This window comes from Bufo gargarizans, chromosome 8 (assembly GCF_014858855.1).
Source record: "Bufo gargarizans isolate SCDJY-AF-19 chromosome 8, ASM1485885v1, whole genome shotgun sequence".
NCBI classification, from domain to species: Eukaryota; Metazoa; Chordata; class Amphibia; order Anura; family Bufonidae; genus Bufo; species Bufo gargarizans.
Genome location: NC_058087.1, coordinates 194,847,423 through 194,917,951, shown reverse-complemented (window position 1 = coordinate 194,917,951; position 70,529 = coordinate 194,847,423). Strand labels below are relative to the sequence as shown.

At 51.9% G+C, this 70,529-nt stretch overlaps 6 protein-coding genes and 2 non-coding genes across 9 annotated transcripts in view; 6 read left to right on the top strand and 2 right to left on the bottom strand.

The window, feature by feature from the left end:
• The window catches only part of TLCD3B (TLC domain containing 3B), a 24,140-nt gene extending 21,664 nt beyond the window's left edge, over positions 1-2,476 (bottom strand). Inside the window, exon 1 of the mRNA XM_044304882.1 lies at positions 2,224-2,476. Within this exon, the coding sequence (XP_044160817.1) occupies positions 2,224-2,348 (125 nt within the window). The 5' untranslated portion in view covers positions 2,349-2,476. The remainder of the gene's footprint in view (positions 1-2,223) is intronic.
• Positions 2,477-13,771: 11,295 nt separating this feature from the next.
• Positions 13,772-19,221, top strand: LOC122945822. Its single transcript, XM_044305044.1, has 5 exons — positions 13,772-13,796; positions 17,220-17,245; positions 17,323-17,460; positions 17,610-17,756; positions 18,897-19,221. The coding sequence occupies exons 2-5, from the start codon at positions 17,240-17,242 to the stop codon at positions 19,008-19,010; spliced, it is 405 nt and encodes a 134-aa protein (XP_044160979.1). The 5' UTR covers positions 13,772-13,796; positions 17,220-17,239; the 3' UTR covers positions 19,011-19,221.
• Positions 19,222-19,558: 337 nt separating this feature from the next.
• On the top strand, positions 19,559-19,631 carry TRNAK-UUU. The gene has a single exon. It is a non-coding gene; the product is annotated as a tRNA-Lys (tRNA).
• Positions 19,632-22,001: 2,370 nt separating this feature from the next.
• On the top strand, positions 22,002-35,940 carry ALDOA (aldolase, fructose-bisphosphate A). Of its 2 annotated transcripts, none has more exons than XM_044303206.1 (9): positions 22,002-22,156; positions 31,769-31,891; positions 32,664-32,875; positions 32,966-33,020; positions 34,406-34,566; positions 34,647-34,730; positions 34,811-34,985; positions 35,066-35,265; positions 35,515-35,940. In XM_044303206.1, exons 2-9 carry the CDS (start codon positions 31,780-31,782, stop codon positions 35,608-35,610), a joined length of 1,095 nt encoding a protein of 364 aa, XP_044159141.1. In that variant the 5' UTR covers positions 22,002-22,156; positions 31,769-31,779; the 3' UTR covers positions 35,611-35,940. The 2 variants fall into 2 exon arrangements, with proteins under 2 accessions (XP_044159141.1, XP_044159142.1); XM_044303207.1 differs by lacking the exon at positions 22,002-22,156 and adding an exon at positions 30,305-30,329.
• TRNAG-UCC lies at positions 26,735-26,806 on the top strand. The gene has a single exon. It is a non-coding gene; the product is annotated as a tRNA-Gly (tRNA).
• On the top strand, positions 33,027-34,398 carry LOC122944672. Its single transcript, XM_044303208.1, has 2 exons — positions 33,027-34,188; positions 34,219-34,398. The coding sequence occupies exons 1-2, from the start codon at positions 33,565-33,567 to the stop codon at positions 34,249-34,251; spliced, it is 657 nt and encodes a 218-aa protein (XP_044159143.1). The 5' UTR covers positions 33,027-33,564; the 3' UTR covers positions 34,252-34,398.
• A 7,817-nt stretch (positions 35,941-43,757) lies between the features above and the next one.
• Positions 43,758-52,480, top strand: PPP4C (protein phosphatase 4 catalytic subunit). The gene is made up of 9 exons (XM_044303591.1): positions 43,758-43,884; positions 48,921-49,038; positions 49,122-49,173; positions 49,887-49,937; positions 50,030-50,131; positions 50,612-50,785; positions 50,933-51,059; positions 51,141-51,330; positions 51,406-52,480. Exons 2-9 carry the CDS (start codon positions 48,941-48,943, stop codon positions 51,533-51,535), a joined length of 924 nt encoding a protein of 307 aa, XP_044159526.1. The 5' UTR covers positions 43,758-43,884; positions 48,921-48,940; the 3' UTR covers positions 51,536-52,480.
• Positions 52,481-55,520: 3,040 nt separating this feature from the next.
• LOC122944585 (T-box transcription factor TBX6-like) lies at positions 55,521-64,748 on the bottom strand. The gene is made up of 8 exons (XM_044303014.1): positions 64,631-64,748; positions 62,550-62,802; positions 60,973-61,240; positions 60,713-60,859; positions 60,484-60,554; positions 57,256-57,329; positions 56,859-57,150; positions 55,521-56,588 (listed from the first exon to the last, which is right to left on the bottom strand). The coding sequence occupies exons 1-8, from the start codon at positions 64,746-64,748 to the stop codon at positions 56,255-56,257; spliced, it is 1,557 nt and encodes a 518-aa protein (XP_044158949.1). The 3' UTR covers positions 55,521-56,254.
• Positions 64,749-70,529: the final 5,781 nt, after the last annotated feature.

The following is a 70,529-nucleotide window of genomic DNA, read 5'->3' as shown; positions in this document are numbered from 1 at the left end:
GTACAGATCATGTAGTAGATGTCACCTGCAGTCCTATGTAACACCACAGATAACACAGTGATAACTCTCTGAGTACAGATAATGTAGTAGATGTCACCTGCAGTCCTATGTAACACCACAGATAACACAGTGATAGTTCTCGGAGTACAGATCATGTAGTAGATGTCACCTGCAGTCCTATGTAACACCACAGATAACACAGTAATAACTCTCTGAGTACAGATAATGTAGTAGATGTCACCTGCAGTCCTATGTAACACCACAGATAACATAGTGATAATTCTCAGTGTACAGATAATATAGAAAATGTCACCTGCAGTCCTATGTAACACAACATAACACAGATAACTCTGTACTATGTGTCGCCTGCAGTCCTATGTAACATCACAGATAACACAGTGTTTTCTTTCTGAGTAGGGATAATGTAGTAGATGTCACCTGCAGTCCTATGTAACACGACATAACACAGATAACTCAACTCTGAGTACAGATGATGTAATAGGTGTCACCTGCAGTCCTATGTAACCACAGATAACACTGTGTTTTCTTTGTGAGTACAGATAATGTAGTAGACATCACCTGCAGTCCTATGTAACACCATACATAACACAGTGATAACTGCCTGAGTACAGATAACGTAGTAGAGGTCACCTGCAGTCCTATGTAACACCACAGGTAACACAGTAATAACCCTCTGAGTACAGATAATGTAGTAAATGTCACCTGCAGTCCCATGTAACCACAGATAACACAGTGACAGCTTTCTGAGTACAGATAATGTAGATGTCACCTGCAGTCCTATGTAACATCATATATAACACAGTGATAACTCTCTAAGTACAGATAATGTAGTAGATATTACCTGCAGTCCTATGTAACACCACATATAGCATAGTGACAGCTCTCTGAGTACAGATGATGTAGGTGTCACCTGCAGTCCCATGTAACACCATGTATAACACAGTGATGACTCTGAGTACAGATCATGTAGTAGATGTCACCCGCAGTCCTATGTAACACCACAGATAACACAGTGATGGCTCTTAATACAGATCATGAGTACAGATGATGTAGCTGTCATCTGCAGTCCCATGTAACACCATAAATGACACAGTGACCATTCTCTGAGTACAGATGATATAGGTGTCACCTGCAGTCCCATGTAACACCGTATATAACACAGTGACCGCTCTGAGTACAGATGATGCAGCTGTCACCTGCAGCCCCATGTAACACCGCTCTCTGAGTACAGATGATGCAGCTGTCACCTGCAGCCCCATGTAAGACCGCTCTCTAGTACAGATGATGCAGCTGCCACCTGCAGCCCCATGTAAGACTGCTCTCTAGTACAGATGATGCAGCTGCCACCTGCAGCCCCATGTAAGACTGCTCTCTAGTACAGATGATGCAGCTGCCACCTGCAGCCCCATGTAAGACCGCTCTCTAGTACAGATGATGCAGCTGCCACCTGCAGCCCCATGTAAGACTGCTCTCTAGTACAGATGATGCAGCTGCCACCTGCAGTCCCATGTAAGACTGCTCTCTAATACAGATGATGCAGCTGCCACCTGCAGTCCCATGTAAGACCGCTCTCTAATACAGATGATGCAGCTGCCACCTGCAGCCCCATGTAAGACCGCTCTCTAGTACAGATGATGCAGCTGCCACCTGCAGCCCCATGTAAGACCCCTCTCTAGTACAGATGATGCAGCTGCCACCTGCAGCCCCATGTAAGACTGCTCTCTAGTACAGATGATGCAGCTGCCACCTGCAGCCCCATGTAAGACTGCTCTCTAGTACAGATGATGCAGCTGCCACCTGCAGTCCCATGTAAGACTGCTCTCTAGTACAGATGATGCAGCTGCCACCTGCAGTCCCATGTAAGACTGCTCTCTAGTACAGATGATGCAGCTGCCACCTGCAGTCCCATGTAATACCGCTCTCTAGTACAGATGGTGCAGCTGCCAACTGCAGCCCCATGTAAGACTGCTCTCTAGTACAGATGATGCAGCTGCCACCTGCAGTCCCATGTAATACCGCTCTCTAGTACAGATGGTGCAGCTGCCACCTGCAGTCCCATGTAAGACTGCTCTCTAGTACAGATGATGCAGCTGCCACCTGCAGCCCCATGTAAGACCGCTCTCTAGTACAGATGATGCAGCTGCCACCTGCAGCCCCATGTAACACCGCCCCTGCGACCCGCACATCCCCCGCTCCCGGTACCTGGCGGACACTATGACGGTGTTGGATTCCTCCCCTCGGAACAGCCGCAGCCTCCGCAGCCCGGCCTTGGAGAGGAGGAAGAGACCCGGGAAGAAGAGGCTGCCGGCGGCCAGGACCAGAACCATTGCGGCAGAGGATGGAGACGGTGGGGGAGGGGGAGACAGAGACAGCTGAGGGGGCTCTGCTCACATCCGCGGAGGGGCAGACAGACAGGCAGACAAAGGGCAGCGTCCTAGGGAGAGACAAAGAGACAATGGGGAGAGGGGGGCATGGAGCGGCCGCGGTACCCTGCGAGCGAGGACGGGCGGATGCTGCTCTCCGGCCGCGCACTGACAGGGACCGGGAGGCGCCGCCAGGAGGAGGGGTCTGTAATCCCGGGGCAGCGTGTAATCCTCATTATCAGCACTACTCCCCTCATCATCTGCGGACAGCAACGTCCTCGGGTGATCAGAGAGGTCACCGCAGGGGCTTGTCCAAAGAGCTCACAGTCAGAATGATATACATCATGTCACTGATCACTGAATATCTGCGGACACCAAACTGATTATACTCCAGAGCTGCACTCACTATTCTGCTGGTGCCGTCACTGTGTACATACATTACTTATCCTGTACTGATCCTGTATTATACTCCAGAGCTGCACTCACTATTCTGCTGGTGCAGTCACTGTGTACATACATTACTTATCCTGTACTGATCCTGAGTTACATCCTGTATTATGCTCCAGAGCTGCACTCACTATTCTGCTGGTGCCGTCACTGTGTACATACATTACTTATCCTGTACTGATCCTGAGTTACATCCTGTATTATACTCCAGAGCTGCACTCACTATTCTGCTGGTGCAGTCACTGTGTACATACATTACTTATCCTGTACTGATCCTGAGTTACATCCTGTATTATGCTCCAGAGCTGCACTCACTATTCTGCTGGTGCAGTCACTGTGTACATACATTACTTATCCTGTACTGATCCTGAGTTACATCCTGTATTATACTCCAGAGCTGCACTCACTATTCTGCTGGTGCAGTCACTGTGTACATACATTACTTATCCTGTACTGATCCTGAGTTACATCCTGTATTATACTCCAGAGCTGCACTCACTATTCTGCTGGTGCAGTCACTGTGTACATACATTACTTATCCTGTATTATACTCCAGAGCTGCACTCACTATTCTGCTGGTGCAGTCACTGTGTACATACATTACATATCCTGTACTGATCCTGAGTTACATCCTGTATTATACCCCAGAGCTGCACTCACTATTCTGCTGGTGCAATCACTGTGTACATACATTACTTATCCTGTACTGATCCTGAGTTACATCCTGTATTATACTCCAGAGCTGCACTCACTATTCTGCTGGTGCAGTCACTGTGTACATACATTACTTATCCTGTATTATACTCCAGAGCTGCACTCACTATTCTGCTGGTGCAGTCACTGTGTACATACATTACTTAATCTAGAGCTGCATTTACTATCATGGAGCTTCAGAGCAGAACTCTCTCGTTCTCTTTGTGTGCAGGTCCTGTTTGGCACTGTCGGTGCACATTCTTGCTGACAGTTTCCATTAGGCACCCCAAGCGGAGTGAGTGTGATTCACTGCCCTAGAAAGAGCCTGTTCCTGAGCCCCCCATAAACACCCGGGGGCCCCCTGTATGGGGTTCTGATCGGCCCCCCCTCTGAGATGACTGGCCAGGGTGGGGGTTCTGTCTGACAACCTGCAGTGTGACAGTGCACCTGCCCCTCCCCCACTCTTCTCCCTATGGATTGATTTTCCTATAAGTGAAGCGCAGACATTGATCCAGTGACTTCTGCTGATGCAGGCGGAGGATAAGCGGCGGGCGCCACTGCTCACCCCAGATAACGCTCACTCCACAGCCCATCGAGTGTGCCGTGTACGCAGACCCCACCCGACACCTTCACATCTGATCTTCCTTCACCCTATTTAGGGAATTCGGGGTTAATAATGGGGGGGGGTCTCCATTTAGGACCCTTTGTAGATATCGGCCACATGAGCGCCCCCCCCCCCCCCCCTGGAGGGTCCGACACATCCACCTGTTAGCCTAATGCTCCATTGATTTCAACAGGCTCCACGCCATACTCCATTTGGCCTGTGGTGGCGCTGCAGGAGGAACGAACGCGTCTTGATCCACAGATTACAGCCGATCACTGAGCAGAAGCGGAGGACCCCTTTAAAGCTGTGCTGCCATCTAGTCTGATGGCATTGGCGCAGTCACGGCGGCCGGTGCATCAGTTATTGCTTCACTTCACTTTCTAGGTTCCAACAGGACGAAGCGGACGGAAGAGTCGGCAGCAGCGGGAAGGAAGGGGTTAATGTTTAGGTCTAATGCAAAGCGTCCTTTGCATAGAGAAGTTTTGATTTGCAAATAGAAAGATGGATTATGTGTGTGGGGGGGGGGGAGGTAGGTGCCAGGGGTGGGGGTGTAGGTGCCAGGGGTGGGGGGGGGGGTGACACCAGGGAATGGGGGGATGACACCAGGGAATGGGGGGATGACACCGGGGAATGGGGGGATGACGCCAGAGGATGGGGGGCTGACGCCAGAGAATGGGGGGCTGACGCCAGAAGATGGGGGGGTGACGCCAGAGGATGGGGGGCTGACGCCAGAGGATGGGGGGCTGACGCCAGAAGATGGGGGGCTGACGCCAGAGGATGGAGGGCTGACGCCAGAAGATGGGGAGAATGACGCCAGAGGATGAGGGGATGACGCCAGAGGATGAGGGGATGACGCCAGAAGATGGGGAGAATGACGCCAGAGGATGAGGGGATGACGCCAGAGGATGAGGGGATGACGCCAGAGGATGAGGAGATGACGCCAGAGGATGGGGGGATGACGCCAGAGGATGGGGGGATGATGCCAGAGGATGGGGGGATGACGCCAGAGGATGGGGGGCTGACGCTAGAGGATAGGGGGATGACGCCAGGGAATGGGTGGGATGACACCAGAGGATGAGGGGATGACGCCAGAGGATGGGGGGATGACACCAGGGAATGGGGGGATGACGCCAGAGGATGGGGGGATGACGCCAGAGGATGAGGAGATGACGCCAGAGGATGGGGGGATGACGCCAGAGGATGGGGGGATGACGCCAGAGGATGGGGGGATGACGCCAGAGGATGGGGGGCTGACGCTAGAGGATAGGGGGATGACGCCAGAAGATGGGGGGATGACGCCAGGGAATGGTGGGATGACACCAGAGGATGAGGGGATGACGCCAGAGGATGGGGAGAATGACGCCAGAGGATGGGGGGATGATGCAAGAGGATGGGGGGGTGACGCCAGAGGATGGGGGGATGACGCCAGAGGATGAGGGGATGACGCCAGGGGAAGGGGGGATAACGCCAGAGGATGGGGAGATGATGCCAGGGAATGGGGGATGATCCAGGGGATGGTGGGGATGACATCCAGAGGTTGGAGGGGGTGACACAAGACGATGGGGGGGATAATGCAAGAGGATGGGGGTTGATGATGCCAGGGAATGGGGGGATGATGCAAGAGGATGGGGGTTGATGACGCCAGGGGATGGGGGGATGACACCAGGGGATGGGGGGATGACGCCAGGGGATGGGGGGATGACGCCAGGGGATGGGGGGATGGCGCCAGGGGATGGGGGGATAACACCAGAGGATGGGGAGATGATGCCAGGGAATGGGGGATGATCCAGGGGATGGTGGGGATGACACCAGGGGATGGGGGGATGACGCCAGGGGATGGGGGGATGACGCCAGGGGATGGGGGGATGACGCCAGGGGAAGGGGGGATAACGCCAGAGGATGGGGAGATGATGCCAGGGAATGGGGGATGATCCAGGGGATGGTGGGGATGACATCCAGAGGTTGGAGGGGGTGACACAAGACGATGGGGGGGGTAATGCAAGAGGATGGGGGTTGTTGATGCCAGGGAATGGGGGGATGATGCAAGAGGATGGGGGTTGTTGATGCCAGGGAATGGGGGGGATGATGCAAGAGGATGGGGGTTGATGACGCCAGGGGATGGGGGGATGACGCCAGGGAATGGGGGGATGACGCCAGGGGATGGGGGGATGACGCCAGGGGATGGGTTTTGCTGATAAGAGCAAGACTTCAGGTTCGGATACCCTACACGCGGCGTCCCCCCGTAGGATGAGCTTCTGACTTCTTTCCTGAAGGGTTACAGCTTTATACCGATTTAAAAAAAGCTCCATTCCCTAGTACATAGCCAGCGCATGCGCTCCATAACTGTCACTGTGCACGTGTCGTTCATCTGCTCTCACCCCAGACCTTGGCGCGGCAGTTTCCGGCTCTGCAGTCAGAAACCCAAAACAACCTTGAGAAAATACGTAGACGCAGCCTCGCTCCCCGCACCTGCATTCACAGGCCGGAAAATGACATTTAAATCAAAAGATACAAAAAGGAATTCAAATGAGAAACTTTATCTTCCCACTTTAAGGGGATGACGCCAGGGGTAGGGGGTGACGCCAAGGGTAGGGGGTGACGCCAGGGCATGCGGGGGATGATGCCAGTGGATGTGGAGCGGTGCCAGGGGATGGGAAGGATGACGCCAGGCAGGGCCATCTTTAACGCAGGGCAAAAGGGGCAGCTGCTCCGGGACCAGTTGCTCCTGGGGGGCCCAAGGCAGCTGTCTCTTGAGCCCCGCTGGCCACTGGTGACATGGGCACAGGGAGATGGGCATTGTGGAAGCGCTCATCTCCATAGTCATCTGTATGGCCGCCCACAGGACAGCGATACAGAGGCGTGTCCCTTCCCCGTTCCTCTGATAGGCTGTCGGTACTAGGCCTGCAGCCTATCAGAGGCTGATGCAGGCAGCGCGATGACATCATCGCGCCGCCTGAGCCGTACAGCGCGGGACACAGGCCGGAAGAGGTCTGCATCGCATCGCTGCCAGCCTCATGGAGGTAAGTATAAGTGTTGAATTTTTTTATATGGTACTACTACTGGCACATGATTGGGGGCATCTATGGGGCACCTGTTCCTGGCACATTATAGGGGGGCATCTATGGGGGGCACCTGTTGCTGGCACATTATTTGGGGGCATCTATGGGTGCACTTGTTACTGGCACATTATTGGGGGCATCTATGGAAACACTTGTCACTGGCACATGATTGGGGGCATCTATGGGGGCACTTGTTACTGGCACATGATTGGGGGCATCTATGGGGGCACTTGTTACTGGCACATGATTGGGGGCATCTATGGGGGCACTTGTTACTGGCACATTATTGGGGGGCATCTATGGAAACACTTGTCACTGGCACATGATTGGGGGCATCTATGGGGGCAGTTGTTACTGGCACATTATTGGGGGGCATCTATAGGGACACTTGTTACTGGCACATTATTGGGGGCACTATGGGGGCTTCTACTGAGGCCACAAAGAAGGGGTATTTTATATGGGGGGGGCTCTGTATAGGGGCATTTTATACTGGGGCACATTATGGTGGGTACTATGGAGAAGGGGAGAGAGGAGCACTATGGGGTCATCTACGAGGGCACTAAGAAGGGGTATTTTATACTTGCAAATTATGGGGGACACTGAGGGCATCTACTGGGGCACTATATATAGGGCATTTTATACTGGTACATTATGGGGGGCACTAGGAGGAAAGGGGGAAGATGAGCACTATGGGGCATTTATACTGGCACATTATGGGGGCACTATGGGGACATTAGCTCAACTGGGGGCATTACAAGGGGTATTTTTTGCACTGTCACATTATAAGGAGAATTATTACTACTGGGGGGCATTATGGTGGGCTTTATTACTACTGGGGGTCTATGGGGAACATGACTACTAGTATGGGCGCTATGGGAGCATTATTACTTCTGGGGCACAGCGGGGACATGTCGGGGGCACTGTAGGAGCACTATTACTGTGGGGGCACCTGGCACAGTATCAGCTTACCACAGTTATTTTGGGGGACGTTATGTTTACAGTATCAGTGTCGGGGGCGCTATTTTCTGGGCGCAGTTACTTTAGGGCACTGTGTGCTGATAATTATTAAAGGGCACTATCTGCATGGTACTACTATTACCAGGGGGTTTACCTGTTTCCGCAGTATAGTATTGGGGGGCACAGCGGCGCAGTATTGGGGGTGGTAGGAGGATTTGTTCAGAAGATGGGAGGATGATGGAAAAGTAGTAATCTAAGATTTTTTTTGTCAAACAGCAGAGACGAGAAATGGCTGAAAAATGGTCGTCTGTATTACCCTGGATGTAAGAGGTATGAGGCGCTGTATTACCCTGGATGTAAGAGGTATGAGGCGCTGTATTACCCTGGATGTAAGAGGTATGAGGCGCTGTATTACCCTGGATGTAAGAGGTATGAGGCGCTGTATTACCCTGGATGTAAGAGGTATGGGGCTCTGTATTACCCTGGATGTAAGAGGTACGGGGCGCTGTATTACCCTGTATGTAAGAGGTATGAGGCGCTGTATTACCCTGGATGTAAGAGGTATGAGGCGCTGTATTACCCTGGATGTAAGAGGTATGAGGCGCTGTATTACCCTGGATGTAAGAGGTATGGGGCGCTGTATTACCCTGGATGTAAGAGGTATGAGGCGCTGTATTACCCTGGATGTAAGAGGTATGGGGCGCTGTATTACCCTGGATGTAAGAGGTATGAGGCGCTGTATTACCCTGGATGTAAGAGGTATGAGGCGCTGTATTACCCTGGATGTAAGAGGTATGAGGCGCTGTATTACCCTGGATGTAAGAGGTACGGGGCGCTGTATTACCCTGGATGTAAGAGGTATGAGGCGCTGTATTACCCTGGATGTAAGAGGTATGAGGCGCTGTATTACCCTGGATGTAAGAGGTATGAGGCGCTGTATTACCCTGGATGTAAGAGGTATGGGGCGCTGTATTACCCTGGATGTAAGAGGTATGAGGCGCTGTATTACCCTGGATGTAAGAGGTATGAGGCGCTGTATTACCCTGGATGTAAGAGGTATGAGGCGCTGTATTACCCTGGATGTAAGAGGTATGAGGCGCCGTATTACTCTGGATGATAGAGGTATGAGGCGCTGTATTACCCTGGATGTAAGAGGTATGAGGCGCTGTATTACCCTGGATGTAAGAGGTATGAGGCACTGTATTACCCTGGATGTAAGAGGTATGAGGTGCTGTATTACCCTGGATGTAAGAGGTATGGGGCGCTGTATTACCCTGGATGTAAGAGGTATGAGGCGCTGTATTACCCTGTATGTAAGAGGTATGAGGCGCTGTATTACCCTGGATGTAAGAGGTATGAGGCGCTGTATTACCCTGGATGTAAGAGGTATGAGGCGCTGTATTACCCTGGATGTAAGAGGTATGAGGCGCTGTATTACCCTGGATGTAAGAGGTATGAGGCGCTGTATTACCCTGGATGTAAGAGGTATGAGGCACTGTATTACCCTGGATGTAAGAGGTATGAGGTGCTGTATTACCCTGGATGTAAGAGGTATGAGGCGCTGTATTACCCTGTATGTAAGAGGTATGCGGCGCTGTATTACCCTGTATGTAAGAGGTATGGGGCGCTGTATTACCCTGTATGTAAGAGGTATGGGGCGCTGTATTACCCTGAATGTAATGCTGATTCTTCTTTCTCTCTATAATCAGGGACACTATAGTCACCAGAACCCCAGCAGCTGAACGTCGTAGTTCTGGTGTCTATAATGTCTCTAGTCAGTATTTCCATTACTGCCGAGGAACCTCTAGTGGCCGCTCCTCGTTATTACAGTTCACTACTCTACCAGGTGTGTTGTGGTGGAGGGTGCATGCTAGGGTGCGGGAAGGCAGGATCCAGGGGGCCCAAGTAAATTCTTGCCCAGGGTCCAATTAATATTAAAGATGGCCCTGATGCCAGGGGATGGGGGGATAGGCCAGAGTAAGGGGGGTGTACAGCGCCAGAGGAAGGGGAGATGATGCCAGGGGTGTTAGGGATGACATCAGAGGATGGGGGGACAGTGCCATGGGTGGCGGGGATGATGCCAGAGGATGGGGGGGATACCCTAGAGGAAGGGGAGCTAGTGCCGGGGGATGACACCAGAGGATGGGGGTGATGCCCAAGGATGATGGGATGGTGCCCAGGAGATGGGGGGCCAGCACCTGGGGATAGAGGGAAAGCACCAGAGAATGGGGCACAGTGCCCAGGAGATGGGGGAGTGATGCAGGGGGGGGGGGGTCAACTGTTAGGATTTTTTTTTTTGCTTAATTTAAAGGGTGTCTGTCACCACTATATGGCCATATACAGCGCTTACATGGGGCTGCAGCACACCTAGACCGAATTCTGATGGTACCTTTGTTATTTTCTTTAGACGTCCAGAAGCAGAAAATATGCAAATGAGCACTCGCAAGTGCCCAGGCGCGGCGCTCCGTGTGTAGGTGCCCAGGCGCGGCGCTCCGTGTGTAGGTGCCCAGGCGCGGCGCTCCGTGTGTAGGTGCCCAGGGGCGGCGTTCCGTGTGTAGGTGCCCAGGCGCGGCGCTCCGTGTGTAGGTGCCCAGGCGCGGCGCTCTGTGTGTAGGTGCCCAGGGGCGGCGTTCCGTGTGTAGGTGCCCACGGGCGGCGTTCAGTGTGTAGGTGCCCAGGGGCGGCGTTCAGTGTGTAGGTGCCCAGGGGTGGCGTTCCGTGTGTAGGTGCCCAGGGGCGGCGTTCAGTGTGTAGGTGCCCAGGCTGCTCTGCCTTTTTAACCGTTACTCCTCCCAGCCTCTTCCTTTGCCCGCCCTCCTATTCCCTTGTATCATCCCTAGGTCCGGCTGAGATCCCGCACCTGCGCACTGCTTTGCCGGCTGGCGCATGCGCACTAGTTGAATTGATGCTGTACCCAAAATGGGCATTGCAGTGTGCATGCCCCGACCCGGCGTAGCAGTGCGCAGGCGCGGGATCTCGGCTGAACCTAGGGATGATACAAGGGAGTAGGAGGGCGGGCAAAGGAAGAGACTGGGGAGGAGTAACGGTTAAAAAGGCAGAGCAGCCTGGGCACCTACACACTGAACGCCGCCCCTGGGCACCTACACACGGAACGCCGCCCCTGGGCACCTACACACGGAACGCCGCCCCTGGGCACCTACACACGGAACGCCGCCCCTGGGCACCTACACACTGAACGCCGCCCCTGGGCACCTACACACTGAACGCCGCCCCTGGGCACCTACACACGGAACGCCGCCCCTGGGCACCTACACACGGAACGCCGCCCCTGGGCACCTACACACGGAACGCCGCCCCCGGGCACCTACACACTGAACGCCGCCCCTGGGCACCTACACACTGAACGCCGCCCCTGGGCACCTACACACGGAACGCCGCCCCTGGGCACCTATACACTGAACGCCGCCCCTGGGCACCTACACACGGAACGCTGCCCCTGGGCACCTACACACTAAACGCCGCCTCTGGGCACCTACACACGGAACGCCACCCCTGGGCACCTACACACGGAACGCCACCCCTGGGCACCTACACACGGAACGCCGCCCCTGGGCACCTACACATTGAACGCCGCCCCTGGTCACCTACACACTGAACGCCGCCCCTGGGCACCTACACACGGAACGCCGCCCCTGGGCACCTACACACTGAACGCCACCCCTGGGCACCTACACACGGAACGCCGCCCCTGGGCACCTACACACTGAACGCCGCCCCTGGGCACTTGCGAGTGCTCATTTGCATATGAAATAAACGTCGTTTTTCCTGCTTCTGGACGTCTAAAGAAAAAAACAAAGGTACCGTTAGAATCCGGTCTAGGTGTGCTGCAGTCCCATGTAAGCGCTGTATATGGCCATATAGTGGTGACAGACTCCCTTTAACAAAAAATTCACACATACTTTATGAATGCACAAACACAATAATAAAAAAATACAATTTTGCAAATGGAGAGGAATAAGGATGAATCGCAGACATGTTTCCTGCAGCCTTGGCGATGGGTCGGCCATACTGGGATATTCGGGGCGATATAGCGGGTGGAGGTCACCACACTGCGGCTATGGGAATCTTGGCTGCGGCGCTGGCGCCCTCTAGTGCCCTCTGGTGTTATAACCTCTGCAGCAGCAGCTACAGGCAGGGGTCGGCAACCTCCGGCACTCCAGCTGCTGTGAAACTACAACTCCCAGCAGGCACACTTGCTCTGCTCAGCACTCTCACAGAAATGATTAGAGCATGCTGGGAACTGTGGAGTGCCGGAGGTTGCTGACCCCTGTGCTCGGGGGGCCCCGCCATTAGGCGCCATTCACACCTGACATTCCTTATCGGGGAAGGGCTCAATGTACAGAAATGGGGCCGACTTCTAGGGACCCCCTGAAGGGACCCCTCAGCTCTAGCACACACTTGTATTCCCCATAAACTAATTCTGGAGCCTCTCTTCTTAGAACTCTAAGGGCTGTTCCTCTGTTATTCCTCCTGGAAACATATGACTGAATAGACCTCAGAGCGTCACCTCAGTCTTGTGTGTGACTGGAGAGTTTTCAGTCTAGCCGAGCATTTTCTGGAGGAATATTAGGGGAACGGCACAACACAGAGTTCATAAAAAAGATACTCCGGTATTATTTCACAGTACTCTCAGTATTTACTGCATCAGACATGACAGAAGGGCCGCGGGGTCCTCCTTAAAGGCAGCTCTATTTTCTCTGGGGTCCGTGATGCGGTCTGCGCAGGGCCGGCGCCCGCATAGTGCGGACCCGCGGATTGTGAGCTGCGACACGGGCACAGCCAAACAGCGGCCGAGCCCTTAAAGGGATGAGAGAATGACGCAGATTCAGTAAGGCCCCTTTCCCACCAGCGTGATTTCCGTGCGGGTGCAATGCGTGATGCGAACGCACGGAATCCGGACCCATTCATTTCAATGGGGCTGTGTACATGTGCGTTGGTTGTGCGTTGCGTGAAAATCGCAGCATGTTCGATATTCTGCGAGTTTGACGCAACGCTGGCCCCATAGAAGTGAATGGGTCCGGACCTAATCCGCACACACTCGTCTGCAAGGGGCCTAACAGTAATAATGACCCAAAACGCGCGCCTGTAATAATCCAGAGGGTTCCGATTACTGGCCTGAGGACCATAAGGGGTCGTCCAGGATCAGAAACACATGGCCGCTTCCCACCAAAAACACAGCACCACCTCAGTGAATGGGTCGTGCCTGGCATTGAGCTGTAATACCACATACAACCTGTGGACGGGGGGGGGTGCTGTTTTTGAAAGAAAGCAGCCATGTTTTGATCATTCTGGACAACCCCTTTAAGTCATAGCCTGCGCCCCAATCCTGGCTGGACATTGCTCTGCCCGCAGCTGCCCCCGCACTAGTGACGGCGCTGTAATTAACCCTTTCCCCCCCAGGACTGCCACCTCAGGCACTGCACAGCCCACTCACGGTGGAGCACTGACTTCGCTTGCAGAAGAATGTCCACTAGGAGCCGCCGTAGTGCTCTCCGCAGTCCAGGCAGCGACCTCGTATCCAAGGAAACGAAGGACGCGGAATGAAATCTCGCGAGATGTGAGTGGCGTCCAGCGGCTGCAGCCCGGGAGAAGGGTGAGAGAGAAGACGGGGGCGCTGTGTGTCCTGGAGGGGTGTGTGGAGGGGGCGCTGTGTGTCCTGGGGGGCGCTGTTTACGAGGGTCTGGAGGGGGGGAGCTGTGTGTCCTGGAGGGGGGAGCGCTTTGTGTCCTGGGGGGGTGTAGGGGGGCGCTGTGTGTCCTGGAGGGGGGGTGCTGTGTGTCCTGGAGGGGGGGTGTAGGGGGGGCGCTGTGTGTCCTGGAGGGGGGGTGTAGGGGGGTGCTGTGTGTCCTGGAGGGGGGGCGCTGTGTGTCCTGGAGGGGGGGTGTAGGGGGGGGCGCTGTGTGTCCTGGAGGGGGGGTGTAGGGGGGCGCTGTGTGTCCTGGAGGGGGGGTGTAGGGGGGGCGCTGTGTGTCCTGGGGGGTTGTAGGGGGGGCACTGTGTGTCCTGGGGGGTTGTAGGGGGGGCACTGTGTGTCCTGGAGGGGGATGTAGGGGGGGGGGTGCTGTGTGTACTGGAGGGGGATGTAGGGGAGGGCGCTGTGTGTACTGGAGGGGGATGTAGGGGGGGCGCTGTTTACGAGGGTCTGGAGGTGGTGTTGAGTGTCTGGAGGGGGCGCTGTGTGTCCTGGAGGGGGGAGCGCTGTGTGTCCTGGGGGGTTGTAGGGGGAGCGCTGTGTGTCCTGGGGGGTTGTAGGGGGGGCACTGTGTGTCCTGGGGGGTTGTAGGGGGGGCACTGTGTGTCCTGGAGGGGGATGTAGGGGGGGGGTGCTGTGTGTACTGGAGGGGGATGTAGGGGAGGGCGCTGTGTGTACTGGAGGGGGATGTAGGGGAGGGCGCTGTGTGTACTGGAGGGGGATGTAGGGGGGGCACTGTGTGTCCTGGAGGGGGATGTAGGGGGGGGGTGCTGTGTGTCCTGGAGGGGGATGTAGGGGAGGGCGCTGTGTCCTGGAGGGGGATGTAGGGGGGGCACTGTGTGTCCTGGAGGGGGATGTAGGGGGGGGCGCTGTGTGTCCTGGAGGGGGATGTAGGGGGGGCACTGTGTGTCCTGGAGGGGGATGTAGGGGGGGGGCGCTGTGTGTCCTGGAGGGGGATGTAGGGGAGGGCGCTGTGTGTCCTGGAGGGGGATGTAGGGGGGGCACTGTGTGTCCTGGAGGGGGATGTAGGGGGGGGGCACTGTGTGTCCTGGAGGGGGATGTAGGGGGGGCGCTGTGTGTCCTGGAGGGGGATGTAGGGGAGGGCACTGTGTGTCCTGGAGGGGGATGTAGGGGGGGGGCGCTGTGTGTAGGGGAGGGGGATGTAGGGGGGGCACTGTGTGTCCTGGAGGGGGATGTAGGGGGGGGGGCGCTGTGTGTCCTGGAGGGGGATGTAGGGGGGGCACTGTGTGTCCTGGAGGGGGATGTAGGGGGGGGGGCGCTGTGTGTCCTGGAGGGGGATGTAGGGGGGGGGGGCGCTGTGTGTCCTGGAGGGGGATGTAGGGGGGGGGGCGCTGTGTGTCCTGGAGGGGGATGTAGGGGGGGGGGCGCTGTGTGTCCTGGAGGGGGATGTAGGGGAGGGCGCTGTGTGTCCTGGAGGGGGATGTAGGGGGGGCACTGTGTGTCCTGGAGGGGGATGTAGGGGGGGGGGCGCTGTGTGTCCTGGAGGGGGATGTAGGGGGGGCGCTGTGTGTCCTGGAGGGGGATGTAGGGGGGGGGCGCTGTGTGTCCTGGAGGGGGATGTAGGGGGGGGCGCTGTGTGTCCTGGAGGGGGATGTAGGGGGGGCACTGTGTGTCCTGGAGGGGGATGTAGGGGGGGGGGGCGCTGTGTGTCCTGGAGGGGGATGTAGGGGAGGGCGCTGTGTGTCCTGGAGGGGGATGTAGGGGGGGCACTGTGTGTCCTGGAGGGGGATGTAGGGGGGGGGGGGCGCTGTGTGTCCTGGAGGGGGATGTAGGGGGGGCGCTGTGTGTCCTGGAGGGGGATGTAGGGGAGGGCACTGTGTGTCCTGGAGGGGGATGTAGGGGGGGGGGCGCTGTGTGTAGGGGAGGGGGATGTAGGGGGGGCACTGTGTGTCCTGGAGGGGGATGTAGGGGGGGGGGGCGCTGTGTGTCCTGGAGGGGGATGTAGGGGGGGCACTGTGTGTCCTGGAGGGGGATGTAGGGGGGGCACTGTGTGTCCTGGAGGGGGATGTAGGGGGGGGGCGCTGTGTGTCCTGGAGGGGGATGTAGGGGAGGGCGCTGTGTGTCCTGGAGGGGGATGTAGGGGGGGCACTGTGTGTCCTGGAGGGGGATGTAGGGGGGGGGGCGCTGTGTGTCCTGGAGGGGGATGTAGGGGGGGCGCTGTGTGTCCTGGAGGGGGATGTAGGGGAGGGCGCTGTGTGTCCTGGAGGGGGATGTAGGGGGGGGGGCGCTGTGTGTAGGGGAGGGGGATGTAGGGGAGGGTGCTGTGTGTACTGGAGGGGGATGTAGGGGAGGGCGCTGTGTGTACTGGAGGGGGATGTAGGGGGGGCACTGTGTGTCCTGGAGGGGGAGGGCGCTGTGTGTACTGGAGGGGGATGTAGGGGAGGGCGCCGTGTGTACTGGAGGGGGATGTAGGGGAGGGCGCTGTGTGTACTGGAGGGGGATGTAGGGGAGGGCGCTGTGTGTACTGGAGGGGGATGTAGGGGAGGGCGCTGTGTGTACTGGAGGGGGATGTAGGGGAGGGCGCTGTGTGTACTGGAGGGGGATGTAGGGGGGCGCTGTGTGTACTTGAGGGGGATGTAGGGGGGCGCTGTGTGTACTTGAGGGGGATGTAGGGGGGCGCTGTGTGTACTGGAGGGGGGGCGCTGTGTGTCCTAGGGGGTGTAGGGGGGGGGGCGTTGAGTGTCTGGGGGTGAAGGGGGGAAGCTGAGTGTCCAGGGGTCTGGAGGGGAGGGGGGGGCACCGGGTGTCCCGGGGTCTGTAGGTGGTGTTGAGTGTCTGGAGGGGGCGCTGTGTGTCCTGGAGGGGGAGTAGGGGGAGGCACTGTGTGTCCTGGAGGGAGGAGTAGGGGGAGGCACTGTGTGTCCTGGAGGGGGGGGTGTAGGGGGGCGCTGTGTGTCCTGGTTGTGTGTGGAGGGGCCGCTGTGTGTCCTGGGGGGGCGCTGTTTACGAGGGTCTGGAGGTGGTGTTGAGTGTCTGGAGGGGGCGCTGTGTGTCCTGGGGGGGTGTAGGGGGGCACTGTGTGTCCTGGAGGGGGATGTAGGGGGGGGCACTGTGTGTCCTGGAGGGGGATGTAGGGGGGGGCACTGTGTGTCCTGGAGGGGGATGTAGGGGGGGGCACTGTGTGTCCTGGAGGGGGATGTAGGGGGGGCACTGTGTGTCCTGGAGGGGGATGTAGGGGGGGCGCTGTGTGTCCTGGAGGGGGATGTAGGGGGGGCGCTGTGTGTCCTGGAGGGGGGTGTGGGGGGGCGCTGTGTGTCCTGGAGGGGGTCCTCCCACAGCGCGCAGTCTCAGGTGGCGCCCCCTGTGTCTGGCTTCACTGACGGCCTCTGTCTTTTCCCCAGTGGTCGGTACGCGGTGGCTGATGGCGGTGAGTACTGTGCTGATGGATTGGCGCTGGTTCTGTGCCGCTCTCTGTTCCGCCATTAATGCTGTCATCTCTTTCAGGCTCTGACTTTCCCGGCGGCCTCTCCTTCTACAGCCGCCCCGGGGCTCAGCATCCCCCTGCCGGGCGTTATATTCCTCGCCGTCGCCCTCTATCTCATCGTGCTGCTGATCCTCCTCCTGATTCACCAGTGTCTCCAGGTGGGTGATGGCGGCCGGACGGTATGTGACCGTAACCTACCGTATGAGTCCTGTAATCAGTGACCCTATCTCCCTCTGTCTAACGACTCGCCCCCTCATCTACTCACCCATCACCCCCATTACTTGCTTGGTCTTGTTGTGTTTTCCAGGCTCGAGGCTGCTGCCCGTCCTGTATGGGGTGGCAGAAGGTGGACGACTTTGGCTTCTGTGATATGTGCGCCAGTTGTGCCCAGTCATGTGACTGCAAGATTCCCACGGTCACCGGCTGCATGGATCGGTGCTGTCCCTCCAGGCCGGTGAGTGCCGCCACCTGACGCAGGACCTTCGCGGCCCTTTAGGTGGCGCTGTAGTCAGAACCCTCCTGCAGGCTATTTATTTTTCTTATTATGATCCTGAATGACTCCAGTCACATCCAGAGCTGCATCCACACTTCTGCTACATTATGTCTTTTACTTCAGTAACATCTAGAGCTCAATTCTCCTGTTATATCATGCCTTATGCTGTAGTCACACCCAGAGCTGCATCCAAAATACTGCTACATCAAATATGTTACTTTTACATCTCATTTCTATCATATCCAATCTTATAGTCACATCCAGAGCTGCATCCACACCTGCTACATCATGTATTTTACATCAGTCACATCTAGAGTTGCATCCTCAATTCTTTTGTTATAGCTAGTGTTTTGCTCCAGTCACATCCAGAGCTGCATCCAAAGTACTGCTACATCATAGGGGAAAGTTAGCAAAACTGGTGCAAAAGCTCTAAAAAATGAAAGGTGGGATCTGATTGGTTGCTATCAGTAACTAAGCCAGTTTTTTCTTTCCACCAGTTTTGATACCCCCCCGCCATGTATTTTACCTCACTTACATCCAGAGCTGCATCCAATATTCTCTTGTTATATCATGTCGTATTCTCCAGCCACATCCAGAGCTGCATCCACAAGTCTGCTGCTACATCCTTAGTATACTCAAGTCACATTCAGAGCTCCATCCACAATTTTATTGTTAGGTCCTGTCTTATACTCCAGCCACATCCAGAGCTGCATCCACATTTCTCCAGTTATAGTATATCTTATGCTCCAGCCACATCCAGAGCTGCGTCCACAATTCTGCTGCTACACCCTCATACTCTAGTCACATCCAAAGCTGCATCCACAATTCTTCTGTTATAGCTTGTCCTATACTCCATCCACATCCAGAGCTGCATCCACATTTCTCCAGTTATATTATGTCTTATGCTCCAGCTACATCCAGCGCTGCATCCAAAATTCTGCTGCTGCATCTTTATTATACTCTAGTCACATCTAGAGCTGCATCCACAATTCTATAGTTATATACAGCATTCGGGGAGATTGGTGCATTGCATTATGGGATCTCAGCTCTCAGTAAAGTAAGTGACCCCCGGTTATTGCTCTTTCTCCCCTCCCCCCCCAGGGCTGCGCCGGATGCCGCGCTGTCTCCGGTTGTCCGTGCGGCTTCGCCTGCGTTTATCAGCCTCCCGACTGCAGCATCATTAACTGCATCTGCTGCGAGATCAAGATGCGGTGACGAGGACCGGACGGCGGTCACCCCCAAAGTGTCCGGGCAGCAGCACTGCCCCCGTTAGGAGCCCCCGACTCCGGTGCCTACCTTCGTCTCCTGTAGGGGGGGCTCCTGTCTTGTGCGCACAGTGTTGGTGACGGTCCAGTATCGGAGCACCCCTCCCCGCCCCCCACCTTGCACAGATTTTTTTTTTACATTTTCTGTATTTAATGTCTATTTTTATATCTCCTCCTTTTTGTATATTAAAGAGTTAATTTTAACTGCTTGTTGCCCGGACTCATCTCTGTGAGTGGATTGTTTGTGGGTTCAGGCCCTCTATGTGGGGTCCCCTCTTGTCTGCTGAGCTAATGCAATGAACCGGAATCTTCTGATCTGGGAGAGTGTTTTGTTACATTTCAGGTGGAGAATCCCTTTAAGATGAGGAGTGGGGGGGCAGCAATGACGTCATCAGTGTGTATACATTGTATCAGCAGATACAAACCGCACTCAGGACTGCAGGGGGTCAGTTACAATGTGTGATTAACATTTGCAGGTCACTCAGGGTTTCCTATGGAGCCCGGATAGCTCAGTCGGTAGAGCATCAGACTTTTAATCTGAGGGTCCAGGGTTCAAGTCCCTGTTCGGGCGGCTCCAGAAATTTTTTATTTTGATTTTCTTCCGTGCTGGAGGTCCTCGTCCTTGTGACATTTTGTGGCTCCTGTGGGTTTCGGCGGCGTTTACACCTTGTAATCTAATGCGAAACGTGATATATCGTGAACAACCGCGGCGTCCATTAGTGAGTGTAATGAGCACAGGCGGCCAGCAGGCGGAGCTGGAGAGAAAACTGTACAGAAGAGTGGAAGATGTGATGAGCACATGCATCCAGCAGGTGGCGCCTGCGAGATGAGTCTGAATTCACGACCTGCTGCTACCGGATATGATGTGATAGACATTGGTGGCCTGCAGGTGGCGCTGGAAAAGACACAGGGTGGGAAAACTTCTGCACTCCAGCTGTTGTGAGACTACAATTCCCAGCATGCTCCATTTATTTCTATGAGAGTTTTGAGAAGAGCAGAGCAAGTATGCATGCTGGGAGTTGTAGTTTCACAACAGCTGGAGTGCCGAGCAGAGCAAGTATGCATGCTGGGAGTTGTAGTTTCACAACAGCTGGAGTGCCGCGACTGTGATATTGTATGTTGTACCCCCATATGCTGCTGTATTGTGCAGTGGCGGCCATGTTACATGTCTCTGCCTCTCACAGTGAACACTAGTGGGCGCCATATTTACCTTTCCCAGTTTTATCCTTTTAAAGAGACACTGTCACCAAAATATAAGCAAATGTGCCAGCTGCAGTGTCTCCCCCCGTCCTCGTACAGACAACTGGCAGAGGTTACGAGTTCGCCGGGGTGACCTTGCCCCCGGGGGATATTGATCGGGCGTCTTGTGGGTTATAAATAGAGATTCTATTAGTGATGTGCAGGAAGCGGCTCCCCTGGCACCCGGGAGAGGCGGGCACCCACGGGACGCAGCGGAGAACGAGTAATCACTACATTAATGTCATTAGCCGGCAGCGGCTGCGTTAATGTCCCCCCAGAGCTGCCGCTCACATCCGCCATACGGACAGGAGCTTATGGGGGTTCATGAAACGCGTCTCGCTGCAAATTACTGGTTTACCGAGCCGACAGCAGAGACTGGTAGCTGTTCTTTAGATGTTGTCAACCAGCTTTTCTCCATTTCTCGCTCTGGCCTGAGACACAAAGCAAACACATGGTGTTCGTGCGCATTTGTGGCCCCTGAGCCTCACATGGGCCCCTAGTACAAGGCAGTGCAGAGCACACACAACTGACATTTATAGGTTATGGAAGGAATCAGTGATGTGAGAGGTGAACGTCAGCTATGAAGGTGGAGGACACCCTACGGGGAGCAGCTCGCCTCCAGAGAGAACCCGGGGGCCCCAGACGTGTAAACTCTACTGTGTATGGGGCTCCGGAGCAGACGGACGGTCACTGCACCTCTGAGGATCGGACCTCCGCTGATTGGTAAGGGGTTGTCTTCTCCGATGAGTCCCGTTTTCTTCTTCATGGAACGGATGGACGTTGGTGAGAAACATCAGAGAGGGAACGCCCTGCAACCATTGCTGGAAGTACACGAGCTGGTGGGGGCAGCGTCATGGTCGGGGGGAGGTTTTCCTGGCCTTCTCTGGGCCACTCGTCCATGTAGAAGACACTCTCAGCTGATTTGGGTATAAGTCCATCCTTGCAGGTCACGTACACCCCTACATGCTGATTGTCTCCCCCGGAGCGGATGGGATCGTACAGCAACACAAGGCGACGGCATGTCACACGGCTAGCAATGTCTGACATTGGCTGGAGGAGCATGACCAGTACTAGCCTGCCCCCGCTAATCCCCCAGACAGGAACCCGATTGAGTACCTGTGGGACCACCTCGATGGCCGTGTTCTCTCTATGGATCCCCCCACGCCCCTGTGGGATGCAGTCAGCGCGGCTCCAGATACCGGAGACAACCTACCCGGACCTTAGGCCTCCTACACACGGCTGCATCCGTTTGGCGGTCCGCGTGCATCCCACAATTTATGCAGGTCCTACTGTAAAAAAAAGCTGATTCTTGTCCAGAAAGCGAAGAAGAAGCGGACAGGATGCGTGATTTGTGCCCCAGCCGCACGGATGCCGACCGCACACCGATCACGTACGTGTGCCGCCTGGTTTTCTGCAGACCCGTAGAAGTGAATGGGTCCGTGTGCGATCCACAAAACACGCTGTGGGCACGAGGCTTTATGTGTAATGGACAATAAGGGGCCCACTAGCTTTGTTACCCAGGGGCCCAGCCATTCCGAGGTGCAATGTTCTGCAGATCTCCTTGAGAGCAATTTTTTAAATCTGTGAGGTGCAGATGTCTGCGGGGGCAGGCGGGGGGTGGTCACCTTGAAGAGCATGCCACCAGCCGTGCCCTGTGAATGTCGCCGTCTCTCCGGTTTCACATGCTGAGGACACGCAGGCTATATTTACACGGGTGGGAAAAGGTCAGGGGTTCTCCCTGAAGGTCAGAGACGACCTCCTCATATCACAGCCGCCGCCTTTATAAAGCAGCCGCAGCGCAGAGGCCGACACTCAGAGCCGAGTCACCGACGACCTCACGCCTCTCCAGAGCAGCAGGTAAGACACGAGGGGCCCCGGGGCCCGGATCAGTGACTGGGGGTGCAAGCACTGTATCTATCAGTCTATCTCATATCTAATATCAAATCAAATCAGCTTTATTGGAAGGACTAAATACATTGTAGCATTGCCAAAGCGAGTGGGAAATAATTGGGTAGGGTTGGGGGATGGGGACACGTCCAGGGTGGGGGTATAGGAGTCCATGGTATATCAGGCTCCTCTCAGTCTATGGCAGGCAGTAATATACTGTGCTGCTGTGGCCGCTGTGTTCTCTTCCTGCCCCCAGCAGTATGGAGAGTCTCTCCTCTTCCTCCTCCATGGAGGTGAAGTCTGGGCAGAGATCAGACAGTCTCCCTCACTGCTGAGTATTAGATAGGAGATAGATAGATAGATAGATAGAAGGAGATAGATAGATAGGAGATAGATAGAAGGAGATAGATAGATAGATAGATAGAAGGAGATAGATAGATAGATAGAAGGAGATAGATAGATAGTCTACTCTATCTATCTATCTATCTATCTACCTATCTATCTCCTTCTATCTATCTATCTATCTATCTATCATCTATCTCCTATCTATCTATCTTCTATCTATCTCCTTCTATCTATCTCCTTCTATCTATCTACCTATCTCCTTCTATCTATCTATCTATCTCCTTCTATCTATCTCCTTCTATCTATCTCCTATCTATCTATCTATCTCCTTCTATCTATCTATCTATCTATCTATCTATCTATCTATCTATCTATCATCTATCTCCTATCTATCCTTCTATCTATCTCCTTCTATCTATCTATCTATCTATCTATCTCCTATTTATCTATCTCCTTCTATCTATCTCCTATCTATCTATCTATCTATCTATCTATCATCTATCTATCCTTCTATCTATCTCCTTCTATCTATCTCCTATCTATCTATCTCCTTCTATCTATCTATCTATCTATCTATCTATCTATCTATCTATCTATCTATCATCTATCTCCTATCTATCCTTCTATCTATCTCCTTCTATCTATCTCCTTCTATCTATCTATCTATCTATCTATCATCTATCTCCTATCTATCTATCTTCTATCTATCTCCTTCTATCTATCTCCTTCTATCTATCTACCTATCTCCTTCTATCTATCTATCTATCTCCTTCTATCTATCTCCTTCTATCTATCTCCTATCTATCTATCTATCTCCTTCTATCTATCTATCTATCTATCTATCTATCTATCTATCTATCATCTATCTCCTATCTATCCTTCTATCTATCTCCTTCTATCTATCTATCTATCTATCTATCTATCTCCTATCTATCTATCTCCTTCTATCTATCTCCTATCTATCTATCTATCTATCTATCTATCTATCATCTATCTATCCTTCTATCTATCTCCTTCTATCTATCTCCTATCTATCTATCTCCTTCTATCTATCTATCTATCTATCTATCTATCTATCTATCATCTATCTCCTATCTATCCTTCTATCTATCTCCTTCTATCTATCTCCTTCTATCTATCTATCTATCTATCTCCTATCTATCTATCTCCTTCTATCTATCTATCTATCTATCCATCCATCCAGGGGTGGGATTCACATTTTTAACAACAGGTTTCCATGACACCCCTTTACATACACCACACACACACACACTCACCACCCAACTAAGGAGCTAAACGATCAGCGGCGCGCAAAGCATTAGAAGCGAACATCTCCAGCTGCCGCGCAGCCGCCGCCAGAGCACCGGATCGGGGTTCAGCCGGTAACACGGTTCCCCGATCCAGTTCTAATTTTAACATCCGGATCTGGAGAACTGGAGGGAACTGGTTGAATCCCATGCCTCTATCTATCCTTCCATCTATCCTTCCATCTATCCCCGCCGCTGACATGTCTTCCTCTTTCTCCTTCCTCATTACATCAATGTTCTGTTTCTTCATTTTCGCTGTAATTTCCTTTAAACTACTCTCCGGTGATTATCAGAGGGTGGGGGCCCTGCAGAGGGTGGGGGCCCCGACCTCCGCCTTCCTCTTCTCCCGGCCGGTGACAGGGTCGCTATGATGTTCTGGGTAATTCTGCATAAAGCAGAGAAGGTCTTTCACCTCTGTATTCTGATGACCTGTAAGGAGTCCGGGGGGTGGAGAAGAGTCACGCTGGCCACACCCCTTCTTGGCGGGGGTGCGCCATCCCTTCCCGCGGTAATGCAGTGGGCGGTGCATAGATGACGCTGAGGCCAGCACACTGCTCTGCACTTTACCGGGCACCATTGGAGGGGAGGGGCCTACATGACTCCGCCCTCCGGACTCCTTACAGGTCATCAGCATACTGCGATCCTTGTGCCTAATCTCCCAGAACATCATACGCCATCACTCCGTAGGCCAAAGCGGTTAGCTGGCGGGTTCGGATGGCGGCTGCGATCATCCCGCCCTCGTGCTGTTGTAGAACGAGCCGGTCTTAAAGGGTTAATAATGCCGTAGAAAGTGCTGCGTCAGGCGTGTGTCGGCAGAGTTGCCCATTTCTATGCCATGTGTTTACTCTGCCCAGTTCTATCTGGTTGGGCGAGTGCCCGCTTTAGATAAGTAGGCCCGGGTCCAGGTTAGGGTGGCTGCACCCTAGTTTACTTACAAGGGCTCGTGAATGTGCCCCCCATCTGCCCCTCCTCTCCCCGCGGGCGCGTGTTGTACGTGAGAGCTGTCACATCGACCAGAGCGTCTGGTTACCGTAATTACTCAGCTCTAATGTAATTCCCCGACTGAGGAAACGACCCGCTGGGCGTCTTACAATGTCCTGGACATTGGGGGGCCTTGTGAGACCCCCACTTCTGTGTGTCTGCCCCCCCCCCCATCTCGCTGACTGGCAAATTCCTGAGTCTGCCTCTAATCCCGCAGCACAAAACTGCAGGGACGTGTCCAGACCTCTCATTGTCTCCTTCCAAATCCCCCGGGGGCGTTGTGCTGGTCTACGCCCTCCGCGCCTCATGGGGGGGGGGGGGAAATTAAAGGGGGACTCCACCTAAAGGTCTGTATCTATTGCAGATCAGAGGATGACATCAGAAGGGAGGCAGCCGGTGACTTGGAGGGGGCCCCCCATAAGCTGTAATGACCGCCCTTATATTACATGGCATGGACATGTAAATCGGGGTCTTGGAAGAACCATAATGGATGCAACCTCTCTGAGACCCCCATGATGTAGCGCCCCTTTAAGGGAGGCGCAGATAGAAGGTATCAGTGTATTTACTGACACCATGGAGGCGGCAGGGGGTTGTCGCACCGGTTGACCCCGGTTGTCAGCTGCCGCGCTCTCTAAAGGTCACGGCTATTTCTGGGCCGCGCGGAGAGAAGCTCAGTTTCTGACACCCAACAGCTGCTGACACACCGACCCCCAGGTGTCATGGTGTCCCCGTGACCTGCGAGACGCTGTGCCTCCCTACATGCCCTGACTGTAAATGCTCAGGATTAAAGGGGAACTCTAGTCAAAGAATTGAACTTCTCTTTGTAATCATTCACACAACCGTTGTGTGAGGGAAGCGACAACCACCCCGGGGATAACGGGTTTTGTGCTCAGAGCTGCGGTTGTCGTGTTTCCAGTCTACGCAATGACAGGATCCGACCTCAGCCGTGGTCTGTGAAACTCAACATGGCCGGTCCTCCTGTCCCCTGACCTCATCAGAGGGTCGGCCGGTCCTCCTGTCCCCTGACCTCATCAGAGGGTCGGCCGGTCCTGCTGACATCATCGCTGATCAGAGGGTCGGCCGGTCCTGCTGACATCATCGCTGATCAGAGGGTCGGCCGGTCCTGCTGACATCATCGCTGATCAGAGGGTCGGCCGGTCGGTCCTGCTGACATCATCGCTGATCAGAAGGTCGGCCGGTCATGCTGACATCATCGCTGATCAGAGGGTCGGCCGGTCCTGCTGACATCATCGCTGATCAGAAGGTCGGCCGGTCCTGCTGACATCATCGCTGATCAGAGGGTCGGCCGGTCGGTCCTGCTGACATCATCGCTGATCAGAAGGTCGGCCGGTCATGCTGACATCATCGCTGATCAGAGGGTCGGCCGGTCCTGCTGACATCATCGCTGATCAGAGGGTCGGCCGGTCCTGCTGACATCATCGCTGATCAGAGGGTCGGCCGGTCCTGCTGACATCATCGCTGATCAGAGGGTCGGCCGGTCCTGCTGACATCATCGCTGATCAGAGGGTCGGCTGGTCCTGCTGACATCATCGCTGATCAGAGTGTTGGCCGGTCCTGCTGACATCATCACTGATCAGAGTGTTGGCCGGTCCAGCTGACATCATCGCTGATCAGATGGTTGGCCGGTCCTGCTGACATCATCGCTGATCAGATGGTTGGCTGGTCCTGCTGACATCATTGCTGATCAGAGTGTTGGCCGGTCCTGCTGACATCATCACTGATCAGATGGTTGGCTGGTCCTGCTGACGTCATCACTGATCAGAGTGTTGGCCGGTCCTGCTGACATCATCACTGATCAGATGGTTGGCTGGTCCTGCTGACGTCATCACAGTGGGGGTTGACAGAAATGACTGCCATGTGTTCTTTGCACAGAGACTTCCAGGCCTCCACACGGGCGTTGGTGGTATAGTGGTGAGCATAGCTGCCTTCCAAGCAGTTGACCCGGGTTCGATTCCCGGCCAACGCAGTAAGATTTTTTTTTTTCTTTCATTCATTATTATAGAATACAGTGGTCTGGGACCTCCTTGTACGAAATAATATAAATGTAACTTTTACTTCATTATTTAAAACGTCTAAACATTGATACAAAAAGTGCTCAGAATATTCAGCGAAGGATCAGACAGCTCTGGCTGGGGATAGCCGATTGTGGAAGGACTATCTCCCTGGGGACTCCGACCCTATAGCAGTGATGGAGAACCTTTTACAGACCGTGTGCCCAAACTGCAGCCCAAAACCCACTTATTTATCTCAAAGTCCTGCATCCTACAGTCCAGTATAGTGTGTCCTCCATCTACTTCATCATGTATCTATAATATCCCGCCTACATTCAGTGCGCGGCCTGTGCCGTCCATAGTGCGCCTGCGCTGAGGAATGGCAGGAAAAGTCTAACGCAGACCGGTACACCATAGACAGACTGGTACACCATAGTCAGACTGGTACACCATAGTCAGACTGGTACACCATAGACCTGACTGGTACACCATAGTCAGACTGGTACACCATAGACAGACTGGTACACCATAGACAGACCGGTACACCATAGACCTGACTGGTACACCATAGTCAGACTGGTACACCATAGACAGATTGGTACACCATAGTCAGACTGGTACACCATAGACCTGACTGATACACCATAGACCTGACTGGTACACCATAGACCTGACTGGTACACCATAGTCAGACTGGTACACCATAGACAGATTGGTACACCATAGTCAGACTGGTACACCATAGACCTGACTGGTATACCATAGACAGATTGGTACACCATAGTCAGACTGGTACACCATAGACCTGACTGGTACACCATAGTCAGACTGGTACACCATAGTCAGACCGGTACACCATAGACCTGACTGATACACCATAGACCTGACTGGTACACCATAGACCTGACTGGTACACCATAGTCAGACTGGTACACCATAGACAGACTGGTACACCATAGTCAGACCGGTACACCATAGACAGACTGGTACACCATAGTCAGACTGGTACACCATAGACAGACTGGTACACCATAGTCAGACTGGTACACCATAGACAGACTGGTACACCATAGTCAGACTGGTACACCATAGACAGACTGGTACACCATAGACAGACCGGTACACCATAGACCTGACTGGTACACCATAGACAGACTGGTACACCATAGACCTGACTGGTACACCATAGTCAGACTAGTACACAATAGACCTGACTGGTACACCATAGACAGACCGGTACACCATAGACAGACTGGTACACCATAGTCAGACTGGTACACCATAGTCAGACTGGTACACCATAGTCAGACTGGTACACCATAGACAGACCGGTACACCATAGACCTGACTGGTACACCATAGACAGACTGGTACACCATAGACCTGACTGGTACACCATAGTCAGACTGGTACACCATAGTCAGACTGGTACACCATAGACAGACTGGTACACCATAGTCAGACTGGTACACCATAGACAGACTGGTACACCATAGACAGACTGGTACACCATAGTCAGACTGGTACACCATAGACAGACTGGTACACCATAGACCTGACTGGTACACCATAGTCAGACTGGTACACCATAGACCTGAGTGGCACACCATAGACAGACTGGTACACCATAGTCAGACTGGTACACCATACACAGACTGGTACACCATAGACCTGACTGGTACACCATAGTCAGACTGGTACACCATAGACCTGACTGGTACACCATAGTCAGACTGGTACACCATAGACCTGACTGGTACACCATAGACCTGACTGGTACACCATAGACAGACTGGTACACCATAGACCTGAGTGGCACACCATAGACAGACTGGTACACCATAGTCAGACTGGTACACCATACACAGACTGGTACACCATACACAGACTGGTACACCATAGACAGACTGGTACACCATACACAGACTGGTACACCATACACAGACTGGTACACCATACACAGACTGGTACACCATAGACTTTTTCCAGGGTGCGGGTGCCCACAGAGAGGGCTCTGAGTGTTGCCTCTGGCACCCGTGCCATAGGTTCGCCACCACTGCCCTATAGTTACTAAGTGGGGAGCACCTCAAGTGGCGGTCGTCGGAGCACCCGTCCTGAAAAGAGCGACCCCCTGCCTGCTAGATCACCCTGTTGCTTACTAGACCCTCATAGCTCCAACGCGTTTCGCTGCGTCCGCCGGCTCATCGGGGAGCAGCGTCTCGGGTAGCTGCCGTATAGGATGGCAGCGGCCAACGCAGTAAGATTTGTATTATTTATTTACTATTATATTTCATATTTTTGCTGTGAATAGATAAATATAGATAATGTAGATAATATCCCAAAAGGAGGCATTACATATGGTAAAAGATGATCTGCACAAGTTAAAACTTGAGATGCTCTGCAGTAGCACAGACTATGAGATGCTCTGCAGTAGCACAGTCTCTATGAGATGCTCTGCAGTAGCACAGACTATGAGATGTTCTGCAGTAGCACAGTCTCTATGAGATGCTCTGCAGTAGCACAGTCTCTATGAGATGCTCTGCAGTAGCACAGACTATGAGATGTTCTGCAGTAGCACAGTCTCTATGAGATGCTCTGCAGTAACACTGTCTCTATGAGATGCTCTGCAGTAACACTGTCTCTATGAGATGCTCTGCAGTAGCACAGTCTCTATGAGATGCTCTGCAGTAACACTGTCTCTATGAGATGCTCTGCAGTAGCACAGTCTCTATGAGATGCTCTGCAGTAACACTGTCTCTTTGAGATGCTCTGCAGTAACACTGTCTCTATGAGATGCTCTGCAGTAACAGTCTCTATGAGATGCTCTGCAGTAACAGTCTCTATGAGATGTTCTGCAGTAGCACAGTCTCTATGAGATGCTCTGCAGTAACACTGTCTCTATGAGATGCTCTGCAGTAACACTGTCTCTATGAGATGCTCTGCAGTTACACTGTCTATTAGATGCTCTGCAGTAACACTGTCTCTATGAGATGCTCTGCAGTAACACTGTCTCTATGAGATGCTCTGCAGTAGCACAGTCTCTATGAGATGCTCTGCAGTAGCACAGTCTCTATGAGATGCTCTGCAGCCTGGGATGACTGGGTACCGGAAGGATGGGGGATGGGCCGGGATGACTGCCGGTTGCATCATTGCTGGGGCTGTGACTGGTGTCACGTCTGACTGGCGTCACAGCTACACGTATGTGTCATGTCTTCCCCACATGTCACCTCTGGAAGTGAAGTACATGTGTATAGATGCCGGTGACCTACTGCATTGTGCTGCATGTGGCACTACAAGTCCAAGCCAGCCCTGCTAATTGAGCCCCCCTGTGTAGGATGCAGCCCCTCACCCACACCTTGGCTGACCTTCAGGCTCTGAGTATAATGGGGCTCTGTGTGGTGTGTGTGTCCCTTTAAGTCATAGCCCCGCCCCTCAACTCGCTACATGACGTTCTGAGGTAGAACACTGAGTATCAGTCGGCTGGAGACCAAGCAGGAGGTGAGAGCTGCGGTACCGGCGCGGTGCAGCATGAAGGATGGGGGAGCACAGGGGATGGGGGGGCTTATAGATGGGGGAGCACAGGGGATGGGGGGCTTATAGATGGGGGAGCACAGGGGATGGCGGGCTGATAGATGATGGGGGCTAATAGATGGGGGAGCACAGGGGATGGGGGAGCACAGGGGTTGGGGGGCTGATAGATGATGGGGGCAGGGGATGGGGGAGCACAGGGGTTGGGGGGCTGATAGATGAGGCGGACAGGGGATGGGGGCGATAGATGGGGAGCACGGGATGGGGGGCCGATAGATGGGGGAGCACAGGGGATGGGGGGCCGATAGATGGGGGAGCACAGGGGATGGGGGGCCGATAGATGGGGGAGCACAGGGGATGGGGGGCCGATAGATGGGGGAGCACAGGGGATGGGGGGCCGATAGATGGGGGAGCACAGGGGATGGGGGGCCGATAGATGGGGGAGCACAGGGGATGGGGGGCCGATAGATGGGGGAGCACAGGGGATGAGCTTGGTGAGACAAGGAGGCGGCTGGTGAGGTAGGGCAGAGGGGTATATAATGACATCACAGTTTTGGATGCGGATGGAGGAAACCTGCAGGTAGGGGCAGCAAGGTGAACTGCAGGAGGGATAAAGGGAGGGTAAGCTGGAGGTGAGCAGGGCAGTCCTGGGGTTGTGGGTTGGCAGTGGTGACGGTCCTGATGGGGGTTGTTGGTGACGGGGGTCATTACATTGTTAGTTGTGGAGACCGATGAAATCGTCTTTTGCTCAGATGCCACGACCACAGGGTGCACGTGGTGCCCGTGCTACTGTTGTGTGTGACTGCAGGGCACATAGCAGTGAGGGGCACAGTCCTGCAGGGCACACAGCAGTGAGGGGCGCAGTCCTGCAGGGCTGGAGCAGTGTGCCAGGCTCACCTCACCCTGCGGAGGGCGCTCTGCTCTGGCTCAGTTTCCTGCACAGGCCTCAAGGATTCTGCAGCGTTTTTCTGCCTCATCATTTCCGTGAAATCTAGAAGGAAGTGAGTGACACATCGCTGCGCAACCGGCATCCTTAACCCCTCGTGGGTTGCCTGCCCTCCGAGTCTCCTTCACTGTCAGGCGTCTCCTGCTGCGCACGTTTTACGGTTTATTTTTAGACATCCATATTGTGGGCCGGACCCTGGGGGGGGGGGGGGGGGGGGGCTGCAGATAAGGGAGCCCGGAATTAGCTCTCAGTAGTGATCTGGGTGCCCGCAGAGGTCACGGTGCAGGGTTCCGGTACTGCTAGGGTTAACGCTGGCTACTGCGGTGTAGGTGCGCCGGCCCTGCCCTTACTTTGTAAAGGACCAGTACAGTCTGAAATGCGTCAGGCCCCTGTGTGTACTTTATAGGGCTAGGAATTTGGATTGCTGTCCCTTTAAGATTATCCTCCCCCCATGTATCTACAGAACGCAGCACCATGCCTACCGAATTCCCCGCACTAACTGCTGAGCAGAAGAAGGAGCTCCATGACATCGCTCAGCGCATCGTGGCCCCCGGGAAGGGTATCCTGGCCGCCGATGAGTCCACAGGTAAGCGTGTCATGGATGTTGCTCCACATACGTGTTCTTAAAGGGGGTTATGAGATTGGAAAAACATGGCTGCCTACTAAAAAAAAACAAAAAAAAAAACTCTCCATCACCATAGCGACTGCCAACAAAAGTCAGCCATATTGGAATTTGGGTGTTTCCTAACTGCTGGCATTGGTCCCACTCGTGGATCGGGTGTCGCCCTCCTGCATCCTTATGTAATAGTCTGAATGAAGTGCACCATATTGGGGGGATGAGTGCGAGCCGGAGGGGTCTGAAGATAAAACGGGGGGTCCAAAAACAGAAACCCTTTCAGCAATACTCAGGGGTCCGGGCTGATACCACTGCGCCTCTGATTGGTCAGGCTCCCGCTGTATAACCGCTCAGTCTGATCCTCCTCTGATTTGTCGGGCTCCTGCTCTATCAGTCTGATTTCCCCCCCCCCCTCTCTTGATTGGTCAGGGCTCCTGCTCGATCAGTCTGATCCTCCTCTGATTGGTCGGGCTCCCGCTGTATAACCGCTCAGTCTGATCCCCCTCTGATTGGTCGGGCTCCCGCTGTATAACCGCTCAGTCTGATCCCCCTCTGATTGGTCGGGCTCCCGCTGTATAACCGCTCAGTCTGATCCTCCTCTGATTGGTCGGGCTCCCGCTGTATAACCGCTCAGTCTGATCCTCCTCTGATTGGTCGGGCTCAGTCTGATCCTCCTCTGATTGGTCGGGCTCCCGCTGTATAACCGCTCAGTCTGATCCCGCCCTCTCTCTGCTCCTCGCAGGCAGCATTGCCAAGCGCCTGAGCTCCATCGGAGCGGAGAACACAGAGGAGAACCGCCGTGGCTACCGCCAGCTGCTCTTCACCGCTGACGATAGGGTCAACCCCTGCATCGGTGGTGTCATCACCTTCCACGAGACCCTGTACCACAAGACTGATAATGGCACTCCATTCACCAAGGTCATCAAGGACAAGGGTGCCATGGTTGGCATTAAGGTAAGTGGTGACCGTGTAGTTGTCATACCGCCATCTAGCTGTTAGTCCATCCTCGGCTGGATCACCCATGGGTCTATTCTCTGCCTTCAGGTGGACAAAGGTGTCGTTCCCCTCGCCGGAACCAACGGAGAGACCACAACACAGGGTAAGTAGAGACGGTATATACCGAGTACATGCATGGCACGGCGCAGGGATTGATCCCTATAGTCAGTGCAGTTATCACTTGACCTGCTGGACTTAAAGCAGTTTGCAGCTGTCAGGGCATGCTGGGAGTTGTAGTTTTGCAATAGCTGGAGAGTCACAGATTGGGGACCACTGCAATAAGGGCATGTTCAGGTGATCGATAGCAGTGTGTTAGGTTCCCCCCATTTACTACGGTGACAAAACTGCATAAGAGAGGCCCTTTTTTCTGATTAAGATCTCTGCTTGTTGACAATGAATGGGAAATCTACCAGTTCATTACAGCAGCTCTGTGCAGATGTGTAAGCAGGACTCGTCTTCAGCCTCTATGAAAATGGTGACAAGCTGAGGCCTATTAGAAAGTTGCAGACATTTACACCACTGTGAAGGTTTACATGATGAGACCCTGTCCTGGGCCGATCGCTGTGGTGCGCAGTGTGTGGTCTGACTGCTGTGGAGGTTGCAGTGTGTGATCTGACGGCTGTGGAGATTGCAGTGTGTCGCGCAGTATGTGTATTTTGACTAGTGTGGAGGTTGCAGTGTGTGATCTGACGGCTGTGGAGGTTGCAGTGTGTGATCTGACGGCTGTGGAGGTTGCAGTGTGTGATCTGACGGCTGTGGAGGTTGCAGTGTGTGATCTGACGGCTGTGGAGGTTGCAGTGTGTGATCTGACGGCTGTGGAGGTTGCAGTGTGTGATCTGACGGCTGTGGAGGTTGCAGTGTGTGATCTGACGGCTGTGGAGGTTGCGGTGTGTGATCTGACGGCTGTGGAGGTTGCGGTGTGTGATCTGACGGCTGTGGAGGTTGCGGTGTGTGATCTGACGGCTGTGGAGGTTGCGGCGTGTGATCTGACGGCTGTGGAGGTTGCGGCGTGTGATCTGACGGCTGTGGAGGTTGCGGCGTGTGATCTGACGGCTGTGGAGGTTGCGGCGTGTGATCTGACGGCTGTGGAGGTTGCGGCGTGTGATCTGACGGCTGTGGAGGTTGCGGCGTGTGATCTGACGGCTGTGGAGGTTGCGGCGTGTGATCTGACGGCTGTGGAGGTTGCGGCGTGTGATCTGACGGCTGTGGAGGTTGCGGCGTGTGATCTGACGGCTGTGGAGGTTGCGGCGTGTGATCTGACGGCTGTGGAGGTTGCGGCGTGTGATCTGACGGCTGTGGAGGTTGCGGCGTGTCTCGCGGTGCGCAGTGTGTGATCTGACGGCTGTGGAGGTTGCGGCGTGTCTTGCAGTGTGTGATCTGACGGCTGTGGAGGTTGCGGCGTGTCTTGCAGTGTGTGATCTGACTGCTGTGGAGGTTGCGGCGTGTCTCGCGGTGCGCAGTGTGTGATCTGATGTGCCCCTTCTACAGGTCTCGACGGCCTCTCCGAGCGCTGCGCTCAGTACAAGAAGGACGGAGCCGACTTCGCCAAGTGGCGCTCTGTGTTGAAGATCTCCGAGCACACACCCTCTCCCCTCGCCATCCTTGAGAATGCCAACGTACTGGCCCGCTATGCCAGCATTTGCCAACAGGTGACTGATTCCCTATGAAGTTGTCACAGCCCCGCCCCTTTTACTAGACGGCTTATGTCCTGTTCTTCCTGTTCTTATAGAACGGCATCGTCCCCATTGTGGAGCCCGAGGTCCTCCCCGACGGTGACCACGATCTGAAGAGGTGCCAGTACGTGACTGAGAAGGTAAGTGGCTGTGGTCAGTGCGGGCGGTAGGACCGCGAGCGACGCTAGCGGTATTCTGACGGGGGCCGGTCTTGTTTTAGGTCCTGGCCGCTGTGTACAAAGCCCTCAGTGACCACCACGTCTACCTGGAGGGAACCCTGCTCAAACCCAACATGGTGACACCTGGCCAAGCCTGCACCAAAAAGTACAGCCCCGCTGAGGTCGCCATGGCAACAGTTACCGCCCTGAGGCGCACCGTGCCTCCCGCAGTCTCCGGTAAGAGGGGGAATTTAAGTAAAGCGATGAGATTCCTCAAGGAGGTCCTGGCCGTCATCTATAATGTCTCCTTTGTGTAGGCATCACTTTCCTGTCTGGAGGTCAGAGTGAGGAGGAATCCACAGTTCACCTGAACGCCATCAACAAGTGCCCCCTGCACAAGCCCTGGCCCCTGACCTTCTCCTACGGCCGCGCCCTGCAGGCCTCTGCCCTCAAAGCCTGGGGGGGCAAGAAGGAGAACATCAAGAGCGCTCAAGAGGAGTACACCAAGCGCGCACTGGTGAGTAACCCTGGTGTCCACCGACGCAATACTCCACATGACCACTAGATGGCACATGTCGGTTACATCATACCTTCTACTGCAATCACATCCAGAGCTGCAATCGCAATTCTGCTTATTGCTTGGACTCCAGTCTGATTAGCTGACATCCTCCGGTGCATTGTGGGAGTTGTATTTTATTTATTTTTTCTTCTTCCAAAAGCAGGGAACTAAAGCTTTTTTTTTTTTTTTTTCTTCTTCTCCCCTTAGGCTAACAGCCTGGCTGCCCAAGGCAAGTACGTGCCCTCCGGACAGGCGGGAGCCGCAGCGGGAGAGTCTCTGTTCGTGTCCAACCACGCCTATTAAACGTCGCATCCCTCGTTCTTTGTGTCACTGGCGGCTGCTTCTGTATAGTGTAGTGTGAGCCCCCCCAGCTCTGCAGGGCATGAAGCCAATAACTGCTATTCCCACCTGCAGAGTGTTACACAGTTAACCTTCCCTATGCTGGAGAAAGAAAGAGAGTGACCGGCGGAGTGTCGCCGCTCTGCTGGCTGTTGTGTGGAAGTGCAGTAGGTATGAATGGTGAGTGCGATGGCTTTAGAGTGCGTGTGCTGATGTCTCTGTGCTCGGCTCTGAGTCACGTCTAATTTATGTCACTCCTAGTGAAACCTCAATAAAGCAGGTAGATGAACCACCCACGGTGTATGTCTGATCTTCTTGGGGGGTCCTGGGACCAATGTGGGCTCCTGCTGGCAGATGGGAGGTGACTGGACGGGACCAGAAGCTCGTTGTGTAGGGGGTCAAATCCAGCATTAAAAGGCAGAAGTGCCAACTGCAGAGTCATTGTGCTGGGGGTCTTGCCAGGAAAAGAGATGCCGCCCGGATGTCAGGTCTACACCTATAGTCATCAGCTATCTTCTGGTCACCTGTAACACAGCGCCACCTGGTGGGGAATCGCTGAAACACACCACGTATTGAGGTGCCTGGTACTAATGGGTCAGCTGACCTAGAGGGGGTCTCCATGTACACAATGTGCCCCCGATCTTGCAGTAAAACACTGATCCTGGATCAGAGGGGAGAGCAAGGCTATGGCCCCTTTCACACTTGCGTTGTCCGGATCCGGCATAGAGTTCCGTCGTCGGGGCTCTATGCCGGAAGAATCCTGATCAGGATTATCCCCATGCATTCTGAATAGAGTGAAATCCGTTCAGGATGCATCAGGATGTCTTCAGTTCCAGAACGGAACGTTTTTGGGCCGGAGAAAATACCGCAGCATGCAGTACTTTTTGCTCCGGCCAAAAATCCTGAAGACTTGCCGCAAGGCCGGATCCGGAATGAATGCCCATTGAAAGGCATTGATCCGGACTTAAGCTAAACGTCGTTTCGGCGCATTGCCAGATCCGACGTTTAGCTTTTTATGAATGGTTACCATGGCTGCCGGGATGCTAAAGTCCTGGCAGCCATGGTAAAGTGTAGTGGGGAGCGGTAAACTTACCGTCCGTGCGGCTCCCGGGGCGCTCCAGAGTGACGTCAGGGCGCCCCAAGCGCATGGATCACGTGATCGCATGGCACGTCATCCATGCGCATGGGGCGCTCTGACGTCATTCTGGAGCGCCCCGGGAGCCGCACGGACGGTAAGTATGCTGCTCCCCGCTACTACTATGGCAACCAGGACTTTAATAGCGTCCTGGGTGCCATAGTAACACTGAAAGCATTTTGAAGACGGATCCGTCTTCAAATGCTTTCCGTACACTTGCGTTTTTCCGGATCCAGCGTGTACCTCCGGCAAGTGGAGTACACGCCGGATCCGGACAACGCAAGTGTGAAAGGGCCCTATGATGGCTGGACCCATCTACATGAAGCAGGAGCTGAACCGGCTGACATCCGAGGACAACACGGGGCTGATGTCTTTGGCTGGAGGACCACTTTAAGGACCCTGCTCCTCCTTCATTACAGGGCTTCCAGCATGTAAACTGCATCTGCAATTCAAAGGTCTGGAAAAGCTGGGTGATTGTGAAGGAAGAAACATCTCAGCTTTCCCAGACACGTGGCACACCGAGGCCGGGGGTCAGCGCGAGGTGCGGGGCTGAACAATACATACGGGCTCATTCACACCCTGATATACTGCAGGAAGGCGAGCAGTGACACGGTAAAACGCAACTTTCCATATGTATAAATTCTCCCTAGAGAGTAAACAAAACCCTGACAAACCAGAAAGAACACTTCTGTGTAGGACCTAAACTGGTACCAGAGTATGGCAATACACCAGGCGCATACCACCCTAGGCACAAGGAGGACCTGGGTATTCCAGTCCCAAGGTAGGGGTACTGGAGCTCTAGGGACACTAAAACAACATGGAATGGTCTTACTGGTTTTGTTGAGACCTCACAACGTGTTGGTGAAGGAGGTGGTCACACAGGGAGAACTTGTCAAAACCGGACGTCCAGCCAGTAATCGAGGCATCCGAGAGTTCGGTCAGACGTAGTAGTATGTGGACCTTAAAGAGAAAGAAACTTGCCCTAGTAAGGCCCTACTCTACCTATCCAGCCCTGGTGACCTAACATGGGGTCCGTGCCCCGCAAGGGGTGGTCCCGCCCGAAACCTTACCCTGATGAGGAGTCCCTATGGTAGAGGAATGTTGACATGAGGCGTGTAGCAGAATTCACCTGCAAAACATAAACAAAACGGGCGACCCGTTAGATAAAGATCCCACACTGCCCGCTAAGTGAGGGCTGGTACTCACAATACTCCTGGGACGGCATGTAGCAGATGTCCAGGGTCGTGGGCACTGAAGTTTACCGCGCCGCCATCACACGCGCAGGCCTGACAGGCACTGAGAAGCGCGCTGTATTTCAAAAGAGGAAGGGGAGGAGGAACGGCCTATGTGCGTGCGCACTGCATGACGCCGACCCACGTGACCGGCCCATATCACATGATCGGGCCCACGGAGGTACGCGCTCAGAAACAGTGCGCAGGCGCGTACGGCCGAGCGCTGCCCATGGTAGGCGCAGCCTCAGAGACGCACAGACGTAACTGTGCCGCCGAGGCTGCCTACAGAACGCCAGGCTGTCAGGTGGGGACTAATATGGGGGGGATGGAGCTGTAGGGAAAAAATAAATAACAAAAAAGCTACTACATACCCACCCTTGATTCATGGGGGAAATCTAATTAAAGAACCCCCCCAATATATGACAAAGGGGGCAAACATGCCCACCAAGATAAGGGATCAGTCATCCTATGGGGGTAACCACGTTCCCGAAACCTAGCTCTCATTACATCCGCCTGATGGAGCAATTGCGTCTCAGATGTATATTGTCCGAAAGGGATGAGCGAACATATAGGAGACGTACGTAATGGGAGGGACACCTCCGTAGCTAGACATGTTCTTGCTGCACATGTTGTCTCCATCTGGACCATTGATGAATGATATTCACTTCACCTTACTTTGGGTGGACTGATCCCTTATCCAGGTCCTCCTTGTGCCTAGGGTGGTATGCGCCTGGTGCATTGCCATACTCTGGTACCAGTTTAGGTCCTACACAGAAGTGTTCTTTCTTGTTTGTCAGGGGTTTTTACTCTCTAGGGAGAATTTATACATATGGAAAGTTACGTTTTCCCGCGTCACCGCTCGCCTTCCGTTAGTATTGCATTGTTTATGAGCAGCATCCAGGAGAACTGTGTCCGCAGCCACTTGTCCTCGTCAGACGACACATTATCTGCAAAACTACTGAGCAGCGATCTATGGTAATAAAATGGCACTTGTGTGAACACAGCCTAACGTGAAGGACAGATCATGTGTGACAAGTGCCCAGTGATGTCACCGCTCACATGTATGACCCCGGTGATGTCACCGCTCACATGTATGACCCCGGTGATGTCACCGCTCACATGTATGACCCCGGTGATGTCACTGCTCACATGTATGACCCCGGTGATGTCACCGCTCACATGTATGACCCCGGTGATGTCACCGCTCACATGTATGACCCCGGTGATGTCACCGCTCACCTGTATGACCCCGGTGATGTCACCGCTCACCTGTATGACCCCGGTGATGTCACCGCTCACATGTATGACCCCGGTGATGTCACCGCTCACATGTATGACCCCGGTGATGTCACCGCTCACATGTATGACCCCGGTGATGTCACCGCTCACCTGTATGACCCCGGTGATGTCACCGCTCACCTGTATGACCCCGGTGATGTCACCGCTCACATGTATGACCCCGGTGATGTCACCGCTCACCTGTATGACCCTAGTGATGTCACTGCCCACCTGTATAACCCCAGTGATGTCACTGCCCACCTGTATAACCCCAGTGATGTCACCGCTCACCTGTATGACCCAAGTGATGTCACTGCCCACCTGTATAACCCCAGTGATGTCACTGCCCACCTGTATAACCCCAGTGATGTCACTGCCCACCTGTATAACCCCAGTGATGTGACCGCTCACCTGTATAACCCCAGTGATGTCACTGCTCACCTGTATAACCTTGGTGCTGTCAGAGCTCACCTGTATAACCCCAGTGATGTCACCGCTCACCTGTATAACCCCAGTGATGTCACCGCTCACCTGTATAACCCCAGTGATGTCACTGCTCACCTGTATAACCCCAGTGATGTCACTGCCCACCTGTATAACCCCAGTGATGTCACTGCCCACCTGTATAACCCCAGTGATGTGACCGCTCACCTGTATAACCCCAGTGATGTCACTGCTCACCTGTATAACCTTGGTGCTGTCAGAGCTCACCTGTATAACCCCAGTGATGTCACCGCTCACCTGTATAACCCCAGTGATGTCACTGCTCACCTGTATAACCCCAGTGATGTCACTGCTCACCTGTATAACCCCAGTGATGTCACCGCTCACCTGTATAACCCCAGTGATGTCACTGCTCACCTGTATAACCCCAGTGATGTCACCGCTCACCTGTATAACCCCAGTGATGTCACTGCTCCTTTACGGAAGAGACCACGCCGCTGCCCCTTCCCGTGGGAACCATCCATCAGGGGCCAAAACAGAATCAGAAGAGGTAAGTGTAAAAAAATGGGGAAACTCTGGGCGCTGCGCTGATGTCCTGTAAAATGGTGTTTATTGGTAAAAAGTATTAAAATAACATAGCTACACACTTCAGCGGCGTATCACCGCCCTCCTCAGGCCTGAGGCTCATGCACACAAACATATTTTTTCTTTTCCATTTCCGTTCTTTTTTTGCGGTCTGTATGTAGAATTATTCACTTCAATGGGGCCAAACAAAAACGGAACATGTCATATTATTGTCCGCATTACAGACAAGGCTAGGACTGTTCTATTAGGGGGCAGCTGTTCCGTTTCGCAAAATGCACACCGCCCGTATCCGTGTTTTGCGGATCCGTAAAACATCCAACAGGTGTGTGCATGAGCCCTTAATCTGAGGACGGTGGCGGTACACTGCTGAAATGCGTACCTATTTTAATGGTTTTTACCAATAAATTCCATTTTACAAGACACCAGTGCAGCGCCCGGAGCCTTTTTTACACTTCCCTCTTCTGATTCTGTTCCGGCGGGAAGGTGCAGCGGCGCGGTCTCTGTCCGTGATGGAGCGCTTCTGCCATTATCCGCTGCTGTGCTCGGGGTGCACAACTCGTGTCCTGGGGACCAATATTTTACTATTGAAGTAATTACACCCCCACTCTTTTCTTTACTGTTCAAATATATGACCTCAATGATGTCATCGCTCATCTGTATGACCCTGGTGATGTCACCACCAAGTATATGACCCCGGTGATGTCACCGCTCATGTTTATGACCCTGATGATGTCACTGCCAAGTATATGACACCAATGATGTCATAGCTCATGTGTATGACCCCGGTGATGTCACCACTCATCTGTATGACTCGGGTGATGTCACCACTCATCTGTATGACCCCGGTGATGTCACCACTCATCTGTATGACTCGGGTGATGTCACCACTTATCTGTATGACCCCTGGTGATGTCACCACTCATCTGTATGACCCCGGTGATGTCACCACTCATCTGTATGAGCCTGGTGATGTCACCACTCATCTGTATGAACCCCGGTGATGTCACCACTCATCTGTATGACCCCTGGTGATGTCACCACTCATCTGTATGACCCCTGGTGATGTCACCACTCATCTGTATGACCCGGGTGATGTCACCACTCATCTGTATGACTCGGGTGATGTCACCACTCATCTGTATGACCCCTGGTGATGTCACCACTCATCTGTATGACCCCGGTGATGTCACCACTCATCTGTATGAGCCCGGTGATGTCACCACTCATCAGTATGACCCCGGTGATGTCACCACTCATCTGTATGAGCCTGGTGATGTCACCACTCATCTGTATGAACCCCGGTGATGTCACCACTCATCTGTATGACCCCTGGTGATGTCACCACTCATCTGTATGAGCCCGGTGATGTCACCACTCATCTGTATGAGCCCGGTGATGTCACTACTCATCTGTATGACCCCTGGTGATGTCACCACTCATCTGTATGACCCCTGGTGATGTCACCACTCATCTGTATGACCCCGGTGATGTCACCGCTCATCTGTATGACCCCGGTGATGTCACCACTCATCTGTATGAACCCCGGTGATGTCACCACTCATCTGTATGACTCGGGTGATGTCACCGCTCATCTGTATGACCCGGGTGATGTCACCACTCATCTGTATGACCCCTGGTGATGTGTGATGTCACCACTCATCTGTATGACCCCGGTGATGTCACCGCTCATCTGTATGACTCGGGTGATGTCACCACTCAGCTGTATGACCCCGGTGATGTCACCACTCATCTGTATGACCCCGGTGATGTCACCGCTCATCTGTATGACCCCGGTGATGTCACCACTCATCTGTATGAGCCCGGTGATGTCACCACTCATCTGTATGAGCCCGGTGATGTCACCACTCATCTGTATGACCCCTGGTGATGTCACCACTCATCTGTATGACCCCTGGTGATGTCACCACTCATCTGTATGACCCCGGTGATGTCACCGCTCATCTGTATGACCCCGGTGATGTCACCACTCATCTGTATGAACCCCGGTGATGTCACCACTCATCTGTATGACTCGGGTGATGTCACCGCTCATCTGTATGACCCGGGTGATGTCACCACTCATCTGTATGACCCCTGGTGATGTGTGATGTCACCACTCATCTGTATGACCCCGGTGATGTCACCGCTCATCTGTATGACTCGGGTGATGTCACCACTCAGCTGTATGACCCCGGTGATGTCACCACTCATCTGTATGACCCCGGTGATGTCACCGCTCATCTGTATGACCCCGGTGATGTCACCGCTCATCTGTATGACCCCAGTGATGTCACCGCTCATGTATATAGGCCCGCACTGACCTGACTCCTCCAGTCTGGTGTCTTTCATCCTTCCCACTTATCGCCTGCGGTGAATCGTCGTCTCCTCCTAAAATACAAGTAAAGATTTCTTACCAGTTGCAGCTGTGGAGCTTATATAATCCCCTTTAGGTGGTGTCCAACCTGCAGGACATGATGGGAGTAGTAGTTTTGTCACATATGGAAGACCACTGCCCTGGAGCCTTGGAAAGCTGGGTATCAAGCAGCCGAGCTCCCAGAGAGGAGGACAAATTCACACTTTGCATTTTATTGCAGTTTTAAATTCTTTTTGTCTGGAAGCAAATTTTGTATTTTTTTATTTTTACTACTACTATGGCATGTGCTGTGTGACGTGTTTTGTGGCTTCTGGGGTGCAGAACTACAAGTCCCAGCATGCTACTGCAGGGATCTCAACTCTCCCGGAGGTTCAGGGAGTCTCCCGCTATTAGATAGCGGCTCCCTGACACCCTCATGTGAAACAATATCTCCCGGAAAGGTTTATCTCAGTCAGATAGCAGAGCAGAGAGATAAGAGAAGTGACAGGACAGAGTTTAGATTACAGGTTGAATTAACCCTTTAGGGTCAAATTGGCTTCTCAAGGAGATATATATGTTAAAGGCATCCCTTCTGTCTCATTCAGTAGCTATATAACTATTGAAAGAGATGTATTTTTTTTTTTTAATACATTTACACATTTAACCCTCCATTTTAATTATATTATTTACCCCAGTGTTAAATTCACACCCCCTGGATGCTTTAATCATATATATAAATATGATAATTTGGGGCAGGGTAATGATCCCGGTCCTCCACACCATAGAGAAAAGTGTGCAGATACTTCATATGTTTGGAAAATGTAATAAAAAGTTCGTGAAAAAAAACAAAAAAAAAAACCTCCCTGAAATGAGAAGTGCACCTCCCTGAAATGAGTTTTTGCAGGTTGGGATGTCTGTTACTGGCTGCACCTCTCTGATCAGATCCGACAGGATATAAGGCCGACCTTCAGTCAGGCCTGCATTTGTCTGATCACGGTGTTGTCAATAAAGCTTCAGAATTCAGCGAGGATTTCCCGCCTCTGCCGCGTCACGGCCGGTTGCCAGGCAGGGCTAAAGGGGTGGAGCCTGTGACGAGCTGGTGACGTCATCCTGTCGCGGTGCTTCGCTCTCGGTGTGTGGAGGAGGAAGCGGGAGGCACCGGAGGAGGGAGCGCTGTCACCGCCCGAGCGATACCTGACACAGCGGCTCAGGTAAACACACGGCGTCGAGCTCCCGGCATACCGCGTGTCCCGCTCCGCCGCCTGAGGGCCTTCCGGTACCGGTCCGTAACTGCCGAATGCTGCTAAGTGTACGGGTTTCTTTATGTGAGAACCTGCGGGATCTGGGCTCCGGTAGAGCGGTGTGTGAGGGGCTCTATACCTCCCGCAGTGCGGGGCCCATTGTGTGTGTGTGCGGGGGGCCTTATAGGACCGTACGGAGGGCCCTCTCTGTGCCTGGCCCCTAAAGATCCCCGTGGAGGGCCCCCACTCTGTGCCTGGCCCCTATAGATCCCCCACGGAGGCCCCCACTCTGTGCCTGGCCCCTATAGATCCCCGTGGAGGGCCCCCACTCTGTGCCTGGCCCCTATAGATCCCCGTGGAGGGCCCCCACTCTGTGCCTGGCCCCTATAGATCCCCAGTGAGGCCCCCACTCTGTGCCTGGCCCCTATAGATCCCCAGTGAGGCCCCCACTCTGTGCCTGGCCCCTATAGATCCCCAGTGAGGCCCCCACTCTGTGCCTGGCCTCTATAGATCCCCAGGGAGGCCCCCACTCCCTCTGTGCATGGCCCCTATAGATACCCATGGTGGGCCCCCTTTGTGCCTGGCCCCTATAGATCCCTGTGGATGCCCCCCTCAGATGCGTATGGCGAGCCCCCTTTGGGCCTGGCCCCTATAGATCCCCATGGTGGCCCCCCTTTGAGCTTGGCCCCTTTAGATCCCCATGGTGGCCCCCTTTGGGCCTGGCCCCTATAGATCCCCATGGTGGGGCCCTCTCTGTGCCTGGCTGAGTAGCCTCTGTACATGTGGAGGTCCCCCATATATCTCTATACTGGCCCCGGCCTGTATGTGTAGGGCCCCATGTAGATGTTTATGGTATATATTTATATATCACCTGTCTTCTGTGAGTGGCCCCTGTATTATCTGTGGGCCCCTGTAGGGTTGTGTATGGGTTTATATAGATGTGTATATAGACGGTTGCTCTGTCATGCAGCCTTAGGGCACCGGCTGGGCATGGACCACGGGGCCGCCGTCTGTAGAAGCGGGGCCCATTCACTTGACTGGGGTCCCGATCCACATCCGACGGCCGTGCATGCTCTACGTTTTTGCGGTGCGGAGGCCTGGACAGAAAACGTTGTATCCGTGTCCATCTTCTGCGCTGTATCTCCCACATTGCAGACCCATTCAAGCGAATAGGTCGGCATCCGTGATACAGCGCGCACGCAGCTGGTGCCCATATATTACGGCACATGAACCCTTACCCTGTACTTGGAGCCCTCACATATGTGTCCCAGATCATAGTATGTATAGGCCATTGAGCTGTGGTAGGCAGACGGCCTGCGGGCCCCCGCGGTCTACAGTCTCCTGCCGTGCTCTTCTTTTCAGATTCTGTATTATGGAGAATCTCCATTACTGCCGGGGTCGCCCTTTAATGTTAGGCTACTTTCACACTCGCGCTCTTTGCGGATCCGTCATTTATCTGCAAAAACGCTTCTGTTACCATAATACAACCGCATGCATCCGTCATGGACACCACTAAAAGTCAATGGGGAACAGATCCGTTTTCTATTGTCGGAGAAAGCGGATCCGTCTTGCTCCATGTCACATCGCGGACAGAAAACCGCTGCTTTCATCGTTATTCTGTCCGCGATGGGAGCGTGGCCAACAGTTACAGTTCAGTTTTGTGCTCATTGACAATGAATGGGGACCAAGCGTTTTCTTCCGCTACTGAGATCCCAATAGCGGAATTGAGCCGTGCTCGATGTGACCGCCAGGCGTTGGGTCGTGTCCCCAGAGTTCTGCGGCCTGATCTACGCTGTGAGCCGCCCGCCAGCACAGGGGAGCAATGTCAATAAAGGCCAGGCACCAGGAAATGGGCTGCCAGGGGGACCCACTGATACCCCCTGAACGCTGGGCATCGCCACTGTGGAGGTGTACACTCATCCGCTTGTAGCGGGGATAGATTAGTAATGTCTACAATGTATGGATAGAATCTGTGGCTCTAGGGAACCCACGTTTTCAGTGCCCCTTCTCTTGTGTGTCAGTCTTTACCGTACTTCTAGTGTCCTATTCCTGGACCTGACCGCCCCTGAAGCGGTTTTTCTGCTGTGAATCTGTCAGGATGTTTGAGAGGTAACCCGGGGGGAAGGTTTCGATCTCAGGACCGGATTTTGTTGGCGAGCGCTCCTTGGCCAGTTACGTCCTGGAGTCCCCCGGTGTCTGAACGTCCGCTGTAATCTATTGCCATGGCGATGTTCAGATTTACACACTCAAAATACTTTACTGCAGGTTGTCACTGGTGAAATGTGACAGTGAGAGGGATGTCTGCTCACATTGGTCCCTTTAAGAAAAGTCGGGGGTCACTGGGACACCTGGCACCCAATGGGGCGAGACTGCAAAGTCCAGTAACCCGTGGAGGTGAGCGATTGTCAGGGGCCCTCCTCTGCCGGACGGTCGGGGGATTCTTTCAGATGTCCCCCGGTCACTGTAGCTCATGTGATGGATTCCTGGGTGCCTAAATAATTTTTATGAACTGGATCAGCTAGTCATGTCTGCTGAGCCCATGCAGTGCAGGCATGAGGAGTTGCTCTCCCCATACCTCAAACTAGCATTTAAAGGGGTCCTCTGGTAATGGGTTTTTACTAGTGTTGAGCGAACTTGTGTTTTAAGTTCGGGTTATCGAAGTATCCCATTATGGATTCCGCTACCACGGACCATAACGGAATTTAGAATCTATAACGGGATACTTAGATAACCTGAACTTTAGACGCCGAACTTAAAACACTAGTTTTTTTACATATTCTCCAGGGAAGTGAGAATGGCCATCATGTCACTGCTGGGGCCCCCCCGCCAGTCACCATTCTATGTACAGGGCCCGGCTAGCTCCATCAGTCCCATAGACATATGGTTAGGTGATGGCTTATTACTGGAATACCCCTTTAGGGTAGTATTAGTGGGTCAGAGCAGTAGACCTGGGACCCCTTCATTCATCGCCCCCCGCCTGTGTCCTGGTGACCTATTTCATGAGGCCTTGAAGTGGTTTAGTAGATCTCAGGCCTGTTCTATTGAGAACCCCCCTTCTCAGCAGTTTTGTAGTCTTAAAGGGGTAGTCCCATCTCGCGCATTGATTGTGAAGCGCTGCGGCATAGGTTGGCGCTATATAAATATTATATTGCTATGACAGCACTAGGCCTATCGCAGTGGGACCCCCAAAGTGAGTGCACTGCACCGCCACCTCCCATAGAAGTGTAAGGAGGGGTGGCAGTGCGCTCTCCTTTACCTTGGAGGCCCCGCTCTGCAGATAGGGGCGATCGGCCAACCCCTTTAAGAAGGCCATACATTTGAGATAACGTCCGAGCCGTCGTCCCTGGGATCCTGCCAGCAACATGTCAGACTAAACTAACTGATGGCCGATCGTCCCATAAACCTGCAGCACGGCCAGTTGTGTTTTCAGCAGACGAGTCCGCCATCGGTCACGCTAGCTCGACAGTCTGCTGAAATCGCCCGTTTCGACCAGCCATTACCTCGCGTGTACAGCCGCCTCCAGATGTTCAAGTCGTGGTCGTGCGGCTCATTCACACGTCAGGACATCGCAGAGCTACTACTTTGGTCTAATTTTCACACTGGGCTAGGCTTTGTCTGTGGGTCAGCGGAAAGAGACGGATAGCACGCAGGCGCCACCCCTGGGCGGTTCCTCTTCACGGTTGGTCGCTCGGAGCCTGATGCCCAAGAAAATGAAGAAACGTAACGCATTAAGTGAGAATACAGATAACACGCCATTGGAACACGGACGCTGTCCGTCTGAACAAACCCTTAAGGTCCATTCGCACGTCTGCAAAACACGGACACCTGCAATGTGCGGACCGCACATCGCCGGCACTTGATAGATAATGCCTAATCTTGTCGGACATTTTTTTCGGGAACAGAATTGTGGACCCGGAAGAGCGGGTCCGCATTTCCAGATCCGGGCAGCACATTGTGCGGCCCCATAGAAATGAATGGGTCCGCAATTCCGTTCCGCAAAATGCGGAACAGAATTGCGGACGTGTGAATAGACCCTTAGGCCGAATGCACACGGCCGTTCACGTACCAGTGTATTATTGTACTGTGGCGGCAGCAGGGAGCGCACGGCGTCATAGCAACCAATGACGCCGTGCGCTCCTGCACTCAGCAGGAATCCAGGCCGCGGTTCCACGAACCGCTCACGGCCGTGTGCATTCGGCCTTAGTGTGATGATGGGGGTTTTAGTCTGTCTGCATCATAATAAAGCAGAAAATAATCCGTCACTTTTCCATGTCTTCTGCTGCCAGGAGGAGCTGAGAGAGGGACCTCCTGCCCCAGACATGTCTGGAGATCTGGGGCTCGGATGAGGCTTTAGTGTTGGTCCTCGATGGGTCTTATAACAGGACCCTCTCGGCCCCCCGCCTGCCCGCAGTCTGTGGATTATTACCCCCCCAGTGAGTAGTCATGTCACCATGTGACGGCTTATGTAAGTGGGGCAGACTGTGATTATCGGCGGAGGGTCCGTGCTGACGTTCAGCTCCTCACACGTATTCTTCACTCTGCCGTCTGGTTATTTCCTCGCTCTGTGCCCCCCCCCCCCCCCCACCATTGCTGATTCACGGCTTCTTCTATTTGCTTAGTCCTTTTGCAATCCGGTTCTGCAATCCCTGGCGGCTTACAGGAGTTGGGAGCCTTCACCCGCTACCTAGGGGTGTGGAGAAATGGATCCAGGGTGTCCCACCATACAGACGGTGACCCTCTTCTAGGTTGGCCATAACACCGAGATCCCCCGCCAAACCGAGTATGTACATGCGAAGCCCTCATAGGTGACCCTGGTGTCACGGGTGGTTAGGGCTTGATGTTAGATATGTGTCCCTCCTCTGACATCCCTTCTCGTCTCTGGACATTAAGTCTTGGCGTATTGTCCAATCGTGTTGCTCACATGGCACTCAAATGAGGCAGGGCCCTACGGGGCAGGGGCCGAATGTTCCTGGCAATTTATTTTGTGTGCTCTTCTCTCCCATCAGAAGCTCGGTAAGGAGGAGCCATGACTGAAATCAGTGACCTGGACCGGCAGATTGAGCAGCTGAGACGCTGTGAGCTCATCAAGGAGAGCGAAGTCAAAGCCCTTTGTGCCAAGGCCCGGTGAGTACGGGTATTGCCAGGGACGGAGCAGAGGCTGGCATCCTGTGTGTGACCTGCCCACAACTATATCTCTTCTTCTACAGGGAGATTCTGGTTGAAGAGAGCAATGTCCAGAGGGTGGACTCCCCCGTCACGGTAAGGAGCCTCCTATTAACCTGTTTTCAACCAGTATAGGCCCACAGGATCAGCAGCTGGAGTGGGGGCATCGGATACCGCAACTTCCGCTGCCATCCTGGACGTTTGCCCCTTCAGTGCAGCACAGTACATGGGAGAGCGTCCCCTTGTAGGTATAATCGCCAGACAACTCCCAGGGCTGCTTCATGCCCAGGCGCCCATCGGGGCACACTGCAAAAATGCACGTCTGTGCGCGTTGAGCATGGGAGCTCATGGTTAGAGAGGCTGCAAGGTGACAATAATGAGAGAATGCAAAGAGAGTGCACATTATACACAGGGGTGCACCGAGCCTTTCTGCTCCCCGAGGCGGAAACCTAACCCCTTCCCTTCAGCCCTACCTGGTGCTCGCCTCACCCGTCCTCCTTAGTGGTGCGCCCCTGATTATACATCAAATATATAAACCCTGAAATAACCAGTGTGCAGCGCAGCCTGGGCGGTAAATTTGGATCCATCGCTGAGGTCTGCCGTGATGAGACTTGCCTGTACATACCCCAAGATAGAAAGTCCCACTCGTCCTGACACCGGGGCCTCGTCAGTCGCCTCGCTGATGAAGCATTACCATCCGGAAGCCCAAGATGTTCATGTCTTTAAGGGGTTAATGTGATGCGTCTATAAAAGCTTCCAGTACATGGAGAGGCTGAAGTGGTGACGGGTGACATCTTGTGTGTTGTCAGGTCTGCGGAGACATCCATGGACAGTTCTACGACCTGAAGGAGCTGTTCAGGGTGAGTGCTGATGACGAGGCGGGTGGGCTCTGAGATAACGGAGACCCCAACGTTCAGGTTGGATGTCGGCCTAATCTTTCATTTGGTCGCAGGTTGGGGGTGATGTCCCAGAAACAAACTACCTGTTCATGGGAGACTTTGTGGACCGCGGCTTTTACAGTGTCGAAACATTCCTCCTCCTCCTCGCATTAAAGGTAAGGATCGGCAAAATACCGTAACCTGTACCCATTTACTGTCTGCTGTGTCACAGCGGAGGCTGGGGGTCCTCTAATAGGTGGGATGGGGCAGTAGATTTCAGTGGGCACAGTGTAATTAATGATTAGTCACCGGCTGCACCCCCCATCTAATCCCTAGGACCCCCCACCACCGGAACGCCGACCCAGTCATCTGGTGAAGCGTCCACTGATCACTGCCCCCTGCCCCGGAGAATTATCCCAGTGCTGTCACATCCTAGACCAGGAATCGGCAACCTTCAGGACTCCAGCTGCTGTGCAACTACAACTCCCAGCATTCACACTTGGCTGTTCTTGTAACTCCTCTAGAAGTGAAAGGAGGATTCTGGGACTTGTAGTTTCAGCTGGAGTGCCGGATGTTGCCAATCCCCGTCCTAGACTGTCTGTGGCTCTGCTCTTGAGTTTCTTTCTCCAGTAATGGCCGATTCCTCGTCTGCACAGGTCCGCTACCCCGACAGGATCACGCTTATCCGTGGGAACCATGAAAGCCGACAGATCACACAAGTCTATGGTTTCTACGACGAGTGTCTGCGCAAATACGGCTCGGTGACGGTATGGCGGTACTGCACGGAAATCTTCGACTATCTCAGCCTGTCTGCCATTATCGATGGAAAGGTGAGGGTGCACAATGGGTTAATTGGTGTGGATCATCACTGCATTGAATGCGGAGTAGTGGGATCGGTGTGATACTGCGCCGGTTAGTGGGTCACTCTCCTGCGGAGGCGCGCTGTACTGGTATTCGTCTGACTGTCCTTCTCTTAGATCTTCTGTGTGCACGGTGGACTCTCGCCATCAATCCAGACCCTGGACCAGATACGGACCATCGACCGCAAACAGGAAGTCCCTCACGACGGCCCCATGTGCGACCTGCTCTGGTCTGATCCAGAAGGTAAGTCCGTTACCGCTGGGCCCTGGACCATAAGTCCATGTATGGAGCCTCCGCCTGAGTCTGGTGTTTTGCCCCCTCCAGATACCACCGGGTGGGGGGTGAGCCCTCGCGGAGCCGGGTACCTTTTTGGGAGCGATGTCGTAGCACAGTTCAACGCCGCAAATAACATCGACATGATCTGCCGCGCGCACCAGCTGGTCATGGAAGGGTATAAGTGGCATTTCAACGAGACGGTCCTGACGGTATGGTCTGCGCCAAACTACTGTTATAGGTCAGTAACGTCCTGTATGACCCGCTTTGTGGGGTCCCTGCGCTGCCCCTCTCACCTCTGCCTTGTTCCTTCTAGATGTGGAAACGTTGCCGCCATTCTCGAGCTGGATGAGCATCTCCAGAAGGAATTCATCATTTTTGAAGCCGCCCCGCAAGAGACCAGAGGCATTCCCTCCAAGAAACCGGTCGCCGACTACTTCCTGTGACCTGCCCCTTCCATGCCAGGGCCGCTCCACTACTTCCTCCTGATGTGTCTGGAACTTCTCCAAGGGCCTCTTCCCTGTTTCCTCAGCCCCCCTTTTTGATGGTGGGACCAGCACACGATGTGAGGGGCAGAAGAACCTGCAGACCTTGCCTCTCTCCTCCTTGTCTAAGTCTTATGGGGGTCGTCTTGTGCTGTCATGGGGGGTGCACTGTATTCTAACATTTAAGGGGGGCACTTGACGTTGAATTTTTGTCTTGGAGGGGGACAGAAGAGCAGTGCTCTGCAGCTCTGACAATGGAGCGTTGAGACGTCTCAGGAAAGGGGTTTTCTTCGTGCTCAAGACTTTCGGTGGGGAAGGGGGTGGTAACTGACCGGGAGGAGGGGGGTAGGTCAGGGCAGTGTTATGCAAGGAAACCAAAATCCTTTTAGAATTTTTTTTATTTCCCCCTTCTCCCCCCCCCCCCTCTATTTTGTAAATTCCGTACCCCCCACATCCAGTCATTCCTCGCTGCCCCCGTCTGAGGCTGGTGGTCTATCCCTGCTGGGATGATGTTAGTTTGGAGTGCCTTAGTGCAGCAGACCCTGGGCCTACGATCCCAGCAGGGCTGAGGCAGATGTGCGCCGCCCCCGTCACGTTGCCATATGAGGTTTTTCTCAAGCCACAAAATTCCCCTTCACGTTCCGTCTTCTCCACATGATTAGTCCCGAGGCCGGTGACTCCGGGCCCCCAGGGACTGCGCCTTTCCGGGTCCCGGCAGATTCCTGTTTTTGTAAATTATTCTCTTTTTCTATCCCGCTATTTCCATGTGACTCAGTATCTCCCCTGCTCATCGTGCGCATTGATCAGTCAGGTTTTTATTATTTTTAATTTTACTTTTTTTGGTAGATAAAGCCACAGACGTCTGCTAATAAAACGAGAAAAAAAGATAAAAAAACTGGAAAGCTGCATGCGTGGTGTGATCTGTGCGGGGGAAGGGCGCCTGTTATGTCAGCAAACAGGTCATATGTTGTACTGATTAGGAAACTGTCAGTAAGCCTGTGGACAGACGCCACTCTGAAAGCGGAGCTGCTTCACATCGGAGGCTTCCTTATTGACTCCATTATATAATCTGCCATTCAGGTTGGGTGTGTCCGGACATCTTCATGGTTCTTCTGCTATAACTCGAAGTAATCTGAACACGGCCTTAGTTTTGACACTAATGCAGAATAGTGAGTGCAGCTCTGGAGTATAATACAGGATGTAACTCAGGATCAGTACAGGATAAGTAATGTATGTACACAGTGACTGCACCAGCAGAATAGTGAGTGCAGCTCTGGAGTATAATACAGGATGTAACTCAGGATCAGTACAGGATAAGTAATGTATGTACACAGTGACTGCACCAGCAGAATAGTGAGTACAGCTCTGGAGTATAATACAGGATGTAACTCAGGATCAGTGCAGGATAAGTAATGTATGTACACAGTGACTGCACCAGCAGAATAGTGAGTGCAGCTCTGGAGTATAATACAGGATGTAACTCAGGATCAGTGCAGGATAAGTAATGTATGTACACAGTGACTGCACCAGCAGAATAGTGAGTGCAGCTCTGGAGTATAATACAGGATGTAACTCAGGATCAGTGCAGGATAAGTAATGTATGTACACAGTGACTGCACCAGCAGAATAGTGAGTGCAGCTCTGGAGTATAATACAGGGTGTAACTCAGGGTCAGTGCAGGATATGTAATGTGTATATATACAGTGACTGCACCAGCAGAATAGTGAGTGCAGCTCTGGAGTATAATACAGGATGTAACTGCGTTGCCCCCCTTTTGTTCAGGTTTTTAGGCTCTTTGGCTACTTCTCAGCTTTTGCCTCAGTGCTGTAATCCTAGAAGAGACGGCCGGTCCACTCTTGGGTCAAGTGTCCTCAGTCATTGCACTATGAATAGTTCTGCAACTTTTTAGTGCACTTTGTGTTTCCGTTCCCTGTTATCTCTGCTTGCTGTTGGTGAATTCGGAGCACTTGTTACAGCCAGTCTGAAGGTTCCTCTGACCTTTTATTCTTCTCACAGCTGGAGGTTTGTTATGGTTGCCTCCAGTCAAGACAGTCCTCTGAGCCCCAGTCTCCTCTGCTGATGGTTTGTCACAGTGTATCGGTGCAGATACGCTGATAGTTAGCTCAGAGGATTCTCTAGACTGCATCAGCTAAAAGTAAGTGGTTGCAGAGAACCAGCATCATAATCAATGCAGCCCAGGCCTTGAAGAGTCAAATCTACTTTATAAGAGTCCTGGTTATTACAGTCTCCTGCTCCCCCCCCCCATCTGCTGATGATTGGCAGTTCTCTCCTAGAGAGAAGGGGAGAAAACCAGGTAGAAGCCGGTCAGTCATCAGCAGGAGAGCAGGGATCCATCAATAACCAGGACTCTTCTCAGGTGGCCGGGACTCTTTTCCAGGCCCAGTCTGCAATGAGTGTGATGTCGGTTCTCAGCAACCACTTACTTTTTACTTATAAATGACAGACACTGAAATGAACTCGCCTGTCACTACTTTATACAGTTGCTGACTGGTTCCCTTTAACTAAAAGCAAGCAGAGGTCTTGAAACTAATAAAGAAACAGAACAAACTCTACTGGGTAGTTTGAGAGTCTCTCATTGTGTAATGACTGGGAGAATAGGCAAAGTCTGAAATCAAACATTCATTACTCAGGGGCCTGTGTTACAAAGAAATTGGATCCAGTGTCCATATCATGTCGGTGGCCGCAGTGACGAGGACGCTACGGATCGGCGTGTTTCGGTGCAGTTGGCTGCTGTATTCTCTCATGTCCACCGGGTGGCAGCATCTGCCAGGATTTTGCAAGGACAGGCTTGACTTCAGCAGCGCTGTTTGTACCCTGAGCAGGGGTGTAGCTATAGGGGTGCACCTCCTGCCCAAGGGAGCTCCGAAGGTTAAATGTAATGTTGGGTGTATTATATTTTTTGCATTGGACTCTTATGTTGTTATGCCTCTCATCCTTAGCAACCAGTGTATTTGAGGTTGTCGGGGATCAGGTCCTTAGCAACAAATCTGAAACATGTAAACCTGCCCTGTCTGTCCCATAGCAACTTAATGGAGATTAGTGCAGGTTGTCAAAGGGGTCGGCCCCCACCCCCAGCGGATCCCCGCACACGTTTCATAGCAGGGATTAGCAGCATTTATGCTGAAACTACAACTCCCAGCATGCACACTTAAACTGTTCTCAGAACTCTCATAGAAGTGAATGGAGCATGCTGGGAGTTGTAGTTTCATTAAAGCTGGATTGTGAATTTATTTTAATTTTTTTTTTGGGGGGGGTTCTGTTCTCTGCTTGTTTTTTTACCCCCTGCACCGTGAGTATATGAGGGGAAGTTTACATCTTCTTGTGAAGTGGGGTCCGGCAGCAGCCATGAAGGGGTGTGACAACAGACAAATGGAGGCTGCTGCGTAAACAGGATGAGTGGCCATCTGTTACTGGGATGACTACAACTCCCAGCATGCACACTGCGTCACCTTAAGGCTACATGCACACGACCGTATGTGTTTTGCGGTCAGCAAATTGCGGATCCCCCCCAAAAAATGGATGATGTTCCGTATGGCATCCATGTTTTTTTTTTGGGCGGATCCATTGTAATAATGCCTATCCCTGTCCGCAAACCAGAAAAAAATAAAATAAATAGGACACGCGCTATTGTTTTTGCGGAGCAACAGAACGGACATACTGATGCGGGACAGTACACGGTGTGCTGGCTCATTGAAATGAATGGGTCTGCGTCCTATCCGCAAAAAAAAACGGAATGGACACGGAAGCAAAATACGGTCGTGTGCATGAGGCCTAACTCTAAGACAACCTAAATGTCACCATCACTTTTGGGCCAGAGTTCTGTTAGGACTGGGTGTCAGAGCTTTGATGTCGTCCAGTTTGGTTGTCACCGACCTTTACGTTAAACACAACACGAAGGTGATCGACTCACTTTTAATGTAAAACGTATAGAAAAAAATAGCAATAAAAATAATAATCTGATAAATAAAAAGAAAAATACAAAAAGGGGGGGAAGGTATTCAAAGGCACACAAGTAAATGAAATCTACTGTTCGTCAGTGCCACCCTGCCCCCCATGATGACGTCTCTCCACATGTGCCTGATATCAGTCCTCTTATAACGCTCCAGCGCTGATATAAGCTGTGCCCTATAGGGGCAGGAGGCTCGCCATAGACCAGCAGTGATAGGTGTGTGACATCTCCATTACAAAAATATAATCTGTACAGGTTAAATCTACATCTAACTTGGCGTTTTATACTCCAGTCACATTCAAAGCTGCCTTCAGAATTCTGGCCACTGCATATTATCCATGATAAGTTAACAGAGTAGCTGTGACCCATCATGCACCACTGTAGAGATTAATTTGTACATGCATGTAACCAGCAGGTGGCAGCAGAGAGATGAAAGCTCATAGGAAATGTTCTGATTTGTGAATGCAGCTCTGGATGTGACTGGAGTAGAAGACCTGATATTCAGGATCAGCAGAAAATGAGTAAAGCCTCTTCTTACGTGTGTCCTGTAGAGTCAGAAATAAGAACATGTCTGACCCCCGCAGCTAAGCCGCACTTGGGGCGAAGTACATGGGATCAGCAATTGTCTTTCCGCAGGGCTGTCCCGTAATGTCCGATAACCCCGCCTGTACGCACAGGTCGGAGGTCACATGTTGGCTCATACAGAGCGATCACATCCATCCTCCCCCGGAATACAGGCGCTGAATCTGCGGACCGGAGAACTGCAGTCCTGGCTTAGTCCCCGAATTGGGGAGGAAATGCTGGAATCGGAGGTCGGAGTTCTTTGGGTAACCTCTGATGCCCCCCTCCTCTTCTCGGCCTGGAGGGGGGATGGCGCAGGAGGAGGGGCCATAATCCCCGATGCAGGTCATGTCCTGCCTGTAAAGCCTGTACTCTGATTGGCTGCTGTAGAGATGAGGTGGCTCCTGAGCTGCGTGGAACGTGGCGGGGAAGCGCTGGAGGTTGGGTGGGCGGCTGACCCCCGCTGACGATGATTCAGTTTGGCTGTCGTGGGGAAGACAGGGATGTTACATTGCAGTCCTAATTAAAGGGAGTGTAGACTTTTGCAACCATTGTTTGTTGATACAATGCATGTAAAAAAAACGCACGTCTACCGTTTTGTGTATACAGCTCCAGTGCAGACTCCTGACTCTCCAGGGTAATGAAGACAAACCCAGTGTATATCAGTAGTGTCACATAGGTCTGCACGGGAGCTGTGTACATAAATCGCCAGGAGGCAATTTGGAAAGTTGCCCTTGTCAGAGCGGTACCCACCCTGTGTACATGCTGCCATCTTGGCCGGCGGGTATGTCGGGGTAGGCCTGACTCTCTGGCCGCAGGAAGGTGTCAGTGGTCTGGCCGCTCATCTCTAGGTTCGCTGCTTGCTCCTGATTGGCTGTGATCGGGAGGGGGGAGGGGTCATTTGCCTCGGTCGATGGAGATGTTGGATTTGGCGGAGTAATGGGATGAAAAGAACAGTCCGGACTGGGGAGCGGCAGAGCGAGACCCCCTCCGATATCCAGGGTGGAGTCACAGGGTCCCGAATACAGAGGCCTCTTACACTCGGCTGTGAGGGGAAATAAAAGGAAATGATGAAGGACCGGACGCCTCGTGTGAGTACACGCAGGGCGACGGCGCCACCTAGAGGAACCAAAGTGAGCGCGTCACCCACCTGGCGGATACGTCCCCTCCTCCTCCTCCTGCTCTGCACTCGGCAGTTTCCGCTTCACTCGAACCGACCGATCCCTGAAATGATCGCAGCAAACATTTTATATTGTTACCACCAATGTTCGCTGACTCCTTAAAGGGTCCGTACCCCGTGGAGCCCCCTGAAAGGGACACAGCGGCCGGTCGGATGCGGCTTCTGGCGCGCCCATAGGAAATAAAGATAGATGAACGCGGTGCTCAGCGATCTCCGGCGCTCCCATAGAAATATAGAGCGAAATAATAGACCAGCGGCGAGCATTTCCGATCAGCCGCTCCGTCCATTTCTTATGATTGGTGGGGGTCCTACAGCTGATCTGTTATCACCTATGCTGTGGATAGGGAATACCCTTCTCTAACTCCAATACCCTTAAACCTCTGACCAGGAGATGGCGCCATAACCTCTATATACCAGGAGATGGCGCCATAGCCTCTGATCTATATACCATGAGATGGTGCCATAACCTCTAAATACCAGGAGATGGCGCCATAACCTCTATATACCAGGAGATGGCGCCATAACCTCTATATACCAGGAGATGGCGCCATAACCTCTATATACCAGGAGATGGCGCCATAACCTCTATATACCAGGAGATGGCGCCATAACCTCTATATACCAGGAGATGGCGCCATAGCCTCTATATACCAGGAGATGGCGCCATAACCTCTATATACCAGGAGATGGCGCCATAACCTCTATATACCAGGAGATGGCGCCATAGCCGCTATATACCAGGAGATGGCGCCATAGCCGCTATATACCAGGAGATGGCGCCATAGCCGCTATATACCAGGAGATGGCGCCATAGCCTCTATATACCAGGAGATGGCGCCATAGCCTCTGATCTACAGGTGAAACTAGGAAAATTTGAATATCGTGCAAAAGTCCATTTATTTCAGTAATGCAGCTTAAAATTCGAATTTTGTGAAAAGGTGCAATATTCTAGGCTCAAAGTGTCAGACTCTAGTCAGCTAATTACTCCATACCCCCTGAGCAAAGGGGACCTCAAAATGGTGAAATTTGGGGTTTCAGAAGCTGTAAGCCATAATCATCCAAATTATAACAAATAAAGGCTTGAAATATCTCGCTTTGCCTGTAATGAGTCTCATATGTTAGTTTCACCTTTTAATTTGCATTACTGAAATAAATGAACTTTGCCCGATATTCAAATTTTTCGAGTTTCACCTGTATACACCATGAGGTGGCGCCAAAACCTATGATCTATACAACATGAGATGGAGCCATAACCTCTATATACCATGAGATGGCGCCATAACCTCTGATCTATATACCATGAGATGGCGCCAAAACCTATGATCTATATACCATGAGATGGCGCCAAAACCTATGATCTATATACCATGAGATGGCGCCATAACCTCTGATCTATATACCATGAGATGGCGCCAAAACCTATGATCTATATACCATGAGATGGCGCCATAACCTCTGATCTATACACCTTGAGATGGCGCCATAACATCTGATCTAATCAATATACTAAACGGTCGGTAGACCAGAACAAAATCCCTTTAGGGGTCTCTAACTAGTAATGTGACAAAATTAAAATTAAATATCTTTATTATAACTAAATTTAAACTGAAGAAGTGATCTATGCACCATGAGATGGCGCCATAACCTCTGATCTATACACCATGAGATGGCGCCATAACCTCTGATCTATACACCATGAGGTGGCGCCATAACCTCTGATCTATATACCATGAGGTGGCGCCATAACCTCTGATCTATACACCATGAGATGGCGCCATAACCTCTGATCTATATACCATGAGATGGCGCCAAAACCTATGATCTATATACCATGAGATGGCGCCAAAACCTATGATCTATATACCATGAGATGGCGCCATAACCTCTGATCTATATACCATGAGATGGCGCCAAAACCTATGATCTATATACCATGAGATGGCGCCATAACCTCTGATCTATACACCATGAGATGGCGCCATAACCTCTGATCTATACACCATGAGGTGGCGCCATAACCTCTGATCTATATACCATGAGGTGGCGCCATAACCTCTGATCTATACACCATGAGATGGCGCCATAACCTCTGATCTATATACCATGACATGGCGCCATAACCTCTATATACCAGGAGATGGCGCCATAACATCTGATCTAATCAATATACTAAACGGTCGGTAGACCAGAACAAAATCCCTTTAGGGGTCTCTAACTAGTAATGTGACAAAATTAAAATTAAATATCTTTATTATAACTAAATTTAAACTGAAGAAGTGATCTATGCACCATGAGATGGCGCCATAACCTCTGATCTATGCACCATGAGATGGCGCCATAACCTCTGATCTATACACCATGAGATGGCGCCATAACCTCTGATCTATACACCATGAGATGGCGCCATAACCTCTGATCTATATACCATGAGATGGCGCCATAACCTCTGATCTATACACCATGAGATGGCGCCATAACCTCTGATCTATACACCATGAGATGGCGCCATAACCTCTGATCTATACACCATGAGATGGCGCCATAACCTCTGATCTATACACCATGAGGTGGCGCCATAACCTCTGATCTATACACCATGAGATGGCGCCATAACCTCTGATCTATACACCATGAGATGGCGCCATAACCTCTGATCTATGCACCATGAGATGGCGCCATAACCTCTGATCTATACACCATGAGATGGCGCCATAACCTCTGATCTATACACCATGAGATGGCGCCATAACCTCTGATCTATACACCATGAGATGGCGCCATAACCTCTGATCTATACACCATGAGGTGGCGCCATAACCTCTGATCTATACACCATGAGGTGGCGCCATAACCTCTGATCTATACACCATGAGATGGCGCCATAACCTCTGATCTATATACCATGAGGTGGCGCCATAACCTCTGATCTATACACCATGAGGTGGCGCCATAACCTCTGATCTATATACCATTAGGTGGCGCCATAACCTCTGATCTATACACCATGAGATGGCGCCATAACCTCTGATCTATATACCATGACATGGCGCCATAACCTCTATATACCAGGAGATGGCGCCATAACCTCTGATCTATATACCATAAACTGGTTGTTATTTCTGTCTACCCCTCCACACCCCCCGGCGTCGTGGTGTCATGTCCGCCCCCTGCCCCCCTACACACAGCAGTCTCTCCCACCTCTTATTCTTAAGTCCATTCTCCCGGAAACCTTTTGCAAACGGGTTTGTCTGAATCTTTAACTGCGTTATCTGCAGGGGAGAAGAATGTTATACCATTATTACGTTATCCCACAGACCCACATTCAGTAACATGAAGATGTTGTGCCCAGAGAGGTGACACTGGGGCACCCCAACACCCCCGCCATTGCCAGTATGTTCTTCATGATCTGTCCCCTTCATTTACCGACCTTCTCATTCTGGTATGCTGTGACAGTCAGGAACAAGGTCTCTGGGAAGGTGAAGGAAGAGCACCCACCCCACCGGCGGCTGAAGACATCCTGGGCTCGGACAATATGGAAGCGGGGCTGATAGCGGTGCATGGAGTGCAGGATAATCTGGGAGGGCACAAACATACACAGTGATGGATATATAGGTGCACCATAGTGATAATGTGGGTGCCCATGTGGCCGCCATGACCAGTGACCGCCATGATGGCTGCCATACTCACATGACCCATCTGGTCCAGTGTATTGTTGGTCAGCTTGATCTTGTGGAAGGAGATGGGCTGCTTCATCCAGTGGGACCCGGGCGCTGGAGAATCGGGGTGTATGTAGACTCTCTCGGGTAACCTCGGCTCTGCTCTTCCGCTCGGCTCCCAGTGATCTTCCTGCCACTTGTATCGGGAGTTGTCCACCGGGACTATGTCAGCGAGGAGGACATATTTACCGTCCGGCTCTAGGCCGGTGATGCTGACCTTACACTGAGGAAACATTCTCCTGCAAGAGACGCACGGAACAGATGAAGGAACATGGAGGAGAGAGACAAGATGGTACTGGGAACATGGGACTGCGCGGGGCTCCCCGCCACTTCTATCGCTGAAAGGGGATCGGTCACCAAGACTGGGTACAGTTACACCTTATAGATGGAGGCCAACAGCCCCGCATTTTCCAAAGCAAAGTCCACAAAAGTTGGCTTAGGGCTCATACACACGACCGTCCGCAAAACAGAGAGCCACGAAAAAACGGATGACATCCATGTTTTTTTTTGCGGATCCATTGTAACAATGCCTGTCCTTGTCCGCAAAACCGACAAGAATAGGACATGTTCTAGTTTTTTGTGGAACGGACTTGCGGACACACGGATACAGAACGCACACAGAGTCATTTCCGTTTTTTTCATGTGCCCCCATTGAAATGAATGGTTCTGCAAAAATAAGTTTGTGTGCATGAGCCCTTACCCTGACCCAGAAATGGGCGGGGCTTCTATAAGACGCTCCTAGAAGTGTATGTAATAAGACATAAGGGACGTTACGCTGTGTATTTTGGGGGATTGTCCAATGGTGGGGTATAAATGTCCTGAATTTACCATCGCAAATGTTAAGTAGGACGCCAAATGCAAAAATGAGGTGATGAGCCTACGGTCATTGGGAGGACATGTTTGCCAATTCTCCTGTAGTGACCCTCCTGGATGAGTGGGCTCGCAGGAGCCACATGGAGGGGCGGCTTCTCCCAGAAAAGAGCCCCACGTGAACGTTAACTGCGCTGCTGCATTAAAGGGGCGTGGTCACTTAGTAAGGGGCGTGGTTATGTACAGCAAAATGAGACGTTTCAGGGGACAGTTCATGAAAGGTGTCAAGTATGGGTACGTGTTGGGCCCCTCTGAGGCTTTTTATTAGGACTCCACCCTCCATCAGAAAGACATTGGGCAGATTTATCAAGACTGTCTGAAAGACAAACTGCCAATCAGAGCGCAGCTTTCATTCTTGGTAATATGAAAGCTGCGCTGTGATTGGTTATTAAGGGCAATAGCAACAGTTTGATAAATGAGGCCCATGAGGGAAGAAAGCCTGGCTTTGTCACCCATGGCAACCAATCACAGCACAGCTTTCATTTCATAGTCTGCTCTTGAAAAATGAAAGCTGTGCTGTGATTGGTTGTCATGGCTTTCTTCCCTCGTGGGCCTCATTAATGCTAGTTCTTCTCTGACCATGCGCCCCCTGATGATGTGTTCTCCCAAAATCCTCCTCTTCCAGACCCCTCTGATGTCCCAGTCGATCACCCCCCACCACCACCACCTTTTTCTTACCTTCCGGACTTTGTAATAATCATCTCGGTTCCGATGGCGTGGAACTGTTTCCAGAGATCTCGGTTTTCCAGGGTCATCTTCACATTCCCAGGAAGTTGGGGCGCCTCACAAGGGGACTGGGGTTGACCAAACCCCAAAGCTGGACCCGGGGGCAGGGAGAGGGGTGTGAGCGGTGCCGCTCCCAGGATCCTTTGGGAAGTATCCAGCGCTGTAAAGAGGCCATCGTATCGCTGACCGGGGGGGACCTCAAGTTCTGTAGGAACAGGAAGCAATGCACGTAATCTGACATGTGTCCCCCATATACGTCCTGGGGTCGTCCTCTCCTTTATGGGTGGCAAGGGACTGTTCGCTACATAACTAGATTTGCTGTTTAGTGTCTGGGAGAGCTGGGTGACAACTGGGGAAGGGTCTATTCTATGGATAAGGTCTGCAGGGAGTGGTGGTCTGGCCCCAAGCCTCAGGTCAATCTCAAGCTGCTCTGCTTGACAAGAAAGTGCTAAATGGCCGCCATGTCCTGCTAATTGGACCCCTGCGGAGGGTTATGGTAACGAGATGGGAGGGCCCCAAATAAATCTAACACAGGCCAGATGGCCAGATGTCCGGAAAACACCTGAGCCTAATAGAACCGCAGACCAGAACCTCAATAAATACCAGCACCCATAAAATGGCCTCTGAAATACAGTGCTACCGCAACTACTGAGAATTTCAGACCAGAACTTCTAAATGTACAGTGGACTTCAAGAAATGAGGAATGCCAAAAGGTCAAATGCAGGGAAATCCTGAGTACATGATTCAGAACTATACTGGACCCATAAAGTCCTAGGAGTACCAGAACCTTCTCCACTACACTGGAGTCACCGGGTCACCAGAACCATCACTATATTGAATCCATGAAGTTCTAGTAAAACCAGACCTTTCTCCACTACATTGGAATCCCCAGACTACCAGCACCATAATTATTCTGGACTCATAAAGTCCTAGCAATATCAAAAGCTCAATACTATTCTGCACCCACAAATGTGAGTGAGAAACAATTCACATCTAGACTGGACCTGCATAATCCATAGGCCACCACTATACTAGACCCAAGAACATCATAGCCTCACTATCATACAGGACCCAGGAAAGTTGAAGGAACATCACAACATCACTACTGTATTGGACTTACAGAGTCACCAGAAATCCTCTACTGTACTGGTGTACTGGACTCACTTTAGGCCAGTCCTGTACCCACAGTCCTAAAAATATCGGAACCTCAAACTCATTTCAGAACTTCTCCAATACAACAGAACCAGAGCACCAAAGATGGGACCTCAAACACAGTGGACCCAGAAAAGCAGAACCTCATAAACTGTAAAGAACCTAATAAGAATCTTAGATATACTAGACCAAAGCCTCTCAAACATACTGGCCCACACAGACCAAATACCAGAAGATCACTGGGACCTTAGGTTATCCCCTCACAAGAAAGCCTTGCAGAAACAATGTCACTGAAACCTCTATCAGAAGCTGACAGGTCCAAATGTGTCAGAACCACAAGTAATCAGCCCTCAAAACACACCCAGAACAATCTAAAATATCAAGTCCAAAAATAGTGGAGAAGTTCCCTGCCCCTGATGATCTTGATGGACCCAACCTCACTGTTCTCTTCAGTTATAGATGTAGTCTAATCAGGACCACAAATGGACTCATGGGGCCCCTTTCTGGTGTCTGCTCTATACACGGAGACAGTCCTGGTCCTTTGACAAATGTGCCTCCATTTGTTTGGTAACAGGGAGAAGGTCCAGATATAACTGAGTCTAGTTGAATTGGGCTTTGAATGAAGTATGGAGGTCAGATACGATCCAAAGACTGTCTAAAAGTCACTCATGGCCACCAAAAATCCAATATATATCTAAGGCAATATGAATTAGTGATTCAGAACACAGAACATACATGTAGCATGATGAAAAGGTCATGTGATACATAGATACAATTCAGCCATGGTCATAGATGAAGAGAACATTGTCATGAGCAACGTCTACTGGAGTCCTGTTTAAGATACAACTCCACAGTGAAAGCCTCGCCATAGTCATTCATACCTTGGTATCTGTAGTGTTCATGGTGGCCGCTGGTAGCAGGGTAAGTTGGTGGCAGGGCATGGGGTGGTCTCACTGCATAGGATGGTCCATATTGCTGGAATAGATCTGAATGGTACATGGTTTGTAGGATCAGAATATGAACTTCATGAAGGCCCAAGAAGAAGTAAGGCAGAAGAGTTGCGCGTCCTTCTGATGTGGTGCCAGTCACTGGTGTGAGGATAGCACATTGACTATTCCTTAAAGTCCGCCCTGCACCTTTTGATGTGGGACCCTCCTGCTAGGTGAGAGGGGGCAGCTGGGGGAGGTCTGTTCACACATTAGGACTGAATTAAACTTTATTAAGGGTCTTTATGGCCATTCTGAGACAGTTTGACCAGTTGTCAGGAAATGCAGAAGTGGTTGGGGGGGCGAGAAGACAGAAGATGTTTCTAATGAACTTGATGCATCTCATCCACAATCTATAGAACGTTCTACCAGAGGGAAGATGTCTCCATTGTGTCAAAGATGATTATAGGCTTAGACACTCTGGCTCAGCAGAAAGTATCATTCACGCTACGTTTAGATACATGGCTCAGCAGACAGTATCACATAAGTCAGGATTAGATACAGCACCTCTGCAGACAGTATCACACCTTAAAGGATTAGATACAGTGGCTCAGCAGACAGTATCACACATGATAGTATTAGATACACAGCTCAGCAGACAGCATCACACAGGACAGGATTAGATACACAGCTCAGCAGACAGTATCACATAGGATAAGATTAGATACACAGCTCAGCAGACAGTATCACATAGGATAGGATTAGATACACAGCTCAGCAGACAGAATCACACAAGAGGATTAGATACACAGCTCAGCAGACAGTATCACACAGGATAGGATTAGATACACAGCTCAGCAGACAGTATCACACAGGATAGGATTAGATACACAGCTCAGCAGACAGTATCACACAGGATAGGATTAGATACACAGCTCAGCAGGCAGTATCACACAGGATAGGGTTAGATACACAGCTCAGCAGACAGTATCACACAGGATAGGATTAGATACACAGCTCAGCAGACAGTATCACACATGATAGTATTAGATACACAGCTCAGCAGACAGTATCACACAGGATAGGATTAGATACACAGCTCAGCAGACAGTATCACACAGGATAGGATTAGATACACAGCTCAGCAGACAGTATCACACAGGATATGATTAGATACATAGCTCAGCAGACAGTATCACACAGGATAGGATTAGATACACAGCTCAGCAGACAGTATCACACAGGATAGGATTAGATACACAGCTCAGCAGATGGTATCACACAGGATAGGATTAGATACACAGCTCAGCAGACAGTATCACACAGGATAGGATTAGATACACAACTCAGCAGACAGTATCACACAGGATAGGATTAGATACACAGCTCAGCAGACAGTATCACACAGGATAGGATTAGATACACAGCTCAGCAGACAGTATCACACAGGATTAGATACACAGCTCAGCAGACAGTATCACACAGGAGAGATTAGATACACAGCTCAGCAGACAGTATCACACAGGATAGGATTAGATACACAGCTCAGCAGACAGTATCACACAGGATAGGATTAGATACACGGCTCAGCAGACAGTATCACACAGGAGAGGATTAGATACACAGCTCAGCAGACAGTATCACACAGGAGAGGATTAGATACACAGCTCAGCAGACAGTATCACACAGGAGAGGATTAGATACACAGCTCAGCAGACGTATCACACAGGATAGGATTAGATACACAGCTCAGCAGACAGTATCACACAGGATATGGATTAGATACACAGCTCAGCAGACAGTATCACACAGGATATGATTAGATACACAGCTCAGCAGAAGTATCACACAGGATAGGATTAGATACACAGCTCAGCAGAAAGTATCACACAGGATAGGATTAGATACACAGCTCAGCAGACAGTATCACACAGGATAGGATTAGATACACAGCTCAGCAGACATGTATCACACAGGATAGGATTAGATACCACAGCTCAGCAGACAGTATCACACAGGATATGATTAGATACACAGCTCAGCAGACTGTATCACACAGGATAGGATTAGATACACAGCTCAGCAGACAGTATCACACAGGATAGGATTAGATACACAGCTCAGCAGACAGTATCACACAGGATAGGATTAGATACACAGCTCAGCAGACAGTATCACACAGGATAGGATTAGATACACAGCTCAGCAGGCAGTATCACACAGGATAGGATTAGATACACAGCTCAGCAGACAGTATCACACAGGATAGGATTAGATACACAGCTCAGCAGACAGTATCACACAGGATAGGATTAGATACACAGCTCAGCAGACAGTATCACACAGGAGAGGATTAGATACACAGCTCAGCAGACAGTATCACACAGGATAGGATTAGATACACAGCTCAGCAGACAGTATCACACAGGATAGGATTAGATACACAGCTCAGCAGACAGTATCACACAGGATAGGATTAGATACACAGCTCAGATAGATCAGCTCATCAGGCAGTATCACACAGGATAGGATTAGATACACAGCTCAGCAGACAGTATCACACAGGATAGGATTAGATACACAGCTCAGCAGACAGTATCACACAGGATAGGATTAGATACACAGCTCAGCAGACAGTATCACACAGGATAGGATTAGATACACAGCTCAGCAGACAGTATCACACAGGATAGGATTAGATACACAGCTCAGCAGGACAGTATCACACAGGATAGGATTAGATACACAGCTCAGCAGACAGTATCACACAGGATATGATTAGATACACAGCTCAGCAGACAGTATCACACAGGATAGGATTAGATACACAGCTCAGCAGACAGTATCACACAGGATAGGATTAGATACACAGCTCAGCAGACAGTATCACACAGGATAGGATTAGATACACAGCTCAGCAGACAGTATCACACAGGAGAGGATTAGATACACAGCTCAGCAGCAGTATCACACAGGATAGGATTAGATACACAGCTCAGCAGACAGTATCACACAGGATAGGATTAGATACACAGCTCAGCAGACAGTATCACACAGGATAGGATTAGATACACAGCTCAGCAGACAGTATCACACAGGATAGGATTAGATACACAGCTCAGCAGACAGTATCACACAGGATAGGATTAGATACACAGCTCAGCAGACAGTATCACACAGGATAGGATTAGATACACAGCTCAGCAGACAGTATCACACAGGATAGGATTAGATACACAGCTCAGCAGACAGTATCACACAGGATAGGATTAGATACACAGCTCAGCAGACAGTATCACACAGGATAGGATTAGATACACAGCTCAGCAGACAGTATCACACAGGATAGGATTAGATACACAGCTCAGCAGACAGTATCACACAGGATAGGATTAGATACACAGCTCAGCAGACAGTATCACACAGGATAGGATTAGATACACAGCTCAGCAGACAGTATCACACAGGATAGGATTAGATACACAGCTCAGCAGACAGTATCACACAGGATAGGATTAGATACACAGCTCAGCAGACAGTATCACACAGGATAGGATTAGATACACAGCTCAGCAGACAGTATCACACAGGATAGGATTAGATACACAGCTCAGCAGACAGTATCACACAGGATAGGATTAGATACACAGCTCAGCAGACAGTATCACACAGGATAGGATTAGATACACAGCTCAGCAGACAGTATCACACAGGATAGGATTAGATACACAGCTCAGCAGACAGTATCACACAGGATAGGATTAGATACACAGCTCAGCAGACAGTATCACACAGGAGTAGGATTAGATACACAGCTCAGCAGACAGTATCACACAGGATAGGATTAGATACACAGCTCAGCAGACAGTATCACACAGGATAGGATTAGATACACAGCTCAGCAGACAGTATCACACAGGATAGGATTAGATACACAGCTCAGCAGACAGTATCACACAGGATAGGATTAGATACACAGCTCAGCAGACAGTATCACACAGGATAGGATTAGATACACAGCTCAGCAGGACAGTATCACACAGGATAGGATTAGATACACAGCTCAGCAGACAGTATCACACAGGATAGGATTAGATACACAGCTCAGCAGACAGTATCACACAGGATAGGATTAGATACACAGCTCAGCAGACAGTATCACACAGGATAGGATTAGATACACAGCTCAGCAGACAGTATCACACAGGATAGGATTAGATACACAGCTCAGCAGTAACAGAGTTAGATACAGCTCAGCAGACAGGATCACAGGAGATTAGATACACAGCTCAGCAGACAGTATCACACAGGATAGGATTAGATACACGGCTCAGCAGACAGTATCACACAGGATAGGATTAGATACACAGCTCAGCAGACAGTATCACACAGGATAGGATTAGATACACAGCTCAGCAGACAGTATCACACAGGATAGGATTAGATACACAGCTCAGCAGACAGTATCACACAGGATAGGATTAGATACACAGCTCAGCAGACTGTATCACACAGGATAGGATTAGATACACAGCTCAGCAGACTGTATCACACAGGATAGGATTAGATACACAGCTCAGCAGACAGTATCACACAGGACAGGATTAGATACACAGCTCAGCAGACAGTATCACACAGGAGAGGATTGGATACACAGCTCAGCAGGCAGTATCACACAGGATAGGATTAGATACACAGCTCAGCAGGCAGTATCACACAGGATAGGATTAGATACACAGCTCAGCAGACAGTATCACACAGGAGAGGATTAGATACACAGCTCAGCAGACTGTATCACACAGGATAGGATTAGATACACAGCTCAGCAGACAGTATCACACAGGACAGGATTAGATACACAGCTCAGCAGACAGTATCACACAGGAGAGGATTGGATACACAGCTCAGCAGGCAGTATCACACAGGATAGGATTAGATACACAGCTCAGCAGGCAGTATCACACAGGATAGGATTAGATACACAGCTCAGCAGACAGTATCACACAGGATAGGATTAGATACACAGCTCAGCAGACAGTATCACACAGGATAGGATTAGATACACAGCTCAGCAGACAGTATCACACAGGATAGGATTAGATACACAGCTCAGCAGACTGTATCACACAGGATAGGATTAGATACACAGCTCAGCAGACAGTATCACACAGGTTAGGATTAGATACACAGCTCAGCAGACAGTATCACACAGGATAGGATTAGATACACAGCTCAGCAGGCAGTATCACACAGGATAGGATTAGATACACAGCTCAGCAGACAGTATCACACAGGATAGGATTAGATACACAGCTCAGCAGACAGTATCACACAGGATAGGATTAGATACACAGCTCAGCAGACTATCACACAGGATAGGATTAGATACACAGCTCAGCAGACTGTATCACACAGGATAGGATTAGATACACAGCTCAGCAGACTGTATCACACAGGAGAGGATTAGATACACAGCTCAGCAGACAGTATCACACAGGAGAGGATTGGATACAGCATCTTACACCAGGGTTGCCAACCAGAGTTTTTCTTTTTCTGGACACCTTATCCAAAAATCACAGACAACCAAAAAATTTTACGGACAAATTGAAAAACCGTAATAAATGATGACGATTATACGTAACCCGCGTCTACAGCTCCATGTACTGATAAGAGCTCATCACCAGAACATACTGTAAAATGGTGATAATTACCACCAGAGTAATGTAGTCAGGTTCCGCCAGCCTCAAAAAATCACGGACACAGGAAAAAAGTCACCTATTTTTATGGACTATCCAGAGATTTCTGGACGGTTGGCCGCCCTGTCTTATACTGTATCGCACGTGATAAGCTCAGA

Coding starts and splice junctions, on each gene's coding strand:
- LOC122945822 (XM_044305044.1), top strand. Junction 17,461..17,609: donor TGATTCACCAGTGTCTCCAG/GTGGGTGATGGC, acceptor TGTGTTTTCCAG/GCTCGAGGCTGCTGCCCGTC. Junction 17,757..18,896: donor GGTGCTGTCCCTCCAGGCCG/GTGAGTGCCGCC, acceptor CTCCCCCCCCAG/GGCTGCGCCGGATGCCGCGC.
- ALDOA (XM_044303206.1), top strand. CDS start 31,780: ATGCCTACCGAATTCCCCGCACTAACTGCTGAGCAGAAGAAGGAGCTC. Junction 31,892..32,663: donor GGCCGCCGATGAGTCCACAG/GTAAGCGTGTCA, acceptor TGCTCCTCGCAG/GCAGCATTGCCAAGCGCCTG. Junction 34,567..34,646: donor ATGCCAGCATTTGCCAACAG/GTGACTGATTCC, acceptor CTGTTCTTATAG/AACGGCATCGTCCCCATTGT.
- LOC122944672 (XM_044303208.1), top strand. CDS start 33,565: ATGTGTATTTTGACTAGTGTGGAGGTTGCAGTGTGTGATCTGACGGCT. Junction 34,189..34,218: donor GTGATCTGACGGCTGTGGAG/GTTGCGGCGTGT, acceptor ACGGCTGTGGAG/GTTGCGGCGTGTCTCGCGGT.
- PPP4C (XM_044303591.1), top strand. CDS start 48,941: ATGACTGAAATCAGTGACCTGGACCGGCAGATTGAGCAGCTGAGACGC. Junction 50,786..50,932: donor CTGCCATTATCGATGGAAAG/GTGAGGGTGCAC, acceptor TCCTTCTCTTAG/ATCTTCTGTGTGCACGGTGG. Junction 51,060..51,140: donor GCTCTGGTCTGATCCAGAAG/GTAAGTCCGTTA, acceptor TGCCCCCTCCAG/ATACCACCGGGTGGGGGGTG.
- LOC122944585 (XM_044303014.1), bottom strand. CDS start 64,748: ATGTACCATTCAGATCTATTCCAGCAATATGGACCATCCTATGCAGTG. Junction 57,330..60,483: donor AATGGACTTAAGAATAAGAG/GTGGGAGAGACT, acceptor CGATCATTTCAG/GGATCGGTCGGTTCGAGTGA. Junction 56,589..56,858: donor GATGGCAGCATGTACACAGG/GTGGGTACCGCT, acceptor TCCCCACGACAG/CCAAACTGAATCATCGTCAG.